The sequence below is a fragment of the Zea mays genome, chromosome 8 (genome assembly GCF_902167145.1).
Source record: "Zea mays cultivar B73 chromosome 8, Zm-B73-REFERENCE-NAM-5.0, whole genome shotgun sequence".
NCBI lineage: Eukaryota > Viridiplantae > Streptophyta > Magnoliopsida > Poales > Poaceae > Zea > Zea mays.
In genome coordinates, this window is record NC_050103.1 from 143,397,177 (window position 1) to 143,468,965 (window position 71,789).

The 71,789-nt window shown below is 49.2% G+C and overlaps 2 protein-coding genes and 1 pseudogene across 5 annotated transcripts; all 3 read left to right on the forward strand.

Annotated features, from left to right (window-relative positions):
- Positions 1–25,785: 25,785 nt before the first annotated feature.
- Positions 25,786–29,181, forward strand: LOC103636030 (IQ domain-containing protein IQM1-like; annotated as a pseudogene).
- Positions 29,182–35,055: 5,874 nt separating this feature from the next.
- Positions 35,056–37,320, forward strand: LOC103636031 (uncharacterized). The gene is made up of 5 exons (XM_020542635.1): positions 35,056–35,309; positions 35,950–36,512; positions 36,608–36,680; positions 36,766–36,864; positions 36,971–37,320. Exons 2-5 carry the CDS (start codon positions 36,291–36,293, stop codon positions 37,153–37,155), a joined length of 579 nt encoding a protein of 192 aa, XP_020398224.1. The 5' UTR covers positions 35,056–35,309; positions 35,950–36,290; the 3' UTR covers positions 37,156–37,320.
- Positions 37,321–42,383: 5,063 nt separating this feature from the next.
- Positions 42,384–47,100, forward strand: LOC103636032 (protein ALTERED PHOSPHATE STARVATION RESPONSE 1). Of its 4 annotated transcripts, XM_020543386.3 has the most exons (8): positions 42,439–42,696; positions 42,827–42,869; positions 42,990–43,030; positions 43,109–44,254; positions 44,804–44,988; positions 45,196–45,419; positions 45,859–46,189; positions 46,405–47,100. In XM_020543386.3, exons 4-8 carry the CDS (start codon positions 43,333–43,335, stop codon positions 46,780–46,782), a joined length of 2,040 nt encoding a protein of 679 aa, XP_020398975.1. In that variant the 5' UTR covers positions 42,439–42,696; positions 42,827–42,869; positions 42,990–43,030; positions 43,109–43,332; the 3' UTR covers positions 46,783–47,100. The 4 variants fall into 4 exon arrangements, with proteins under 4 accessions (XP_020398974.1, XP_035817719.1, XP_020398975.1 ...); XM_020543385.2 differs by having other exon boundaries at positions 42,384–42,869; XM_035961826.1 differs by having other exon boundaries at positions 42,387–42,874.
- Positions 47,101–71,789: the final 24,689 nt, after the last annotated feature.

Consider the following 71,789-nt stretch of genomic DNA (forward strand, 5'->3'; position numbering starts at 1 on the left):
TTGGTCAATTCAACCACCAAAATTAATTAGGGACTAGGTGTAAGCCTAATTCCCTTTCACCTACCGACTCGGGCTCGGGCCATAAACGCAAAGATGGGAAGAAGAAGAAGACAAAACGCATCAAGGAGATCGTCTACTACGACGACAGCGATGAATCCACTTCTTCCCAAAAGGACAACGACGACAACGACTACGACAAAAGAAAGACGGTTAATTCGAACTTTTCTTTTGACTACTCTCGTATTCCGCAAAGTACAAATGCTCATTTGCTCTCCATTCCACTTGGCAAACCTCCTCACTTTGATGGAGAGGACTACGGATTTTGGAGCCACAAAATGCGTAGTCACATGTTCTCTCTCCATCCGAGCATATGGGAGATTGTAGAAAGTGGAATGAAATTTGATAGCTCGGATAGTCCTATGTTTATCAATGAGCAGATTCATAGAAACGCACAAGCTACTACTGTGTTGTTAGCCTCCTTGTGCAGGGACGAGTATCATAAGGTGAGCGGCTTGGACAATGCCAAGCAGATCTGGGACACCCTCAGGATCTCACATGAGGGGAACGACGTCACCTTACTCACCAAAATGGAGTTGGTGGAGGGCGAGCTTGGAAGATTCGCGATGATAAGGGGCGAGGAGCCAACCCAAACATACAACCGGCTCAAGACCCTTATCAACAAAATAAGGAGCTACGGAAGTACGCGATGGACGGACCGCGACGTCGTCCGCCTAATGCTAAGGTCCTTTACTGTACTTGATCCACATTTGGTGAACAATATTCGTGAAAATCCTAGGTACACCAAGATGTCGCCCGAAGAAGTCCTTGGAAAATTCGTAAGCGGGCGAATGATGATCAAGGAAGCGAGGTACGTGGACGACGCGTTGAACGGTCAAATCCATGAGCCTCAACCCATTGCTCTCAAGGCAACGAGGAGCAAGGAGGCGCTACCTAGCAAGGTGGCACAAGTTGAGGCGGCTGGGATAAATGATGAAGAGATGGCCCTCATCATCAAACGCTTCAAGACGGCGCTAAAGGGTCACAAGGGACAGCCAAGCAAGACCAAAACAAAGGGGAAGCGCTCATGCTTCAAATGTGGTAAGATTGGTCATTTTATTGCTAACTGTCCCGATAATGAAAGTGACCAGGAACAAGGAAGCAAGAGGGAGAAAAAGAAGGCATACAAGAAGGCTAGGGGCGAGGCACACCTTGGCAAGGAGTGGGACTCGGATTGTTCGTCATCCGACTCCGAAAATGAAGGACTCACCGCCACCGCCTTCAACAAGTCATCTCTCTTCCCCAACGAGCGTTACACATGCCTCATGGCAAGGGAGAAGAAGGTATGTACTCGAGAAAGTACTACTTATGATTCTTCTAGTGATGATGAGTCTAGTGATGAAGAAATAGATTACTCTAGTTTGTTCAAGGGATTGGATAGAACTAAAATAGATAAGATCAATGAATTGATTGATGCCTTGAATGAAAAGGATAGAGTCTTAGAGAAACAAGAAGACCATTTATATGAAGAGCATGATAAATTTGTTAGTGCACAAAATTCACTTGCTTTAGAAGTTAAAAGAAATGAAGTGCTTTCTAGTGAATTGTCTACCTGTCATGACTCTATCTCTAGCTTAAAGAGAATTAACAATGATTTAAATGCTAAACTAGAAGTAGCAAGTAAATCTAACTCGTGTGTAGAACATGTTATGATTTGCACTAGGTGTAAAGATTTTGACATTGATGCTTGTAGTGAACACCTAGTTTGCATTTCTAAATTAAATGACGAAGTGGCTAGTCTTAATGCCCAACTTAAGACTAGCAAGAGTGAATTTGACAAGCTAAAATTTGCAAGGGATGCCTACACGATTGGTAGACACCCCTCAATTAAGGATGGACTTAGCTTCAAGAGGGAAGCCAAGGACTTAACAAGCCATAAGGCTCCCATCTTCGCCAAGGAGAAAGGGAAGGCTCCTATGGCTAGTAGTGCTAAAAAGAACCATGCGTTTATGTACCATGATAGAAGACAGTCGTATAGGAGTTGTAATGATTATGATGCTTTTGACTCTCAGGCCATGTTTGCTACTAGTTCTTCCTATATGCATGGTAGAGATATGTCTAGGAGATATTTTGTTCATAGGCCTAGGAGAAATGTTGTTAATGTTCCTAGGAAAGTTAATGAACCTTCTACAATATATCATGCTTTAAATGCTTCCTTTGCTATTTGTAGAAAGGATAGGAAGATAGTTGCTAGAAAATTAGGGGCAAAATGCAAGGGAGACAAAACTTGCATTTGAGTCCCTAAGAAAATTGTGACTAATCTTGTAGGACCCAACAAGAGTTGGGTACCTAAGACCCAAGCCTAAATTTGCCTTGCAGGTTTATGCATCCGGGGGTACAAGCTGGATTATCGACAGCGGATGCACAAACCACATGACGGGGGAAAAGAGGATGTTCTCTTCCTACGTCAAGAACAAGGATTCCCAAGATTCAATAATATCCGGTGATGGGAACCAAGGCAAGGTAAAAGGGTTAGGTAAAATTGCTATTTCATCCGAGCACTCTATTTCTAATGTGTTTTTAGTTGAGTCGCTTGGATATAATTTGTTATCTGTGAGTCAATTATGCAATATGGGATATAACTGTCTATTCACAAATGTAGATGTGTCTGTCTTTAGAAGGTGTGATGGTTCACTAGCTTTTAAAGGTATATTAGACGGCAAACTTTATTTGGTTGATTTTGCAAAAGAAGAGGCCGGTCTAGATGCATGCTTAATTGCTAAGACTAGCATGGGCTGGCTGTGGCATCGCCGCTTAGCACATGTGGGGATGAAGAACCTTCACAAGCTTCTAAAGGGAGAACACGTGATAGGTTTAACTAATGTTACCTTCGAAAAAGATAGACCCTGTGCAGCTTGTCAAGCAGGTAAACAAGTGGGAGGAGCGCATCACAGCAAGAATGTGATGACCACATCAAGACCCCTGGAGCTGCTACATATGGACCTCTTCGGACCCATCGCCTATCTAAGCATAGGAGGAAGCAAGTATGGTTTAGTTATTGTTGATGACTTTTCCCGCTTCACTTGGGTGTTCTTTTTGCAGGATAAGTCTGAAACCCAAGGGACCCTCAAGCGCTTCCTCAGGAGAGCTCAAAATGAGTTTGAACTCAAGGTGAAAAAGATAAGGAGCGACAACGGGTCCGAGTTCAAGAACCTTCAAGTGGAGGAGTACCTTGAGGAGGAAGGGATCAAGCACGAGTTCTCCGCTCCATACACACCACAGCAAAATGGTGTGGTAGAGAGGAAGAACAGGACACTTATAGACATGGCGAGGACGATGCTTGGAGAGTTCAAGACCCCCGAGCGTTTTTGGTCGGAAGCCGTGAACACAGCTTGCCACGCCATCAACCGGGTCTACCTTCACCGCCTCCTCAAGAAGACTGCGTATGAGCTGCTAACTGGTAACAAACCCAATGTGTCTTATTTTCGTGTATTTGGGAGCAAGTGCTATATTCTTGTGAAGAAAGGTAGAACTTCTAAATTCGCTCCCAAAGCTGTAGAAGGGTTTTTGTTAGGTTATGACTCAAATACAAAGGCGTATAGAGTCTTCAACAAATCATCGGGTTTGGTTGAAGTCTCTAGCGACGTTGTATTTGATGAGACTAATGACTCTCCAAGAGAGCAAGTTGTTGATCTTGATGATGTAGATGAAGAAGACGTTCCAACGACCGCAATGCGCACCATGGCGATCGGCGATGTGCGACCACAGGAAAATTTGGAGCAAGATCAACCTTCTTCCTCAACAATGGTGCAACCCCCAACTCAAGATGATGAACAAGAGGCGTGTGATCAAGGGGGAGCACAAGATGATCATGTAATGGAGGAAGAAGCGCAACCGGTACCTCCAACTCAAGTCCGAGCGATGATTCAAAGGGATCATCCCGTCAACCAAATTTTGGGTGACATTAGCAAGGGAGTGACTACTCGATCTCGATTAGTTAATTTTTGTGAGCATTACTCCTTTGTCTCTTCTATTGAGCCTTTCAGGGTAGAAGAGGCCTTGCTAGATCCGGACTGGGTGTTGGCCATGCAGGAGGAGCTCAACAACTTCAAAAGAAATGAAGTTTGGACACTGGTGCCTCGTCCCAAGCAAAATGTTGTGGGAACCAAGTGGGTGTTCCGCAACAAACAAGACGAGCACGGGGTGGTGACAAGGAACAAGACACGACTTGTGGCAAAAGGTTATGCCCAAGTCGCAGGTTTGGACTTTGAGGAGACTTTTGCTCCTGTGGCTAGGCTAGAGTCCATTCGTATCTTGCTAGCATATGCCGCTCACCATTCTTTCAGGTTGTTCCAAATGGATGTGAAGAGCGCTTTCCTCAACGGGCCAATCAAGGAGGAGGTGTACGTAGAACAACCCCCTGGCTTCGAGGATGAACGGTACCCCGACCACGTGTGTAAGCTCTCTAAGGCGCTCTATGGACTTAAGCAAGCCCCAAGAGCATGGTATGAATGCCTTAGAGACTTTTTGATTGCTAATGCTTTCAAGGTTGGGAAAGCCGATCCAACTCTTTTTACTAAGACTTGTGATGGTGATCTTTTTGTGTGCCAAATTTATGTTGATGACATAATATTTGGTTCTAATAACCAAAAGTCTTGTGAAGAGTTTAGCAGGGTGATGACTCAGAAATTCGAGATGTCGATGATGGGCAAGTTAAGCTATTTCCTTGGGTTCCAAGTGAGGCAACTCAAGGATGGAACCTTCATCTCTCAAACCAAGTACACGCAAGACTTGATCAAGCGATTTGGGATGAAGGACGCCAAGCCCGCAAAGACTCCTATGGGAACCGACGGACACACCGACCTCAACAAAGGAGGTAAGTCCGTTGATCAAAAAGCATACCGGTCTATGATAGGGTCTTTACTTTATTTATGTGCTAGTAGACCGGATATTATGCTTAGCGTATGCATGTGTGCTAGATTTCAATCCGATCCTAAGGAGCGTCACTTAGTGGCTGTGAAGCGAATTCTTAGATATTTAGTCGCTACGCCTTGCTTCGGGATCTGGTATCCAAAGGGGTCTACCTTTGACTTGATTGGATATTCAGACTCCGACTATGCTGGATGTAAGGTCGATAGGAAGAGTACATCGGGGACGTGCCAATTCTTAGGAAGGTCCCTAGTGTCATGGAGTTCTAAGAAACAAACTTCCGTTGCCCTATCCACCGCTGAGGCTGAGTACGTTGTTGTAGGACAGTGTTGCGCGCAACTACTTTGGATGAGGCAAACTCTCAGGGACTTTGGCTACAATCTGATCGAAGTCCCACTCCTATGTGGTAATGAGAGTGCTATCCGCATGGCGGATAATCCTGTTGAACACAGCCGCACAAAGCACATAGACATTCGGTATCACTTTTTGAGAGACCACCAGCAAAAGGGAGATATCAAAGTGTTTCATGTTAGCTCCGAGAACCAGCTAGCCGATATCTTCACCAAGCCTTTAGATGAGCAGACCTTTTGCAAGTTGCGTAGTGAGCTAAATGTCTTAGATTCGCGGAACTTGGATTGATTTATAGCATACATGTGTTTATGCCTTTGATCATGTTCCTTATGCATCTTGTTGCTTACTTGTGGTGCTCAAGTTGTACAAACACTCCCCGGACCTCACAAGTCCTTTTTGCAAGTGATGCACATATTTAGGGGGAGCTGTGCTACAACTTGACCCTTTGAGACTAACTGTGTGCTTAAGTTTGCTTGTTTAGTCTCAAAGGAGGTTTGAAAGGGAAAAGGTGGACTTGGACCATGAAAGACTTCCACTGCACTCCGATGAGAGGGTAACTTATTCCAAGTTCATCTTAGTACTCTTATTGCCTTTTTTACTCTTAGTTGAAGATTTTGGTGAGGCAATGGGGTTAAAGGGCCAAGATTGATCCCGTTTTGGTGCTTGATGTCAAAGGGGGAGAAAATAAAGGCCAAAGCAATAAATGGATCAGCTGCCACTTGAGAAATTTTGAAAATAGTAGAATAGAGCTTTTGGTTTGTCAAAACTCTTTTATTGTCTCTTTTGTCAAAAGTTGGCCTCTTGTGGGGAGAAGTGTTGATTATGGGAAAAGGGGGATTCTTTGAATCCTTGATCAATTTCTCGTGAAATATCTCTCCTTATGTTTCAACATGTGTGTTTGACTTAGAGATAGGAAATTGAGTTTGATTTGCAAAAACAAACCAAGTGGTGGCAAAGAATGATCCATATATGTCAAATTTGAATCAAAACAATTTTGAGTTATTATTCGAAGTGATTTTGCACTTGTTTTATTTGCTTTATGTTGTGTTGGCATAAATCACCAAAAAGGGGGAGATTGAAAGGGAAATGTGCCCTTGGGCCATTTCTAAGTATTTTGGTGATTTAGTGTCCAACACAAGTGCCTAAGTATTGATCTATGCAAAGTGGTGGACAAAGTGAAAATCAAGTCAAAAGGTATGTTTCTCCGACTTAGTACATTGTTTTAGAGACTAATGTATTGTGTCTAAGTGCTGGAAACAGGAGAAATCGAATTGGAGAAGAGATGGCCTTGTTTAGCCAAAGCCAGTTCTGTCTAGGTGCACCGGACTGTCCGGTGGTGCACCAGACAGTATTCGGTGGTGCACCGGACAGTGTCCGGTGCGCCAGGCTGGCTCAGGCAAACTAGCTGCTCTCGGGAAGGAATTAACGGCGTACGGCTATAATTCACCGGACTGTCCGGTGTGCACCGGACTGTCCGGTGAGCCAACGGTCGGCCGGGCCAACGGTCGGCTGTGCGATCTGCGCAAGACACGTGGCCGAGCCAACGGTCGGGAGGGGGCACCGGACTGTCCGGTGTGCACCGGACACTGTCCGGTGCGCCAACGGCTCCAAGGCTGCCAACGGTCGGCTTCGCCAAATAAGGAAGGAAATCCGCACCGGACAGTGTCCGGTGGTGCACCGGACTGTCCGGTGCGCCAGGCGACAGAAGGCAAGAATTGCCTTCCCGGATTGCTCTCAACGGCTCCTAGCTGCCTTGGGGCTATAAAAGGGACCCCTAGGCACATGGAGAAGAAACCCCAAGCATTCCTTGAGCACTCTTGATCACTCACACTCCATTCTTGCGCACTTGTTCGACATTCTAGTGATTTGAGCTCCGTTCTAGTGTGCTAGTCTTTTGAGCTTAAGTCTGGGTCTTGTGTGTGCGTACTTGCTGTGATCTTTGTGTCTTGTGTGAGTTGCTAATCCCTCCCTTACTCCGTGCTTCTTTGTGAACATCTTTGTAAGGGCGAGAGACTCCAAGTTGTGGAGATTCCCCGCGAACGGGATTAAGAAAAGCAAAGCAAAACACCGTGGTATTCAAGTGGGTCTTTGGACTGCTTGAGAGGGGTTGATTGCAACCCTCGTCCATTGGGACACCACAACGTGGAGTAGGCAAGCGTTGGTCTTGGCCGAACCACGGGATAACCACTGTGCCATCTCTGTGATTGATATCTTCGTGGTTATTGTGTTTTGTTGAGAATCCTCTCTAGCCACTTGGCAATTATTGTGCTAACACTTAACCAAGTTTTTGTGGCCTAAGTTTAAAGTTTTACAGGATCACCTATTCACCCCCCCCTCTAGGTGCTCTCAAGATCCTACGTACAAAGCATCTATTTAAATCATCGAAGGAGTCATCCAATTGGATGTCCATATTCTCATTCTCACCATTAAAAAGATTGTTAAAATACCTCCGCCACCTCTGTTTGATGTCTTGTCCTTTCACCAAGAGTTGATACATCTCATCCTTAATGCATTTAACTTCGTTGATGTCCCTCGTCTTCCTTTTCCGAATCCTAACTATCTTATAGACATCTTTCTCCCCTTCCTTTGTACTTAGTCTTAGGTAAAGATCATCATAGCCTCGACCTTTTACCTCACTCACAGCTCGCTTTGCAGTCTTCTTTGCCACCTTATACCTCTCTATGTTGACCGCACTCCTATCATGGAACAAGTTTCTGTAACATTCTTTCTTCTCCTTTATTGCCTTTTGGACATCTTCGGTCCATCACCAAGTATCATTAGATTCACCGCTGCTCTCTTTGGTCACTCCAAACACCTCTAGCGCCAACTTCCTAAAGTTTATAATTTACAGGTTTCGCCTATTCACCCTCTCAAGGCGACTTTCACCTACTAATTTATTTAAAATGTGATATCTTATAAGTCAATAAATTTGTTTTAATCTATTCAAGTTGTGTTAGGTTCATATTAATTTTTGCGTACGTAGTAATAACATTGTTTTAATTATGTCACATTCTTTAATTAATTAATTACTTATTTAATTAATGTTAATTAGCTAGATAATCTAGTTTATAGTTCTAACCTATGCATTTTATAAATTAATATATACTTAGTTTAAATGCAATATCTGTTAGATCGCATCTATTATATTTATTGCGCCTAAAATATCGTTTTATCAATAAATTCTTCGTTTTAACACCAATTTTAATGGTTCTTGAACCTACGATTTCGTAGTGACTCATATAATATTCTTACACAGTTTGTTCTTATGCTTTGGTGTAATGTTATCATATCAATTATTTGCTTGATTGTATGTATTGCTACGAGTAGAGGCGAGGTGACGAGGAATCTGAAGCCCAACTTGTGGGTCAACATCCGTACAACAAGGTTACCGCAAGTATAAGGCAAGTTGTGCCCTTGATCACTCCTCTTTACCTAATAATGTTCATATTAATCACAGTGACATGCTAAGGTTAATTTGATATAACACAATAGGTTACTCTAGTTTTGTTCACTCTATACCTTACAAAAAATAGAACTATTGAGTAGACTCGTTATTGCTCTATCTGATTTTGGGGTTAAATAAAATGGAGAGACTAAAAATTAGTCCTTAAAAACCAAACACTTCTAAATCTTCTGAAGTCCTGAGAAGAATGACAGACACAAGCCTTTCTTTGGCACTCCCATCGTCTGAACCGAGGGTCGTCCACCATCTATGAACTATCTCAGTATGGCCTAGTAATGAGGCATGAGTTGTGGACAGTAGACGACCTATGCAAGTAGCTAGCAATAATTCTGCCAAACTCGTTGAATTAGCTACCTAATAGCACATAGGTAATATTAGCTAGCTCACAACTGTCTAGCTACGTATCTATTAGCTCGGAGTGTGTTTGAACATGGCTAATTATTATTTCTCCACATATTAGCAGCTATTACCCGATTTAATCTAACTTTTGAGATATTTGCTAATAGGGGCCGATCCAAGATCACATCTCAGGCACGGTTTACAATTTCATTTTTTGACCAAATTTGACTTTTATAGTTTTTTGAATTTGGAACCGATATATATAGTTTCCCGGACCGAAATTTCACTTTCGTGTAGTACCGAAAACAGAAAAACACTGAATTTTGGTCGAAATCATGAACCCCGATCTCAAGCCAGTCTATTGAATACACTAAAGATTCTGTAAGACATCTTACTTGCATGCATTCGCTCGCCCCGCTGCCCGTGTGTTCGTGCACTACCCGTCCTCCCCCTCCCCCCTCGTGCAATCGTGCTATGTTGTCTCTATAGTGGAACATTGGAACCTTAGGCTTTCTCTAGCAATAAACTTTAAAGGATTATGTACCTAATTGTCGGGGACCATAATTAGGGGTACCCTCAAGACTCCTAATCTCAGCTGGTAACCCCCATCAGCACAAAGCTGCAAAGGCCTGATGGGCGTGATTCAGGTTAAGGCTCCGTCCACTCATGGGACACGATCTCGCCTCGCCCGAGCCTAGCCTCGGACAAAGATAGCCGACCCAGGAGGATTCACGTCTCGCCCGAGGGTCTCCTCAAGCAACGGGCGCGCCTTCGACTCGCCCGAGGTCCAGCACGGGCAGGCTTCGCGGAGAAGCAACCTTGGCCAGATCGTCACGCCAACCGACCGTATCGCAGGAGCATTCAATGCAAGGATCGTCTGACACCTTATCCTGACGCGCGCTCCTCAGTCGACAGGGCCGAAGTGACCGCAGTCACTTCGCCGCTCCACTGACCGACCTGACAGGAAAACAGCGTCGCCTACCCTGCTCCGACTGCTGTGCCACTCGCCAGAGTGAGGCCGACAGCAGCTAAGTCCAGCCTCGGGCGTCATAGGAAGCTCCGCCTCGCCCGACCCCAGGGCTCGGACTCAACCTCGACACCGGACGACGGTCTCCGCCTTGCCCGACCCCAAGGCTCGGACTCAACCTCGACTCCGGAAGACGGTCTCCGCCTCGCCCGACCCCAGGGCTCGGACTCAACCTCGACTCCAGAAGACGGTCTTCGCCTCGCCCGACCCCAGGGCTCGGACTCTACCTCGACGCCGGAAAACGGTCTCCGCCTCGCCCGACCCCAGGGCTCGAACTCAACCTCGACGCTGGACGACGGTCTCCGCCTCGTCTGACCCCAGGGCTCGGACTCAACCTCGACCTCGGACGACGGTCTTCGTCTCGCCCGACCCCAGGGCTCGGACTCAACCTCGACCTCGGAGGAGCCACCACCTCGCCCGACCTCGAGCTCGGACCGACCACGTCACAGGGGAGGCCATCATTAACCTACCCCTAGCCAGCTCAGGCTACGGGGAACAAGACCGGCGTCCCATCTGGCTCGCCCCGGTAAAATAGGTAATGATGGCACCCTGCGTGCTCCATGACGACGGCGGTTCTCAGTCCCTTACGGAAGCAAGGAGACGTCAGCAAGGATCTGACAGCCCCGACAGCTGTACTTCCACAAGGCTCAAGCGCTCCTCCGACGGCCACGACATCACATGAACAGGGCAGCAACACCTCTCCATAACAACCATGTAGGCATGTACACAGGGCTCTGGCTCCCCTTTGCTAGACACGTTATCACATTGCTACACCCCCCATTGTACACCTGGACCCTCTCCTTACATCTATAAAAGGAAGGTCCAGGGCCCTCGTACGAGGTGGTGGCCGCGCGGGAGAACGGGCCGACGCACAAGGCTCACGCTCTCTCTCCCTCTCCCACGCGAACGCTTGTAACCCCCTACTGCAAGCGCATCCGCCCTGGGCGCAGGACAACACGAGGCCGCGGTTTCCCCTTACTGTCTCCCCCTTGTGTTCCGTCTCACGCCGACCCATCTGGGCTGGGACACGCAGCGACAATTTACTCGTCGGTCCAGGGACCCCCCGGGGTCGAAACGCCGACAGTTGGCGCGTCAGGTAGGGGCCTGCTGCGTGTTGACGAACAGCTTCCCATCAAGCTCCAGATGGGTAGTCTCCAGCAACCTCTCCAGCCCGGGACGCTGCTCCGTTTCGGGAGTCTTGAGTTCATGTCCCTCGACGGCAGCTACGACATGATACTCCTTCCTCCGCCGCGCGACAACAACAATGGTGGCCGTCAGCCCACCCGCCGGCGGTGGAATCGACGACGTCTTCCCCACGTGGCGGAAGAGCAACATTCGGGCCTGTCCCGTCACCTTCCCCGCCGACGGAGGAGGAGGCGGGGCAGCCATGGCCAAGCAGGAGGTGGCACCTTGTCGGCTGTCGAGCGAGTCGACGGCGCCGGCGCCCTAGCAGGGGTCATGACGGGCGTTGACCTCGCGTCTGAGACGAAGACGAGCGTCGTTTCCCCGCAACACGCCAACCCCAAGCAGACGAACGACGCCAGCACGCTCGCGAAGGGCTTGCTAGGCGTGAGCCTCGTACCTGAGATAGCGGTGCAGTCCGTCCCTAACGCGACTTCGTCACCATCCATCGATCAAGAGGTATTGTCCGCGTCCCATCCTGTGCCTTTTAAATTCAGCTTCGACCCACCGAGCGATCCCGCTTCGGTGGACGCTTTCATAAAGGCATATCCAAACCTTTTGGGGTACCATATGTGGTCAACCTGGGACCGACTGACGGCCGTCTCGACCTACGGGCCCCCGGGTTCCGAGGAAGATGACGAGCCCGACTCTGGTTGGGACTTCTCTGGGCTCGGTAACCCCAGTGCCATGCGGGACTTCATGACCGCATGTGACTACTGCCTCTCCGATTGCTCCGATAGTAGCCACAGCCTTGGCGACGAGGACTGTGGCCCAAGTCGCGAATGTTTCCACGTCGATCTAGGGGGTCTCGACGAAGGCAACCACCTTGGTATGCCGGAGGACGGCGATCCCCCTAGGCCTACGCCTCGCGTTGACATCCTTCGTGAGCTAGCTGTGGTCCCAGTCCCTGCAGGGGGTCAAGACGCATAGCTCGAGCAAATCCGCGAGATGCAGACCAGGCTCGACGAGGAAGCAGGACAACTTGTGCAGCTCCGGCAAAATATCGGGCAGGAGTGGGCAGGCCGAGCACCGGCCGGAGAAGCGCGTCATCTGGCCCAGGACGTCCAGCACCGCATCGCCGACGATGCCAGGGCAAGGCTGCCCCCCAGCTTCCAGTGGGGTCGGCCAGAACCTGGCTGCAGCAACAATACTACTCCGAGCGATGCCGGAACCATCCACCACCGAGGGGCGGCGTATCCAGGAAGAGCTCAAGAATCTCCTGGAAGATGCCGCGGTCCGACGGACCGAAAGCTCTGCCTCCCGCAGGCAGGGGTACCCCCCGGAGCATCGCACCGCGACTTCCCGATTCATACGGGAAGCCTCGGTCCACACCGGGCGCACGCGGAACACAGCGCCTGCGGCCCCGGGTCGCCTCGGCAACGAGCACCACCACCACGACCGTCGAGCCCACCTCGACGAGAAGGTGCGCCAAGGCTACCACCCCAGGCGTGGGGGACGCTACGACAGCGGGGAGGATCGGAGCCCCTCGCCCGAACCACCCGGTCTGCAAGCTTTCAACCGGGCCATACGACGGGCGCCGTTCCCGACCCGGTTCCGAACCCCGACTACCATCACCAAATATTCAGGGGAGACAAAGCCGGAACTGTGGCTCGCGGACTACCGGCTGACCTGCCAGCTGGGTGGAACGGACGATGACAACCTCATCATCCGCAACCTTCCCATGTTCCTCTCCGACGCCGCCCGAGCCTGGCTGGAGCATCTGCCCCTACGCAGATCTCCAACTGGGACGACCTGGTCAAAGCCTTCGCCGGCAACTTCCAGGGCACATACATGCACCCTGGGAACTCTTGGGATCTCTGAAGCTGCCGCCAGCAGCCGGGAGAATCCCTCTGGGACTACATCCGGCGATTTTCGAAGCAGCGCACCGAGCTGCCCAACATCATCAACTCGGATGTCATCGGCGCGTTCCTCGCCGGTACCACTTGTCGCGACCTGGTGAGCAAGCTGGGTCGCAAGACTCCCACCAGGGCGAGCGAGCTGATGGACATCACCACCAAGTTCGCCTCTGGTCAGGAGGCGGTCGAGGCCATCTTCTGGAAGGACAAGCAGCCCCAAGGGCGCCAGCCAGAAGACGTCCCTGAGGCCTCCGCTCAGCGTGGCGCAAGGAAGAAGGGCAAGAAGAAGTCGCAAGCGAAACGCGACGCCGCCGACGCAGACCTTGTCGCCGCCGCCGAGCACAGGAACCCTCGGAAGCCTCTCGGAGGCACCAACCTGTTCGACAAGATGCTCAAGGAGTCATGCCCCTATCATCAGGGTCCCGTCAAGCACACCCTTGAGGAGTGCGTCATGCTTCAGCGCTACTTCCATAAGGCCGGGCCCCGGCGGAAGGTGGCAGAGCCCACAACAACGACAAGAAGGAGGATCACAAGGCAGAGGAGTTCCCCGAGGTCCACGACTGCTTCATGATCTACAGTGGGCAAGTGGCGAACGCCTCGGCTCGGCACCGCAAGCAAGAGCGCCGGGAGGTCTGCTCGGTGAAGGTGGCGGCGCCAGACTACTTAGACTGGTCCGACAAGCCCATCACCTTCGACCAGGACGACTACCCCGACCGCGTGCCGAGCCCGGGAAAGTACCCGCTCGTTGTCGATCCCGTCATCGGCAACGTCAGGCTTACCAAGGTCCTCATGGACGGAGGCAGCAGCCTCAACATCATCTACGCCAAGACCCTCGGGCTCCTGCAGATCGATCTGTCCACGATCCGGGTCGGCGCGACGCCTTTTCACGGGATCATCCCCGGGAAACGCGTCCAACCCCTTGGGCAACTCGATCTGCCCGTCTGCTTTGGGACTCCCTACAACTTCCGAAAGGAAACCCTCACATTCGAGGTGGTCGGGTTCCGAGGAACCTACCACGCAGTGCTGGGGAGACCATGCTACGCTAAGTTCATGGCCGTCCCCAACTACACCTACCTCAAGCTCAAGATGCTGGGCCCCAACGGGGTCATCACCGTCGGCTCCACGTACCGACACGCGTACGAATGCAATGTGGACTGCGTGGAGTACGCCGAGGCCCTCGCCGAATCCGAGGCCCTCATCGCCGACCTGGAGAGCCTCTCCAAGGAGGTGCCAGATGCGAAGCGCCACGCCGGCAACTTCGAGCCAGCAGAGGCAGTTAAGTCCGTCCCTCTCGACCCCAGCAACGACGCCTCCAAGCAGATCCAGATTGGCTCCGAGCTCGACACCAAATAGGAAGCAGTGCTCGTCGACTTTCTCCGCGCGAACGCCAAAGTTTTTGCGTGGAGTCCCTCGGACATGCCTGGCATACCGAGGGATGTCGCCGAGCACTCGCTGGATATCCGAGCTGGAGCCCGACCCGTGAAGCAGCCTCTGCGCCGATTCGACGAAGAAAAGCGCAGAGCCATAGGCGAGGAGATCCACAAGCTGATGGCTGCAGGGTTCATCAAAGAGGTATTCCATCCCGAATGGCTAGCCAACCCTATGCTTGTAAGAAAGAAAGGCGGAAAATGGCGGATGTGTGTAGACTACACCGGTCTAAACAAAGCATGTCCGAAAGTTCCCTACCCTCTGCCTCGCATCGATCAAATCGTGGATTCCACTGCTGGGTGCGAAACCCTGTCTTTCCTCGATGCCCACTCAGGGTATCACCAAATCAGGATGAAAGAGTCCGACCAGCTCGCGACTTCTTTCATCACACCTTTTGGCATGTACTGCTACACTACTATGCCATTCTGTTTGAGGAATGCGGGTGCGACATACCAAAGGTGCATGAACCACGTGTTCGGAGAGCACATTGGTCGAACGGTCGAGGCTTACGTCGATGACATCATAGTCAAGACGAGGAAAGCCTCCGACCTCCTCTCCGACCTTGAAACGACATTCAAGTGTCTCAAGGCGAAAGGCGTAAAACTCAATCCCGAGAAGTGTGTCTTCGGAGTCCCCCGAGGCATGCTCTTGGGGTTCATCGTCTCCGAGCGGGGCATCGAGGCCAACCCGGAGAAAATCGCGGCCATCACCAACATGGGGCCCATCAACGACTTGAGAGGAGTACAGAGGGTCATGGGATGCCTTGCGGCTCTGAGCCGTTTCATCTCGCGCCTCGGCGAAAGAGGCCTACCTCTGTACCGCCTCTTAAGGAAGACCGAGCGCTTCACTTGGACCCCCGAGGCCGAGGAAGCCCTCAGGAACCTAAAGGCGCTCCTTACAAGCGCACCCATCTTGGTGCCCCCCGCTACCGGAGAAGCCCTCTTGATCTACGTCGCCGCTACCACTCAGGTGGTCAGCGCCGCGATCGTGGTCGAGAGACGAGAAGAAGGGCATGCATTGCCCGTCCAGAGGTCAGTCTACTTCAACAGTGAGGTACTATCCGAGACCAAAATCCGCTACCCGCAAATCCAGAAGCTACTGTACGCGGTAATTCTGACGCGACGAAAGTTGCGACACTACTTCGAGTCTCATCCGGTGACTGTGGTGTCATCCTTCCCCCTGGGGGAGATCATCCAGTGCCGAGAGACCTCGGGTAGGATTGCAAAGTGGGCAGTGGAGATCATGGGCGAGACAATCTCGTTCGCCCCTCGGAAGGCCATCAAGTCCCAAGTCTTGGCGGACTTTGTGGCTGAATGGGTCGACACCTAGCTTCCAGCAGCTCCAATCCAACCGGAACTCTAGATCATGTTTTTCGACGGGTCGCTGATGAAGACAGGAGCGGGCGCGGGCCTGCTCTTCATCTCGCCCCTGGGAACCACCTCCGCTACGTGTTGCGCCTCCATTTCCCGGCGTCCAACAATGTGGCCGAGTACGAGGCTCTGGTTAACGGGTTGCGCATCACCATCGAGCTAGGGGTCCGGCGTCTCGACGCTCGTGGCGACTCGCAGCTCGTCATCGACCAAGTCATGAAGAACTCCCATTTCTGCGACCCGAAGATGGAAGCCTACTGCGATGAGGTTCGGTGCCTAGAGGACAAGTTCTACGGGCTCGAGCTCAACCACATCGCCCGACGATACAACGAGACTGCGGACGAGCTGGCTAAGATAGCCTCGGGGCGGACGATGGTTCCTCCGGACGTCTTCTCCCGAGACCTACATCAACCCTCAGTCAAGACCGACGACACGCCCGAGCCCGAGAAGGCCTCGGTCCTGCCCGAGGCACCCTCGGCTCAGCCCGAGGCACCCTCGGCCCCTAAGGGTGAGGCACTGCGCGTCGAGGAAGAGCAGAATGGGGTCCCGCCCAATCGAAACTGGCAGACCCCGTACCTGCAATATCTCCACCGAGGAGAGCTACCCCTCGATAGAGCCGAAGCTTGGCGACTGGCGCGGCACGCCAAGTCGTTCGTCTTACTGGGTGACGAAAAGGAGCTCTACCACCGCATCCCCTCAGGCATCCTCCAGCGATGCATATCCATCACCAAAGGTCAGGAGCTATTGCAAGAAATACACTCGGGGGCTTGCGGCCACCACGCAACACCTCGGGCCCTCGTTGGAAACGCCTTCCGACAGGGTTTCTACTGGCCAACCACGGTGGCCGACGCCACTAGGATTGTACGCACCTACCAAGGGTGTCAATTCTACATAAGGCATACGCACCTGCCCGCTCAGGCCCTGCAAACAATACCCATCACCTGGCCGTTTGCTGTGTGGGGTCTGGACCTCGTTGGTCCCTTGCAGAAGGCACCCGGGGGCTACACGCACCTGCTGGTCGCTATCGACAAATTCTCCAAGTGGATTGAGGTCCGACCCCTAAACAACATCAGGTCCGAACAGGCGGTGACGTTCTTCACCAACATCATCCATCGCTTCGGGGTCCCAAACTCCATCATCACCGACAACGGCACCAAGTTCACTGGCAGACAGTTCCTGGACTTCTGCAAGGACCACCACATCCGGGTGGACTGGGCCACCGTAGCTCACCCCATGATGAATGGGCAGGTAAAGCGTGCCAACAACATGATTCTGCAAGGACTCAAGCCAAGGATCTACAATGACCTCAACAAATTCGGCAGGCGATGGATGAAGGAACCGGTGGTCTGGAGTCTGAGGACGACGCCAAGCCGAGCCACGGGCTTCACGCCATTCTTTCTAGTCTATGGGGCCGAGGCTATCTTGCCCACAGACTTAGAATACGGATCCCCGAGGACGAGGGCGTACGACAACCGAAGCAACCGGACCAACCGAGAAGACTCACTAGACCAGATGGAAGAGGCTCGGGACATGGCCTTACTACACTCAGCAAGGTATCAGCAGTCCCTGCGACGCTACCACGCCCGAGGGGTTCGGTCCCGAGACCTCCAGGTGGGCGACTTGGTGCTTCGGCTACAACAAGACGCCCGAGGGCGCCACAAGCTCACGCCTCCTTGGGAAGGGCCGTTCATCATCGCCAAGATTTTGAAGCCCGGAACATACAAGCTGGCCAACAGTCAAGGCGAGGTCTACAGCAACGCTTGGAACATCCGACAACTACGTCACTTCTACCCTTAAGATGTTTTCAAATCGTTCATACACCTCGTTTACATACGCAAATAAAGTCTAACCATCAAGGAAGGGCCAGCCTTGCCTCGGCAAAGCCCGACCCTCCCTCGGGGGCTAGAAGGGGGAACCCCCTCTGCGTCAAAATTTTCCTCGGAAAAAGTCTTCCACCAAAACGACTTTCGTGTTTTCCGGCTATATCAGTAACAGAACCCCGAAAACGAATAAGAGTGCATGTAAACGGCAAGGCCGACCGAGCCGAGGGACTCCTACGCCTCCGGGATACGGATACCTCGCTCGTCACCTACCGCGAAAAATAACTCTTACTTGGGTAAGCGATCCTGCTACTGACGAACAAGTCCGGATACGCGAAACAGGAGGAAAAGAGACACAACTTTATATCACGACGACAAAGTATTCAGGCCTCGGCGGCCGCGAAAGACACATACATATTCAAAATAAACTGCTCCGGTAGAATCAGGCTTCGCCCGGGGGAGGAGCTGCACCCTCGGCTTCGTTTCCACCCTCGGCGAGATCCGCCCCACCCTCGGACGGCGGCGCAAGCAGAAGGATCTCCGCCTCGAAGGTGGTTGCCAGCACCGCGCTTGGGCCCGCGGCGGCCGCGTCAAGCCTCTGAACTTCGGCCAGGGCAGCTTCATCTTCGTCGGGAAGGCAGTACCCCTCGCTGACCCGCTCCAGATCCACATCGTAGTGGGAAGCGAGCACGGCGAAGGCCCGCCTAACGCTGTGATGCAGCGCCTCGTGGAGTCTGCCGCGTGCGTGGTCACCCAAGGCCTGCAGGCGACTCTGAGGGGAGCTTCCCGAGGGGACGTTGTCGAGACCAAAGACCTGGCAGAAAGCCGAGATAGCCTCGGACATGGCCACGTGGTCGGCCTCCCTCTGCTCAGCCGCCTGGGCAAGTGCCTTGGCGGACTCGTTGAGGGCAGACTCGAGCCCTGCAAACAGCCAAAGCAGAAGTCTTCAAACGCAAGTTGAAGAATGAAGCTGAATCGAAATCTCGAAACAGCCAAGACATACCTTCGGCCCGGGCACGCTGCTCCAAGGCTGCGGCTTGGGCGGACTGAGCAGACCCGACGGCCACGGCCAGGTCCGCTGCAAGGGCTCCGGCCCGAGTGGACGCCTCGGCTAGCTGGCCCCCAAGGGCCTTAGCCCGACTTTCGGCCTCGGCGGCCCGGCCCCGAGATTGTTCCCGCTCACTGATGACCTGGCCAAGCTGCAACTGCCGCCTCTGCGCCTCTGCGCGTGCCGCCGCCGCCTCTGCCCCCAACTCGTCGCAGAGCAACCGAAGGTCTGCCGCCTCGGTGCTCCGTTGGGAGAGGCGCTCGGTAGCCTTGGCAAGCGCGGTCCTCAGGAACCGCAGCGAACCCCAGACGTCGACCTCGCGGCGGATAAACGACGACTTGGCGGTGCTCAGATCCGTCAGATCCTGAGGAAGGGAAGCGGGGCGTCACAAAGAATGCCTTGATCACGTGAAAGGTATACCTGAAATCCTTACCTGGAGGATCCTGGGAACGTCCCTGGAAAGGACCTCCAAGGTCGACCGAAGCGACCCCATCATTGCCTCGGTTCACTCACGAAGCCCGTCCCAAGAATGCTCCTCCCGCTCATCGTCAAGAACGAAGAGGGGTTTCGAAGCACCACGGGTCCAGAACCGGAGCGACTGACGCCGCTCGTCGGGACTGCGCCGCGCAAGGACAAGATTGCCGCTCCCTAGAACGGGCCGCGGTTCTGCACCCCCCTCCTCCAAGGCATCGGCACCCCCTGCAGTCGGCGCATCGGGTAACTCCTCGGCTAAGGGGGCAGGTTTCCGACCGCCGGCCTCGAGTAGCGGCGCCTCGGCCATCTCAGCATCGGCGACGACGGGTGGCTCCACGGCCAGAATGACAGCAGCCTCGGCAGAAGCCGGTGCCAGCGCCGGCAACGCGTCTGGTGGGCTCGAGGTCGTGGCCGCGCCAGCAGTCTCCCTCGGCACAACGGCCGCCTCAACGAAGGGGTCAGCCTCGGGAGCTCGCCCCACGACAACTTGTGCCGCCTATCCCCCCTGCTTGGAGACACCTTGTGTGGAGGCCAGCCGGCCGGCGAGGCCCGGTGCGGCACTGGCTGCAGAAGCCGACGCCGTCTTGAGGACCTTCTGGGGAGCCAGACCGGTCGAGCCATGCCTCCGTTTGCTGGGAGGAAAAGGAAAGGCAGGATCAGGACATACGAAGAAGGAACCGGGACAGAGGTATCCTCAGATACTTACCCACTCCAAGCCACGACCAATCGTGCCTGCGGGGAGGCCCCTCGAGCCTCGGTCCCCGCGGGCACCACCAAGGTTTGCCCCACTGTCGGCTTCGGCACCATCCCTGCCTCGGGCGCCCGGGGCGCCAAAGGGACGGTCTGCCCAGGCGCAAACACGGCGACCTGAGAATCAGCCTCCTGTGCTGCCGGCACGGGCAACGGCTCTTCAGGGACAGGTGGGTCGGCCTGACTCCCTGGGGTCACCTCAACCACCTCGGCCGAGGGGTCAAGAACCCCCTCAGCCTGCCCTTGTTCTTCAGACCGGGACCCTGATGCCCCGGCCCTGGATACTGACGGCGCCAGCCCACTCGGGGGCTGGCTCGACGGCCCCTGGCCCAGCCGCAGATCTGGGCTGAGGCCGAGGCGGGCCACCATGTCGTCGTCCTCGTCACCCTCGTCATCATCATCGTCATCGTCGTCAGGCGTCTCCGGTGACGGCTCCCTCGGGAGCCCGTCCCTCTCCTGCCGCCGCCGACGCCTCTCCAAGGCGTCCCGAGCCCGCATCCGCTCGCGGGCCCAAGCCTTCTTCGCGTCCTTCTTCTCCTTCCTCTTCTCCGCAGCAACCCTCCGCGCGGCTCGGTCCACCGCGTCCTCCGGGACCGGTGGCAGGGAAAGCTTGTGAAACCCCACCTCCTGGAGACGGACGAAAAGTCTCGGCTGTGAGAACCAAGGGCAATCTGACACAACAAGGAAGAAGGAGCGGACACTCACCAGGGACATACACCCGCGCTCGGGACGCATCGGGAGCTGGGTAAGGGCGCCGACGTCTAGCCTCCCTACCGTGTCGGCTACCCGCCTGTGGAGGTCATCGGCGGGGAGGGGGACCGAGGACATCTGCGAACCCTCCAAGTCGACCCCCGGCACCATCTTCGAAAGCAGCAGTCGCCGCTCCATCAAGGGGAGCACCCTCCGGCGATGGATGGCGGCTACCACCCCCGCGGCGGTGAGCCCTCTGTCTCGCAGCTCCTGCAAGGTCTCCAGAAGGGGCTGGAGATTCTTCTGTCTCTCGCGCGGGGCTCCATAGCGCCAGTTGTTGTCGGTGGCGGTCACCACTCGTTGAGAAAACGATGGGAGCCTCCCATCGTCGTTCCGGAGGTAAAACCACCGGCGCTGCCACCCCTTGTTTGAAGACACAAGGATGGCAGGGATGTACTGTTGCGCACGCGCCTGCCTCAACTGGAGGATGCAGCCACCGGCCCGCACCGCCATGCGGACTCTCCTTTCCCCCGTTGTCAGGGCAAAAGGCTCCACAGAGAAGAGATGGGTCCATAGATCCCAGTGGGGCTCAATCCCCAAAAACCCTTCGCAAACCGCCGCGAAGATGGCTGCTTGCGCGATGGAGTTAGGGTTGAGATTGTGCAGCTCCACCCCGTAGGAATGCAGAATCGCCCGCATGAAGCGACTTGCTAGCACTCCGAACCCCCGCTCATGGAAAGAGACGAAACTCAGCACATACCCCGACGGCGGGGACGGGGCGGCTCCGCTTGGGGGAGCAATCCACTCCGGCTGCGGGTCACCGGGGAGGGTTCGAAGCAAGCCATCGGCAACAAGAGCCTCCAGATCGTCCGTCGTGACGGCGGAGAAAGGCCACGGGTCGCGCGGCGGAAGGACGGTTACCCGATCGGCCATCACCAAGCGAAGGAGGCGGCGGCAGAGCGGACAAGGTGCGCGGTTTTCTTTCTCTGGCTATTCCCTCGGGTTGCGGAAACCTAAGCGGGAGGCGAGCAGCAGAGTAAAGAACCACCACCGGTCCCTTTTTCGAATATATAAAGGCCCGGGCAAGACCCGTTCAACACTCCGCCCGAACCCGCCGCGAAATCCAAAACTCAAAGGCGAAACGACCGTTTCTCGAACGGCTCGCACAACGGCTGCCCCACGAAACACTTGTCCCGTCGCATTAACTCTGCGGCAGGGCAGGCGACACATTTGGCAGGCGAAGCAGGCGACGCTTCACCTCCGCCATGATGACCGCGTCAAAAAAGGTACGCCACGTCGTTCAATTTCATATCCCTTTTTCTCTTCCCCTTTCTCTCTCTTGCTACAGGGACCGGGAAAGGGGATACTCCGAAAGGGATCCTTCTCCGCGAAGGAAGCGGCCCCGAGCCCCCCTACTGATCAGAGGTTCGAAGGCTGGCCCCTCGGAAGGGTTCGACAGCCGCCTCAGAGCACTCGGGCTCTGCGCCCAGTACTGGTCAGAGGTTCGAAGGCTGGCCCCTCAGAAGGGTTCGACAGCCGCCTAAGGCCACTCGGGCTCCGCGCCCACTACTGATCAGGGGTTCGTAGGCTAGCCCCCGAAGGGTTCGACAGCCGCCTCAGAGCACGCAGAGCGAGAGATGACTCTGGGTACGTCCGATACATGGTCGAGGCTCGGGCTACGCTCCCGAGGTACCCTAGGACATTTCCGAGACCAGCAGGAGCGATTCTGTTACGGAATCCCATCAGAGGGAGGCATCGAGCCCTCGGACCCTATCAAACGGGACTGAGTCCGGCAAATCACCTGCAGGTACTTTTGGAGTGCGCCTCTGGGCCACTAGCCGACCCTTATCGAACGGGGCACGGGCGGCCACTCGGATCACCCGTTAGCAACTCATTGGAGACACCATGTTCGGCGCCCTCCGAGGGCAACATGGCGTTTCCCCTCCTCCTCCTTGCGAAAAGGCGACGAAGGGGCGTATGAAAAAAGCCGAGTCAGTCCTTGACCGTCCTCTCGCTCTGTGCGGAGGCTCGGGGGCTGCTCTCGCAAACCCGGCTCCGGCCAAACCGTTGACAGCGTCAACATACCAGCCCGGGAACTTGGAACTGACTATGCACCCGGGCAATGACCTGTTCGCATGAGGGAACAACCAGACCGGCCGAGCCATCATGAAAAGCGCTAAGACCTCGGAGGAGTCAAACCACTCCTCCAAGGCCTCGGGGGCTACACCAGGTCGGTCCCCTTGCAAAAAAGTGCGACAAAAGACTCCAAGCGAGTACCAACACTCCCTTCGAGGCTCGGGGGCTACTGTCGGGGACCATAATTAGGGGTACCCTCAAGACTCCTAATCTCAGCTGGTAACCCCCATCAGCACAAAGCTGCAAAGGCCTGATGGGTGCGATTCAGGTCAAGGCTCCGTCCACTCAAGGGACACGATCTCGCCTCGCCCGAGCCCAGCCTCGAGCAAAGATAGCCGACCCAGGAGGATTCATGTCTCGCCCGAGGGTCTCCTCAAGCAACGGGCGCACCTTCGACTCGCCCGAGGTCCAGCACGGGCAGGCTTCGCGGAGAAGCAACCTTGGCCAGATCGCCACGCCAACCGACCGTATAGCAGGAGCATTCAATGCAAGGATCGTCTGACACCTTATCCTGACGCGCGCTCCTCAGTCGACAGGGCCGAAGTGACCGCTGTCACTTTGCCGCTCCACTGACCGACCTGACAGAAAAACAGCGCCGCCTGCCCTGCTTTGACTGTTGTGCCACTCGCCAGAGTGAGGACGACAACAGCTAAGTCCAGCCTCGGGCGCCATAGGAAGCTCCGCCTCGCCCGACCCCAGGGCTCGGCCCCCGTCTCGGCCTCGGAAGACGGACTCCGCCTCGCCCGACCCCAGGGCTCGGACTCAACCTCGACACCGGACGACGGTCTCCGCCTCGCCCGACCCCAGGGCTCGGACTCAACCTCGACTCCGGAAGACGGTCTCCGCCTCGCCCGACCCCAGGGCTCGGACTCTACCTCGACGCCGGAAAACGGTCTCCGCCTCGCCCGACCCCAGGGCTCGGACTCAACCTCGACGCCGGACGACGGTCTTCGCCTCGCCCGACCCCAGGGCTCGACTCAGCCTCGACCTCGGAGGAGCCACCACCTCGCCCGACCTCGGGCTCGGACCGACCACGTCACAAGGGAGGCCATCATTACCCTACCCCTAGCCAGCTCAGGCTACGGGGAACAAGACCGGCGTCCCATCTGGCTCGCCCCGGTAAAACAGGTAATGATGGCACCCCGCGTGCTCCATGACGACGGCGGTTCTCAGCCCCTTACGGAAGCAAGGAGACGTCAGCAAGGATCCGACAGCCCTGACAGATGTACTTCCACAAAGCTCAAGCGCTCCTCCGACGGCCACGACATCACATGAACAGGGCAGCAACATCTCTCCAAACAACCATGTAGGCATGTACACAGGGCTCTGGCTCCCCTTTGCTAGACACGTTAGCACATTGCTACACCCCCCATTTACACCTGGACCCTCTCCTTACATCTATAAAAGGAAGGTCCAGGGCCCTCGTACGAAGTGGTGGCCGCGCGGGAGAACGGGCCGACGCACAAGGCTCACGCTCTCTCTCTCTCTCCCACGCGAATGCTTGTAACCCCCTACTGCAAGCGCATCTGCCCTGGGCGCAGGACAAAACGAGACCGCAGTTTCCCCTTACTGTCTCCCCCTTGTGTTCCGTCTCGCGCCGATCCATCTGGGCTGGGACACGCAGCGACAATTTACTCGTCGGTCCAGGGACCCCCGGGGTCGAAACGCCGACACTAATATTTAGGGAAGATTCTCGTTCTCTACCTCTCTAGCACCGTTCTCTAAATATAGAGGATACTGCTAGATTCTCTCTATAGAGTTTCACTCTCTTCTTCTCTATACATTATAATACTTTATAAAGCATATTTAGCAAAACTAAAATTTGTACAATACATTTAAGAATATGACATATACATACGTACAAAAATCAAAATGAAAAAAGTTTGTAACATAGGTATTTACGTATATAGAATGACAGAGAACATTGTTGGAGAAGAAAATAAAGAGAGACAATATTGCAGAGAAGACCGTAAAACACGGATACAAATAATAAATATAGACTACGCCTTAGGCCAGCTGCTCAATCCTACTCAGTTATCGCTATGCAGGCTACATCCTAGGCGACTCAAGGCATAGATCTACCTATGATTGTTATGTAAAGGTCTAGCTCATAATTAATTAATCTATTATTTATACCTGCTTGGATCAAGAAGAGACGATATTATTAGCAGACAACTGCTATCCACGGAGATCCAAAACAGCCATCAAGTGGTGTGCGGTCTCGCTATAGTCACATCAAAGGGGGCTTACGAGTCTATCTCCTTGATTTTATCATGTGTGTTACCAACAAAGCCAAAAAAAAACATTTTTATGGACCCCAAGACACTCAAATTAGCGTCTTGCAGACGGCTGTTGTTGAGTCTAAGGACGCGTGGCATCAACTTCAGCTTCTTCCCATAAGTTAATTTACCGCTAGCTCACACCAACTTCAGTAGCCCTTTTTACTACAGTGTTAAAGCTGACGAAGATGTTCCATGGCTATATGACGTGTGACAGACACACGCTGCGGCTGGGCATCGTATGAAACAAAAAAGAAATTGACTGAAGTGGGGGCGACAGCTAGTTGGGCAGCTGGTAAAAACAAACAAGGACGCCGTGTGTGTACTTGTCTACGCATGGGGAGGGAGGACCGGACTGACTACACCGTGTTTCCGTGTCCGATCTCTTGGACCGAGCACAAGATCAGGCCAGCCAATGAAAGCCGAGCATCCTTGTCGCGCAGTACGGATATTTGCTGCGAGAAGAAGACGCAACTTGTACAACTTTATTTAATACCCTATATCTTGAGAGATCTCTAAGAATATGTACAATTCTGAGACTCCGTTTCGGTTTTCTAAGTACAAGAGATAACTAAGAGTCTGTATAATACAATTATGAGATTCTGAATCATAAATACAGTTAAGAGACAACATGTATAGAGAGTTATGAAGAGACAAGCTCTTGTATTTTTTTTCAATTAGCCCCTCAAAGACCCTTCTCAAAAAACCTCGTATTAAATGGGGTTGTACAAGTCCTAAGGGGTTCAATGTAAAAAAATACAAGAAACAAGCTTTTCGTGAAGAGTCCGTCACTTGACTGTATTTATGATGTGACTGATTTTAAAGATACAACCTCATTGTATAATACATTTTTTTAGGTGTCTCTTGTATATAGAAAACTGAACAAGGGACTCTAGGACTCCATTTAATATGAGATCTCTTGAAAGGTCTATAAGGGCTATGTGAAAAAAATATGAGAGACGGGTGCTTCGTTACTTTACTTTCCATATATGTTGTAGGTTAACTGCATTTATGATTCAAGATCTTTTAGTGTTATAGTATACAGTCTTTTTAGTAGTCTTTTGAACCGGTACCTGCAGTCCTGCACCCGGCGCTCGGCTATGTGCCGCCAAAAGAGAGGCTGCCCAAAACTGCAAGCTGTAGACGGACGGACGGGTGGGCTGACGTGCGAAGGCAGGCAGGCAGGGACGCGGATCCTTCGTGGACTCGTCTTCCATCCCTTCTCCCTCCCCCCGCTCGCGCGGCAATGACCGGTCGCGGGTCGCCGCCCCCTCCGCAACGCACAACTTGGACTCGTCCTAGTCCTCAGCCTCAGCTCCGCCCCGCCCCGCCGTATATGCATGCGCCTGCCTAGTTCATTTCTTGTATATATAGGCGCCCCCGTCCGCGCTGGGAGTACCACGGATCAACCAACCAACAACAGCTAGGTGAACCTGAACCCCCAAAGGAACCGCAGCGCTGCCCATTAATCTTCCTGCGATCAACTGCTGTCTCTCTCTAGGTATGGTATTGGTGTCCCTGGATGCTCTTGTTCTTGCAATAAGTGCTCAATCTTGCCCTTCCCAATCTTTCTCAGGATAAGATTCTGGTTTTATAAGGCCAAACATTTTCCTCGGTTGTGTTTAATGTTGATTTTCTTCTATATTATATATAATATAATAGCCAATAGAGCAAATTTCTGACCACAACGATCGCCGCCCGTCATGGCTGCAGAACGATCGGCTCTCCAGCGACGGCGCAGGGAGGGAGCCGCGAGATGACTCTGAGGCTGCTCAACACAGAGCACAACCACCTGCTGCACCCGAGGCCGCAGAGCCCGCGGGATGCCGCCGCCTTGTCGTCGCTGCTGAGGTCACCCAGGGTGTCCTGCTCCGGCCAGCAGAGCCCCAAGCCCAAGAGCGCCAAGATGGCGCACGGCGGCCTGGAGCGCTCGCTCAGCTTCAGGAACTGGGAGGCGGCCAGCCGGGGCGGCGGCGGCATCAACGGCGCGCGCCCGGGGACCCTCGCGCTGCAGCAGCAGAGCCCACGGCGGGTGGTGTCCGTGTCCCCGCACCCGCACCCGCACCCGCAGGCGCAGGCCATGATCGAGTACATCTCCCCTCGCCCCCGCGTGGAGCTCGACCAGGCGGCCACCACGCTGCAGAAGGCCTACAAGGGCCTCCGCACGCGCCGCAGCCTCGCCGACGGCGCCATCGTCGCCGAGGAGCTCTGGTGGAAGACGGTCGACTCGGTCTACCTCAACATCAAGTCCATCTCCTTCTTCCACGAGGACAGGCAGGAGACCGCCGCGTCCCGCTGGTCCAGGGCCGGCAAGAGGGTCGCCAAGGTCGGCAAGGGACTCTGCAAGGACGACAAGGCGCAGAAGCTCGCGCTCCAGCACTGGCTCGAAGCCGTAAGCATTTTCATTCATTTCATATATATAACTATAAATGCCTTTGTCTTGTTTGTCTCATCATCTGTTTGCTTGTTCAGATTGACCCGCGCCACCGCTATACGACATCTGGTGCGCGAGCTCCAGCTGCGAGCCCTTCTTCTACTGGTTGGATGTCGGCAAAGGCAGAGACTTGCATCACCAGAAATGCCCACGAAGCAAGCTCAACTCACAGCTCATCATGTACCTCGGACCAGTACGTGCGGTGTGCCCTTTGCCCCTAGATAATTGTATTAATGTATCCGACTGACTGACTTACTGACTGCTGAGCAGAACGAGAGGGCGGCGTACGAAGTCGTCGTGGAGGAAGGCCGGCTGCTGTACAAGCAAAGCGGCGATCTGGTGAACACGAACGAGGAGTCCAAGTGGATCTTCGTGCTGAGCACCAGCAGGTCGCTGTACGTCGGGCAGAAGCGCAAGGGCAAGTTCCAGCACTCGAGCTTCCTGTCCGGGGCAGCCACCTCGGCCGCCGGCAGGCTGGTCGCCAAGGACGGCGTCCTCAAGGCGATATGGCCCTACAGCGGCCACTACCTCCCGACCGAGGAGAACTTCAGGGAGTTCATCGCCTTCCTGGAGGACAACAACGTGGATCTCGCCAACGTCAAGCGATGCTCGGTGGACGACGACGAGTACCCGTCGTTCAAGAAGCAGGCGGCGGAGGGCCCAGAAGAGCCGCAGGCAGCAGGGGAGGCCCCAGCCCCAGTGGCCACCGAAGAAGCTGCTGAGGAGGCCGTGGAGCTGCCCGCGGTCGACGTCGTGAAGGCGGAGGACACGGCCACGGACACCGTCGAGCCGTCGAAGATGACGATGATGGCCAGCCGGCCGTCGTTCAAGTGGTCGACGCCCACGGGCGCGCGCATCGGCTGCCTCCAGAACTACCCGGCCGACGTCCAGAGCATGGCTCTGGAGCAGGTGAACCTGTCGCCGAGGCTTGCGGCAGCGGCGCCGTCCCCGCGGCTGCCCATCCCGTCGCCGCGCCCCAGCCCCAAGATCAGGCTGTCGCCCAGCCTGCACTACATGGGCTGCCCCACCCCGACGGGCAGACGCTCTTCCCCCAAGCAGCAGCAGTTCATGGGCTTCTACACGGCGCCGCCCGTGGCGCTCACCCTCCCCAAGCACAAGGTCAAGTGATCTGCTCATTGACACGACACCTCCGCAGCCACAGCGCCGTTTTCCAAGGTGCTCGTGCTACTGCGTTGCGTTGCGCCGTTCTTTCCTTAGCACCAGGGAGGGAGGGAGGGAAGGGTTAACAATATTGTTGGTTGGTTTGTTGCTTCGTTGTAGACAAACATCGTTTCGGTTGCGTTCTCTGATCGGGTAGCATTCTTTTGTACGTTTCTTCCATCATCGCCTTTTGACCTGAGGTGCATGCGCTCCGCCTGCACAATAAACTACAGGCCTTTGCATCCTGGGTAGCCTGAATCTGCAGTTTCTCGGACAAATGTAGTACTGACTGCAGGATCCTTGTTGAATAAAAGAATTTGTTAGCAATACGAGCACTGCCACGAGATTTCGTGCCTTCATTTTCAACTACAAATCTTTGAGCAGCTGGATGCTTGCATTGTCACATCTGAGTTTTGTGCATAAAGATGGAAGTACAGTACTCCTAAACTCCTGTAAGGCAAAGGTGATCAAATGTCAGATCTTGTCATCAAATGCCAGAAAGGGTCAAAGGCGCGAAATCTCGGAGAAAGGTCAGTTTCCAGTATAGAACAATGGAGATCTGCAGGAAAAGGGGTCAGGAGGAGTCGAAACCGCCGCCCGGATTCGTGTTTCTGACTTTTTTTCGTTCTCTTCGGCCGACGTGTTTCGGACTATTTTTTTCGCATCTTGGATATGGAATTCTGGTTTGTTCTGTACAGCTTGCGTTTTAATTTTGACTTGGGAGAGGCCACCAGTCCACCTTCTGAACCAGAGCTAGGGGAGCTAATCGATTGCTATATGCCTGTTTAGATTGTAAGGGCTAATTATTAGTCACTAAACTTTAGCCTGTAAATTGTTAGCTTATCTATCGACTAACAATTAGTCCACAAATCTTTGCTAAAGTGGGCTAATTTTTTATGGAGCCGATGGAAAGAAATTTGTGCCCCCGTCTTCACCGTCAAATATAGAGTTTGACTTTTGTGAAAGTGCAATGCCACATGTAGAATTTGACCTGTATGATCGTGATGGAAACTACACACCAATTTCGGTTGAGTGTTCATCTCAACCAATAGTGACCACAGAGATGAAAATGAAGACATGGACAACTTTCGTAATAATCTTGCCAATTTATTGTTACCTAGACGAGATCGGTTATGAGATATATCTCGAAGCATGCGTAATTAAATTTGTCATAAAAAACTTTAGGTACTCTATTTTTAGCTATTAAATTTACGCTAAGTAAATTGGTTTATGTAATATTTGGGTGACTTCTTATCATTTATTGGTACTCTCGGTTCACACTTCAAAATTTAAATAAATAAATAAATAGCTGGAAATGTTTATGCGCCAAAAATATAACACCCAATGGTGCTATGTGGATACAAAAATAGAAATAAATGAGTGGATTTGTTTGGACCCAACAAAACTGAGATATAAGTCGGTGCAATTTGTTATTTTTCCCTTTAATTTCAAGTTAGGAGAGATTTTAAGAGTGCTCTTGGAGATGCTCTAGCATGGTAACAACGGAGTCATTAATCTTGTGAATACCATAGCCATCTACGGATTCTTCTATCACCTACTCCCCCATCACTCCATTGCTGCCACGCCAAATTCCTAGCCCTCCACCTCCACCCCCATGATCTCGCTGCATCATGGAGTAACCTTTCGTCTCACTAAATCCAATTATCTCCTCCATGCACAACTCCTCCCATATCTGAGAGGCACCAAATTAATCGGCTACATCGATGGCACACAACGCCGGCACCACCTCAAAAGTTGTTGCGTCTACCGGCGCCGATGCTGAGCAAATCGATAATCTTGACTACTCTCGGTGGTATGACCAAGATCAACAACATTTAAGTGGGTTGCTCTCCTGCATGTCGGAGGACATGTACGTGATGTGGTTTCGGCCAACACATCTAAGGAAATCTGAGATTCTCTCCAAACACAGTTTGAGTCGTCCAGTCACTACACGACGGTTGATTTACAGCGACCTAAGGTTGATCACTAAAAGCGCCTTCAGAGACTTACGGTTGGTCGCTAAAGACCTTTAGCGACCCCATAAGAATGATCGTTGTAAGCGTCGTCGCTAAAGGCTTTAGCGAATGACCGTCGGTTGCTGATATTGTACATTTAGCGACCAATTGTTGGTTGTTTTATTAACGATTTAGCAATCAACTGCTAGTCGTCATACTATACATTTAGCAACCAAAAGTTAGTCGTCATACTATACATTTAGCAACTGACCGTGGGTTGTTAAATTTTTATACTTTTAGCGACCGACTGACCGTCGCTACATGCACATTTAGCGACCAACCGTCTATCCCTAATAAGGGTCGCTAAAGATCTACCATCGTGTAGTGACTTGGGCACGTATCTTGAAGATTCGAGTTGAACTTGCTACGACTAAGAAGACCTCATGGCCACATACTATTTTCGCAAGATCAAGGGCCTTGCCACTGAGATAGTTAGATGGCTGTGGCACCCCCCCTGTCGTGATGACGAGGTGATTGTCTATTTACTTGCAGGATTACTGGTGGGCTATGACCCTTTTGTCACATCGCCGACAATTCGGTCAAACTCCCTCACCATTGGATGTTGTTTATGCGCACCTCATGGCATTTTTATTGAAACGAACCAGGCAGGAGAGCTGTCGATTATATTAATAAAGAAGAAGTGGTCCGGACTGGACTAAACAACAAACAATAGGCGGTTGGATTGTGACATCAACACGCCGACACCATACAACTCAACTCGCCGGTTGGATTGGGACATCAAAAAAGCACCACACTCACCACCGACACAGAATGCCCAAACAACACAGGCAGCGGTAACCCCACACGAGAGCACACAAAACTGCTAAGGGTCATCGTTGTCAAGCAAGAATGCAGATCATCCAGCAACTTCGACTTCCCAAAGCAGCCAACAGGCAAACCAAACGAAAAGCAGATAGACAGCCCGATGCGAAAGGTCTCAACAGGTCATCGTTGTCGGGCTCAAGGCATAGACAAGCTCCGACTTCCAATCTTGACCCTCGGTCCTACCTACGATTTTAGCTCGACCTTCGAAACATTCTGGACCACGAAGAAGGGAGATTCACCTCATGTTATTGTTGCCGAGCCATATCCCCTCACGTAGCAGCTCCGACTTCACGTTGTAAAACTCCACCTCCACTCGCAAACCAGGTGCCGAGAAACGAAGCAAGAGCCAAAGGCAAAGTCGTGGCCGAGACGAACTTCAGAAGCGATGCCTTCAGGAAGGAAGTGACGTCACCGTGACGCTACAGCGCTGGGGATGCGACACCCTCAATAGGGGAAGCGGCGCCCATGGGCGTCACCGTCGCCGAGACTTTCGCCCAAGAGCCCCTAGCACAACGTCTGGCCGAAACCCCGAGACACAACAAGCTGCCTCCGCCGTCGCCGCTGCCTCGTCGCCCCGCACAATGATGAAGAATATGGGGCCTGTCGCCACCAGCACCACCCTGCGCTAGCCCGAGCCACTAGCCGATGCTGCCACAGACGAGAGGAGGTCCCGCCACTGCCATTCCGACCGACTGCGCAGGCTTGTCGGCGCACCAACGTCGAACTCCACTCCGGCACATGCGCTGGTCCGGGACCAGCCTGCTGGCGCCTCCGACACTGGCACGTGGAGGCCGACAACCTCGCGCGCGCAAGATCCAGCCCTCCGCGCATCAGTTGCGCAAGCATGCAGACCAGACTAGGGATGACAACGGGTAAAATATCCGCGGATAGTGTCTCTGGACATCCATATCCGTGACTTATATCCGATATCCGAACCCGTACCCGTTACCCGCCATGGATAACAAACAGTATCCACATCCGTTACCCGCGGGTAACGGATATCCGCGGATATATCCGTTTGCCCACTACACATACAAAATATTTAAATCCAGCAAATTCAAACAATCAACAAGTCGTTGCATCTGGAATAACCTGTACTTGCATTTGGGTGAAAAAATAATCAACAAGTCGTTGCATCTGGAATAACCTGTACTTTACACCGGGACAGCCGCGCAGGAGCCGGGGACTGAGGGGAGGTAGCACACGCAGGGACTGAGGGGAGCAGGCCGCAGGCGGCCAGGCCCGTAGGGAGTCAGCGATGCAGGGACTGAGGACGAGCTGCGCAGGGAGTCAGCGATGCAGGGACTAAGGACAAGCTGGAGATCTGCGCTCTGTGCCCGGGAGCCGCGCAGGGAGCCAGGGACCTAGACCGGTAGCGGGCAGCGGCAGCGGGAGTCTGGGAGAGGTGAGATGGAGTGGGCGGCGGCGGTAGGAGTGGGCGGCGGTGGTAGGAGTGGTCGAGTGGGAGAGGACAGAGGAGGAGAGAATGAGAGATGGAGGCCGACTAGCCGAGCGAGGGCTTCGCTGGATTGCTGGAAGCCTGGAGAACGCTTGTGGCGTTGTGGGCTGTGGCGATGTGGCCCATGGGCCTGTGGGACGGGTGTAATTTTAACGGATATTCGGGTATTTGGGTATGGATATTGATTTTTCGTATCCGTTTTAAAAATATCCGCGGATATCAAGTGCTATCCATATCCGTATCTATGGGTACAGACTCGTACCCAAAACCGTGCCCAACGGGTTTTTTATCCGCGGGGACGCGGATAAATGACATCCATTGCCATCCCTAGACCAGACACACGTCCACCCCCTAGCAGCAGCAGCGATGGGCGGCCGCCGCTGCCGCGGGCCAGCCAGGGGCGTGCAGGCGCCGCCGCCAGGCCAGCCACGCGGGCGCGCACCCAGCCGCAGGCCAGCTGCCTGAGCAGGCGGCCGCCGCTGCCGCAGGCCATCCAGGGGCGCGATGGCGCCGCCGCCGCCTCCACCGCTAGTCGCACGGGCAACCCGCCAGCTAGCTCCGGTGCCAAGCCGCGCCAGCCACACGCAGGAGCCCCAGGCCAGCAGCGAACCATGATGACCCACCATGCCGGGAGACGGAGAGCGTCGTCGGACGGGTCCCGTGCGGGGACGACAGGATCCATGGCAGGGGACCACATATCCAAAGGCAAGCTCCCTGGATCTGGCCGGAGACTCGCCGGAGCCCCACCCGACGCCGGCGAAGGGGAGGGAGAGAGGAGAGCAGGGTGGGGAGAGGACAGAGAGAAGAGGAGACACGAGTGGGAGGTCGCGGAGAAGCCGACATGGGCCGGCTGACGGCAGCGGCCGTCAAGGGCAAGTGTGGAGTGGACCGGCGATGGAGCAGCCTAGTCGCCCCCTGAGACGCCCCGAGCGGAGCGACTAGAGATGGCAACGGGCATGAGATATCCGCCTGCCCACGGATACTAAACCCGATGAGCACGGATACAGGTATAATTTTATATCCGCGGGCAAGGATAAGGATACAATAACAGACCCAGAGGATATTTTTTAGCGGGCAAAAAAAACAGCAGCCAGCATACCAGATCCCGTCGGCCTGCGACATCCCGGCGGCCGCGGTGATCTGTGACTTCCAGCAGCCAGCATACCAGATCCCGTCGGCCTGCGACATCCCGGCGGCCGCGGACCTGCTCTCTGCGGTCAGTGGCTGGCGGCCGTCCCTACTCCCGGAGCTCGTGCTCCCGGCTCCAGGACCTCTACATTTATTGAACTTGTGAGAACTGTGTGAGAATTGTGTGTCATGTGTGAGAACTATGTGTGTGAACTATGGAGAACTGTGTGTCTGTAAGTCTGTGTCGGTATGACTTGTGAGATTGTGAGAGCTGTGTGTGTTAACTATGATTTAGTATTTTGCATTTTTGCTACTTACTGTCTTTATGGCGGGTAATCGGGCATGCCCGCGGGTATCCTCTACCCGCGGGTAGAGGATATGGGCTTGATACTATGCCCATGGAGGATGGAGGGCGCGGGCACGGGTTTTGCCTCGCGGGCGCGGGTATTACAACCTCGTATCCGCGGGCATTTTACCCGTTGCCATCTGTAGGAGCGACGCGAGGGCCTAGCCTGAAAAGATTGAAAATGGTATTTTTACCTCATGGCATTTAAAGCACATTAGCTCCAACACCAAGCGTCCAAGCCGAGCATTAGCTATCTACTGCATACTCGTCTAATTACGTTGAGCACGGGGCCATGGTGACCGCGGTAGAGGTCGCACTACAGGATTCTATGTAATTCCCGTCGGTTCAGAACCAACGGGAATAAGCCATAAACCGACGGAAATTAGTAATTCCTAATTCCTGTCGGTATCTGGTTACTTCCCGTCGGCCAACAGAGTTAGATGTCGGAGATAAGTTAATTCCGGTCGACTTGAATGCTGACCACGACAGGAGACGTGGCCGCGGTGCACAGCCTCCATCACATCGTCAAGGAACAAGTCGTGGTTGTGGCTCCTCTTCGCGCCCGGTCTGTCAGATCTGTGGCAAGGAGGGCCACACCGCTGTCCACTGCTGGCACAGGAACGATGATAGCTACAATCAAGAACCTCCATCGGCGACTATGGCTACCAGTGCCTCGTACAAAGTCGACCAGATCTGGTATAATGACACCACGGCGATCGACATATCACAAGTGATCTCGACCCTCTGACGATGCGTGAACGTTACCAGGGTGGTGATCAAGTTCAAGTCGGCAATGGTATAGGTTTGTAGATTTTACATATCGGTCCTCCATTAATTTTGTTGATCGCTCACTTGCTTTGCATCATGTTCTTCATGTTCCTGATACGACAAAACATCTGATCTTAGTTCATAAATTTTCACGCGATAATGATGTATTCTTTGAGTTTCACCCTTGGCACTTTTTCATTAAGATCGGTAAACAAAGACAACGCTTCTGGAGGGCAAGTGTAACGGGGGGCCTCTATCCACTCAAACTAGATGATGTTGCTTCCTTATCCCATGCTCTTCTTAGTCAATCTGTTAGCTGTGACCATTGGCATGCTAGCCTTGGTCACCCGTCAAGTCCAGTAGTTAGATATATCTTGCACTTCAATAATATTCCATGTTCCCGGGATTTTGATTCATCAGTTTGCAATTGCAATGCTTGTCAGCTTGCTAAGAGCCACCAACTACCATATACATCTGCTCTTCATAATTCCACTAGTCCATTAGAACTTAGTTTTCTGATGTATGGGGCTCTGCTCCTATATATTTTTGTTGGAGGATATAAATATTACATCAGCTTTATCAATGACTTTAGTAAATTCACTTGGATTTATCTTATGCATGATCGTTATGCAGCTTCCCGAATCTAATACATTTACTAAATTCTTAATGTGCAGCCGAGCCGACCCTAAAAAGTATGCTGGCCTCAATCAGCTTGCTCAGAAATTCCTTGAAGGGGTGCAAAGTTCGTCTGGAAGACAGACCTTCACTAGCTTATGTAGAAGGGGTTGTTGAGGAAATTCGCCAGGGTGCTACTATGGAGTGCCCTATCTGTCTTGACTCAGCTTCAGATGATCCAGTACTCACGCCTTGTGCACACCGGATGTGTGGTGAATGCCTTGTTTCTAGCTGGAGCCTGGAGGACTCCAGTTGGAAGTCACACCAGCAAATCTGACCTGATCATATTGCCTGCTCAGAGTCGTTTCCAGGTGGATGCCAAGAATAACCGGAAGGACTCATGCAAAGTGAAAAAAAAACTTATAATGATGCTGGAGAGCCTTCAGAAGAAAAGGGAGAAGAGCATTGTATTCAGCCAGTTTACTTCCTTCGTCGATCTTCTGGAGACCCCCTTCACTCAGAACTTCAGAAGGGTATCAAGTTCTTGTGGTTTGATGGCAAGCTGAGCCAGAAGCATAAAGAAAAAGTTCTGAAGGAGTTCAGTGAAAGTCAGGACAAGCTGGTATGCCTGAGCAATTTATAACCATGCTCCTATTTTCCTTTGCACACACGTTCAATTTTTTCTTGATGCATACTGAATTTTGGTATGAAAAACAGGTGCTAATGATGTCACTCAAAGCTGGAGGTGTAGGGCTAAATCTAATTGCTGTCTCCAATGTTTTTTACGATGGTAATTATACTGCATCCTGTCAATCCAGTACATCTTAGGTATCACCTAGTTTGTCATGTTGAGGTTTTGGCACTCCGATATACAGGATCCATGGTGGAATCCAGCTGTGGAAGAGCAGGCTTTCATGAGAATTCACCGTATTGGGCAGAAAAGAGAGGTCCGAGTCAAAAGCTTCATCGTCAAGGTAAGACAAGTGATGGCATCTCTATCCCTCTTGACGGGCATCATGGGCCGAGCCTGTTTGCTGTCCCAGGATCTCAAATGCTTGGCCTCTGCTGTCTTCATTTCAGGATACTGTCGAGGAGCTAGCGGATGCAACAGGTCCAAATGCGCAAGCAGAGGATGGTTTCTGGGGCGCTCACTGATGAGGAGATTCGTGGCGCTCGCATTGAGCATCTCAAGATGTTGTTTAAATGATTGCTGCCATGAACTCCCGATGTGTATAGCTGACGCTATGTCGTTGATGCTTTTGTAGGAGTATTATCTGGGTTCAGATCATTGTAGATGGGGATGGAGTGGGTGGAACCTTGCCCTTTGGATTTTGTGTATATCTCCCCCATGCTAGTATGCATTTCATGTAGAGTTGTTTCTTTATGGTGTTGAAACATCCTATGAAAATCGTAGTCTACTATTGCTGGTCCTTGTGGTATGTTGCCGCTGATTTTGGATTAGCTTCAGTACGACTGAAGCCTCTATTCTTTCAATGCTCTGAATTTGTCCATTTAATACTCTGTCCATGATAAACTTACTAACAACCAAGGCCGACTCTATTTTTCTAGGTCTGGGAGGGAGCAAGACACTATAGAACCCTTAGATTTGATATTATTTTTTAATGGTAACATGACAATCAATGAAGAATTATCTAATGGTCTAAATAATTATGATGTAATGACACTACAAATATTAGATAAAAGCGCTCACCTATTTAAATATATTGAAATCAATATTACTGTATACATATATATTAGGAGCCCAGGCTTTCCCATGGCTACCGGAAGCCCAGCCACTCACTGGTCCACACCCAACAACCAGGCACCAGACCAAACCACCTACTCAATGCGCCTTAGTCAAACCTTTGGTCCTGTACCCAACCCTCGTGTGCGACGCACGTCATAAATCGTGGTTCTGTTTTTTTTTTGCGCAAATAGTGTAAATAGTTCAAAAAATAGCGTAAATATTTCATAGAGACAGCCAGCCACTAGCCCACATCCACATATGCAAACGCATGCATGCAGATCCTATTTTTATGGTAGATCCAATAATTATCCCAGATTATGAGAGTTTTCATTACATGTGCGTAAACTTTGGATGACATTTTCGTTTTCACGCACAAAAATTGGATGTCTCCATAAATATAGGATCGCTCCAACAGCCATGCAAATAGGCTCGTTAGAACAAATTTATGATATATACTAATACTAATTATGCTACATGGTGTAGTTATTTATGCAATTTGCAATTTAGTACACTACGTAAAAACATGTTTGAGCTGCATGCGCAAAAATTTAGAATGACATGAATATGAGATGAAAGAAAATGATTTGGTTTGCATGGAAATAAATAATCTTATTTAATTGCTTTATTTCCTCCATAAATATAAGATCACTCCAACAGTTATGCGGCTAAGCTCGTAAGAACCAGTTTATGATATATATTTATACTAATTATGCTACACGGTATAAGTATTTATGCAATGTGGTACACTGCGTAAAATGTGGTTCACTGGTGGATGTATATCCATGTTCGAGCATAAAAACCTTCAGTTTTGAACGTAAAAACCCGCAGTTATCAAGTGTGTCAACAGTTTGGTGATCTACAATTGGTGCCTGCCATCGAACTGCTTCCTATCATCGAGCATTTTCCCTTTAGGGATGGGGTTTGGACTTTATAGGAGAGATTCATCCTTCATCATCAAAGAAGCATCAGTTATGCTAGTTGCCACAGACTATTTTACCAAGTGGACAAAAGTTGTTGCTCTAAAGAAATATGACACACATAGAGGTAATTGAGTTTGTAGTTGAGCATATTATTCATTGATTCAACATTTCCTAGACTTTGACTATGAATCAGTAGACTTCTTTTATGTTCAAAGAGGTACGTGAGTTTGCTAAATATATAAGATTAAGATGTTCAATTTATCTCCATATTATGCTTAGGCCAATGGTCAGGTCGAGTCAAGTAATTGGACCTTAATTAGCATTATCTAAAAGAAGATATATGATCATCCTAGGCATTGGCACAAGGTTTTGTCTGAGACTTTATGGGCTCATAGGATATCTAAGCACCGTGCTACTAAAGTCTCTCCTTTTGAGCTTGTGTATGGACAGGAAGTTGTTTTGCATGTGAAGATCAACTTGGATGCTATTAGGTTTGCTAGGCAAAATAATTTAGCTATTGGTGACTATCATGATCTAATGATGGATAATATTGATGAGGTGACCGACAAGATATTGATAGCTCTAAGGGAATTTGAGAAAGACAAGATCATAGTTATCAAGGCTTACAACAAAAAGGTAAAGGCTAAGTTATTCCAGATTAGAGATCTAGTTTGGAAGATAGTCTTGCCATTGAGGAGTGGGGACTGAAAGTTTTGCAAGTGGCCCCCAAGCTGGGAAGGGCCTTATAGAGTTATATAGGTGATATGTGATAATGCATATATGTTATAAACATTGCAAGGAGATGAGACGCCCAAGGAATTGAATGACCACTTCCTGAAGCAATATCATCCTAGTGTATAATAAGATACTTAGATAACCGGTAGATTTACATCGAGTTGTTTGCAACTTGTACCAGGTGCTTTTGGTTTGTTTAAGCTTTACTCAAAAGGTAAGGGACATGTGTTGATTACTAGATTTGGCACCTGGACACGGCAGGACGGTCCGCTATTAGATTAACTCGGGCGAGGGTCTTTATCCCACACGTGCTTATTCAAGCTAATCACGCGGGAAGCTGTTGTGATACACCTAAAACGGGTCTAGACCTCATCGTATGTATGTGTGTATATATATATAAAGAGCCATGGGCTTCCAATAACTAGAGAAAGCCCAGGTCGGACGATGCAATCCGGTCGAGTCGGACCGAATCCGGACATCTATAAAACAAGATCTGGAGTGCTAGGGTTCAATTTTTTACGCTCCACACCGATTCATTAGCGATGGCGCGTGCGACGACGACGGTTGCCCGAGAGCGTGCGCGACGGTGGACCCCTAGCCGGTGGGCGTGGCTCCCTGACCTCGACGCGCGGTGGCGGCGGTTCCTCGATCCGGAGTAGTGGCGGCGGCTCCCTGATCCAGAGGGCGAGCGACAGCGGGCCCTTGTGCGGGCAAGCGGCGGCGTCCCCGGGGCCCCGAGGCGGCGGCACTTCCAAGGCCGGCGAGCAAGCGGCGCCCCTCGACGTGCGAGTAGCGACAGTGACGCATGAGGCGCGAGGTTCGAGCGAGCGGCGTCACGGAAGGCACGAGGTGCGTGCAGCAATGATCGCGCGTGACATCCTCCGATCCGGCGCAGTTTGGGCGGCCCGAGTGACGACCTACATTTGTGCTTGTGTAATCGACGACGTCCTCCGGCCACTACCTCATCCGATTCGTGTTTGCTTTCGTTCATGGCGGTCGGGTCGTCGTTGTGGGTCGTCGGGGGCTAGATCCGGCGTGCCCTTTGCCTGATCTGGTGTGCCCCATGGAGGAGGTCCCCGGTGGGCTCCATGGCGGCCTCTCAGGCTCGGCGGCAGTGACGCGACTGCTGGGTGTCCTAGGGTCCTAGCGGGGTGTTGTGTTGGGGGTTTCCTTGGGCGAAAGCCTTGGCGACGATGCCGCCCCTGGCCGCCGCTTCCCTTGTTGAGGGTGTTGTGTTCCCCAGCACTGTCTTCCGTGGGAGAAAGCTCGGTCCATCTCGGACCGCCGACGGTGGTGTCCCTGACGTCACTCTCTTCTTGAAGGCGTCGCTACTGAAGTTCGTGTCGGCTACGTCGTCGCCTTCGAAGATTGTTTTCGTCTTTCGGGCCCAGTTTGCGTGTGGAAGTGTGGCTTACATCAGGAAGTCGAAGCTGCTATGTCAGGGGATGTGACTCGGCAACGATGACGTGGGGCGAGCCCCTCGTGGGCTTGTTTGCTTTGAAGGTGAGGCTGTTGGCGGAGGCAGGGCGGAGGATCAAGGTTTTGGAAGTCTTGCTGGTGAAGAATCGAAGCTGTCTCGAGTGGGGTGTCCCATGGCTTGGGAACGATGGTGCGCCGCAGTCTTCCTTCTCATGTACCGGTGTTTGTAACCGTTGCTGTGGTTTCTGTTGGCCATGTTCTGTCCGTCTTGGAGAGTCAGAGCTGTGTGTTGAGGTCGTCAACGATGACTTAGGATGGATACTGTGTGTGAGAGGTTGTTGTTGTCTGGATTGTTTGTGTGCCCTATATTGTGTTGTCCAGTCTACGTTTCTCTTTTTAATACAATCGGCAAGCTTTGTTTGGTTTTTTTTTAATGCGGTGGACATGCCATTTTATATTTTTATGGGTTACCATACTGATGTTGGTTTTTTTTCTATGGCCATCCCTATCGTACGTGCTCAGATTCCCACCCCTTCTTCTGAGAAAACGTGCTCGGATCTTTAATTGGCTGCGTTCGCTGCTGCACATAGTTTCTAACATCTGTTTGTCTCATATGGATCAAAACATTATATATATATAGTTTTTATCGGAGTTTAAATTTTTAATATTCGATCGTTTCAAAATCCATATACTGGAAATTGGATTTCTAATACATACATGAGATAGATACTAGTATCTGAATGATTGATGTCCGATTGTAAGATTAGAAGAAGAAAAATGGACCAGTGGGTGGACGGCGGCAGTAGCTACAACAGCAGGCGTAGGTGTGTCGACAGGCACCCAGCGTTTGCATTCCATCGACCACCTGTTTGGTGGCTCGGCTCGTGTTTATCTGAAATCCTATCACCCCTGCACGTGGCACTACCGTACAAGCAAAACCAAACTTGTCTCTCACTTCGTTACAGAAAAGCACATCACCATGGCAGTATAGTAGGTTGCCACGAATTGGGCTTACCTTCAATTTAATTAAATATACAGATGCAGCATTAGACTCAATCATTCTGAAACCACCCCAGTAGGCAGTAGCCCGTGTCAGATTCCGACGAATACGGCAGCACTAATTAGTGTCATTATGTAGTTTTTAATCCATATTATCCGTGATGGTGGGTGACGTGGAGTGTGGACCAAAGAGGCGAGACGCGAGAGAGAGGAAAGGCAAAACGAAAAAGCGAGGAAGGATACTACAATACAAGTGGTAAGACTGGCCGCAGCGCTCACCGCGCGGCCGCCCCCTCCCCTAGAGTGGCGGCTACAGGGGCGCCCCTGCGCCCGCAGCGCGGCCCCCTGCGAGCCCCCCCACGCGTGGGAGATGAACAGCACTCCCCTGGCTGTAGCGTGAGTTCAATCTCCCCCTATTCACTGTTCATCTGTACAGTGGTTCTTTAATAGGTGAAGAAAAAATGGTAACAGATGATGAATAGGGTAGGAAAGTGATATTTTATAGTTGTAGTGGGGTATAGGGGGAGTATTTAGGGGTAACCGCTGCGGTAGATGAAAAAATAGGGGGTGAAATGTTGATGATGTGACGCAAAAAAGTGATATAGGGGGAAAAATTTAGAGGGAACCGCTGCGGATAGCCTAAGCCGTGGAGTGCCGCCAGTGGCAGCGGTGGAAACTGGCAGCTCTGACCACATCCAATCCAACTGCCCTTGCTGCACAACCGAATCCCACGCCTTCTCTTCCTTTTCCCTTGCTCTCTCCAGCCCCTGCTGCTCCTGCCGGGCGCTGCCTGCCGCCGCTGACCGCCCCCGCTCTCTCTCTCTCTCTCTCTCTCTCTCTCTCTCTCTCTCTCTCGTCCCCCAATCACCCCAATTGCCGGGTGCTCCTCTTCCTGTCACCCCCATGTTGACTGCTGCCCGCCAGGCCGCCAGAGAGGGAGGATTAGGAAAGGGGGGAAAGAGAGACGGACGGCTTCTCGGGAGTGGGTAAGACTCACATGATGCAATTACCTCCATCTTTCCCTCTTCTCCTTTTGCGGGCATACTCTTCTCCTCCGCCTGGCTAGATCCTTCTTTCCTCGTCCCGGATTAGCTCCCAATCTCGCCAATGGTCCAGGTTGCTGGCCGTGGAACATTTCTTCAGTTGGGCCCACTCTCTGGTAAGGCAAGGCAACCAGCCCACAGCACACTACTTCTAAGTTCTAATTAGGGATATGTTGTTCTCTCTCGCGGCTGATTCATCGTTTTCTGGGTCGTCTCTTTTGTCTACCTGGTTTCAGTGCCGGTTCCATCGGGTTTTGACGCAAGAGTAGAGGACTTGGTAGGTCGTTGTGTTGTGACTCATTGTTGGAGAGCAGGACCGATTTCAGATTGAGGACAATTTCAGCCAATTTTGCAGGAACCCGTAAAACCCATCCGGAGAATTTTCCCTGCGCGTCCCATGATTAGGAGCTGCGGCTGGACAGTGCCCTACGCTCTGGAGTTTTAGTGCGAATCGTTGCCAGTTTCAGTCAACTTTTGATGGAGCCCAGGTGTTGAGCGCCAATTTGGGAGTTCCAGCTGACGCTGCAGTCTGCATTCTTCTAAGGCCATCAGTGAGGAATTTTCGTTCCTTGGTGGCAGATGGGTTCCTCCAGCTCTAAAGTGGACAATGAGGAGCCCGTGAGGCGCTCCAAGGACAGGAGGCGGCTCATGAAGCAGCTGGTGCGCCGCCGCCCAGAGCTTGCAGCTGCGCACATTGCATACCTGCACGCCCTCCGCAACACAGGAGCCACTCTCCGGCAATTTGTGGAGCTGGAGTCTGCTTTGTCACAGCAGCCTCCGGTAGGCCTTGCGGCGCCGCCCTCGCCTACTCCACAGTCGCTGCCGCAGCCGCAGCCCCCGCCACCTCCTGAACCCTCACTGCCACCCTCGCCACACCCCCCGCCGCCTCTGCCTTTTAGTCCAGTAACCACCATAAGAAAGATGGAGAAGAGGGATGGTGAATTCCCACCACCACCACCACCTCTGGTTTTGAGTCCAATAAGATTAAGAAAAAGGGATGATGAGATCCATGTGGGTGATTTTACCGATGATGACGATGACACTGACAGCTGCTCAACTCCTCTACCACCACCCCTGCCACCCGGTATAGATTGGGAGGACTTGGATCCTTACAACGTTCGCCCCTTGAGTTTCCCATCTCCATTTGCTGACAGGAACGATGAAGAGGTGGCCTCGCAGGTTGCCATGGACAATGGTCCTGAGGTACACACAGAATTTGATGGAGAGGAGGATGAAAGTGTGCTTGGCATTGTGGATAGGGTCCATGTGAATCCAGCCAAGAGTAGGGCTCTGGGTGATGGCAACTCTTCAACTGTGAGCCAGGTAACAAAGGATTCAGACTCTGTGGCAGTGCCTTGGAGGAGTATGAAGTCACTTGTAGAGATTGTTAAGGAGATTGACGAGTACTTCTTGAAAGCAGCAGCAAGTGGTAATGACGTTGTGATTCTTTTGGACTCTGCTGGTGGGCGGCCTGATGCCTTAGAGATGGAGGCAAACAAAGGTAATATGTGCCCATGTACTATCATTATGTCCATTTTTTTTATATGTCAGTCAATAACCTCTGTCCATGTACTATCATTGTCTACTAGTTTAGAAATTGAATTGATTAATGTGTCTCCATTTAATGGTTTGCTCTTTTTGACAAAATGATTCATATCACTATTTTTCTGTTCACTAAGAATCCATACTCAGAAGCGTGAAAAGTCCTGTTTGAAATCAGTGAGGGACAATCAGAAAAACGGCAAAGAAGATTGTTTATACAGAATCTGTATTAATTTGTCCTGTTTAGGAGAAATTACTTCCGGCTTATGAATGTGTAATCTTTTATTTGATTTAGTTGTTGTATATGAACCTTCTGGTGTATGCACTGTTTGGTTCTCCGCTCTTTTTTGTGTGCAAATGTATTGGGACATCCATGGAAAGTGATCGATATTAGAAATCATTTCATGATCAAGTGCATTACTACGTTACAGTGGAGTAAAAATGGAAGTACAGAAGCATTGTCTTTATTGGTGTTCAGACATTCCTGAATACTGTTGTTTGTTTCCAGGCGCAGGAAAGAAATCCAAATCAGCGAAGGTTTTCTCCACGCTTTCTTGGAGCTGGTCTTTTAAATCTCAGCAGGCTAACAGTGAATCCACAGTTCTGAATTCTAGTGCTTCTGGATATGGTTACCATGGCAAGACACTAGAGAAGCTTTATGAAGAGGAGCAAAAACTCTACAAGTTAATCAAGGTGAACTCTTGGACTAGTAGAGTAATTGGCTGTTAGCTACACGATGACTTGTCACAAATTTATCTGTAAATTATTTCTTGAACAGTGTTTTTTGTTAAATTAACAACAGTGCATGACAGCATGATGGCAAAATGTTCAAATATTTCCATTTTATTGCTTTACCAAAAGTCAACACATTGCTGATTATTACTATTTTCATCTTGCAAGGATGAAGAATTTGCAAGGCTCCAGTATAAGAAACATGTCTCAGTGCTACAAAAGCTAGAATCAGGGGAGCATGATAGACTGCATGCAGAAAGAGTTCGGGATGCTATTGAAGAACTGCAAACTCGGATAATCTCATTGGAGGAAGCTGTGAGTTTAGCATGTTTTTCCATATCAAATCTCAGAGACGAGGAATTATATCCTCAGATTATTGAATTATCTGCAGGGTAAGCTCCAAAAGTTAGCTAATTATAATACTAAAATACTGCTCTTTTTAAAAGAAACATCCACTAGTACTTGTCCTTGTATTAACATTAGCAGATAATTTCATTTGGAACTCCCAAATATCGCTTATTCGGCACTCCCAAATATCGGTTATTAACTTGTAAGTTGCATGTTGACTTGTTGAGTGTTGTCACAGTCACACAGGAGCTTTTTTTAATTATATTAGAATATTAGGTAGTAGTTACCTTATGCATAATGCAATTTTTGTCTTGGAATGTGGCCCTTGGATTAATAATAAATGAATGCATGTACCATGTAGTAAGTTACCATTGCAGTTCAGTGTCAATACCTCAAAGGTTAAATTTTTTATACAGTTTTACTCCTTATCACAGTGCTATCTCATTCATGTTACCTTGTCTAAACTTTCTTCTCTTGGTCTAGGCTTGTGCATATGTGGAAAAACATGCACGAGTGCCATCAGGTCCAGAACCACATTGCCCAGCAACTTAGTCTCATTGGCAACAGACCTGGGAGTGAACCAACAAGTGACATTCATTACCAGGCAACATCTCAGCTGGAAATTGAGGTGTCTGGATGGCACACTGCCTTCTGCAATCTCATCACGTTACAGCGTGAATACATTAGCATCCTTAACCAATGGATTAGTCTCACAGACTGCCTTCCAGATGATGGTGGCTTAATGAGGAGTTCATCTGGAATCCGTAGCCTCTCCAAGGAACTCCAGCATGCTCTTGACAGGCTACCGGAGAAGGTATGATAGATCCAAATTGCCCTTTTCTTTCTGTTGAAGCTCAGCTTTCAGCAACTTTTGTTTAAGGATATATGATTTTTCTTTGAATAAGAAATCCATACCTTATTCATTATGAGCTGAAGGACTAGTGTATTCATCTTTCACAAACTTCGTTGTGCTTCCATTTAACTATTTTCTCCTCTCTTTAAAAATATGGCCCTTATTTATGCAAACAGGTAGCAGCTGAAGCAATAAAGACCTTTATGTCAATCATACACTCTATAGTTGTACAGCAGAGTGAAGAGCGCCAACTAAAGAAGAAGTCAGATAATATGGATAGCAAGTTCCAGACCCAGTTAGAGAAACACAGTGATAATTCAATTCAAAACTCGGCACAGCCTCCAAATAAGAATCACTATTCAGTATCAAAGAATGAAACGAAACTGGATGCATTTAGAAAGAAGGTCGAGGAGGAGAAGGCCAGATACCTAACCTCTGTTAGGGAAAGCCGAGCCATGACACTGAACAATCTGCAGACAGCCCTTCCAAATGTGTTCCATGCTCTGGAGGGATTCTCAGGAGTGTGCGTGCAGGCATTTGAAGGTATCAGCTGATGCAGTGAAGTTGCTGTTATTCACTCGGGAGCGGCTTCATCTGCTATTTGCTCGTGACATTGCTACGATGGCTGTGATTATTCATTGTAAGTAGGCGAAGTATAAACTGGTTCCACGTGAATACCCTTTTCTTCTAATTTTCAGAACTTTGAATAGTTTTCGGAGGATTTTATGAAGTCAATATAGGCATAATAGTCTTGAATAGATCACAATGTCTCAACTCTCAATTTGAGAAGAGATGTGAAGTATCATAAAACATATGTGGCTTTAAATTATGGAAAGGATTCATGCAGACTTCAACTGCACGTTCTCATGGTATGATGATGCTAATCATCTCAAAAAAATTCCAATGTATTTGTTCAAAAAAAATTGTCAAGCAACTGTCCTGGATCACAAATTCACAACCGATAGACAATCGCAATGCTTGATGCTGATTGAATGGGAAGCACTACTCTGTACATAATCATTTATATTTTGACCTAACCATATTATTTTTCTCCGTTTATATTATATTTATACATGATTGCTTTGGTTGTGGTTTACATACTCTGAATCTCTGTTCTGCCTTTGATTCCAGATGCATATTGCCTTTAAATTTGGGTAAGACTGTCATCACTACCGGAATCAGCTTCTTTGCCGTGTGTTCTAAACACACGGCAAAGGCTATTTTACACTCGGCAAAGAACGCTCGGCGAACTGTATATCGGCAACAGCTTCTTTGCCGAGTACTTTTTGTCGGGCACTCGGCAAAGAAAAGTCACCGTCACGGCGCCAAGTAACGGTGACGGATCCTTTGCCGAGTGCCTACGGCGACACTCGGCAAAGACTGGTCCAGTGGACCCCACAGCCAGTCCCTGTGCCGAGAGCCCTAATGGCACTCGGCAAAGAAGGTTTCTTTGCCGAGTGTCTGGTGGCCTGGCACTCGGCAAAGAACCCTCCAGTGGGCCCCTTTGCCAGTATCTTTGCCGAGTGTCTTGGCAAAAGCACTCGGCAAAGATGTCTTTGCCGGTTCCTAGGTTTCCTTCTTTGCCGAGTGCCACTGTCAGCACTCGGCAAAGATGTCTTTACCGGTTCCCAGGTTTCCTTCTTTGCCGAGTGCCATGGTCATAGCACTCGGCAAAGCCACCCTTTGCCGAGTGTTACACTCGGCAAAGTGACCAGAATGTCCCTTTTTTATTTGCTTTTGTTGTTCCATCCAAACAAACAAAAGATATATATCATTCACATCACATTATATATCAAGCACATCACAGAATGAACACATTTATCATCAACACCATATATATCACAAAGTCTCACAAAACAGATCACACTAAAGTCAGGATCATCACAAAACAGATACAAGTCTGCATCATCACTAACATCACCAAGTATCTCACAAGATAAAGTGTAACTAACATCACCAACACTCATAAAGGTAAGTCTGGATCATCACAAAACAAATCATCAACGAGGTGGGCATCTGGACTGGTTCGGCGAAGGGCTGGACGAAGCATGAGGGTTGTTCGACGCCGCCGATTGATCCTGCACAGAGAAGAGATTGTATGTGTGAGAACATATGAATATATATCATGCAGTACTAAAATTTTGATACTCACAGGAGTAGTGAACTCTGTAGGGTCAGCTGCAGGGAACAACGGAGGTGGTGGAGCATGACCCTGTGCGGCGCCAAGGCTCTGCATGTACGCGAACATCTCCGCCATCCTCTTCTCTAGCTCCTCACGTTGCCTCCTCTCATCATCTAGCTGAGTCTGTAATATTTCGCCCTAATGTTACGATAATGCAAAGAGAAGATATATAAAAATCAATGAACGATGAATAGATAAGGAATAACCTGGAGTTGCTGGATACGATGCTGTGAGGTGTCCTGCCGAGGTCGTATGGCTGGGCTCGCGCTCGTGCTCCTTGCTCGCACCTGAGAGAGAGTGGGAGTGGAGGACGAGTCGATTGCCCCGTCGGCAATCCAGTACCGCCCATGCCTCTTGCCTCCTCCGACCCTCATGAGGACATCTCCGTCGATGTCCTCGGTCCTCGGATCGTAATCTGGCCCATGGACCTCCTTGGCCATGGCGGTGTACTCACTGAGTCGGCTGTGGATGACGGGGTTGGTGTACGCCTCGGGCCCGTCATCCGGGTTGTAGGTGACGTCGGACGTCGCCTTCCCCTTGTGGGCCATGGCATATGCCGAGAACGTGGAGCAAGGCGCGCCACCATGTGCCGCCGACTGCGAGAAAACCAACGAGATGGTTAGAAATCATGTCTAATCGAAAGTTATATACCTAAATAAAAAAGAGCGCGTACCCATGCTTCCGCGTATTTGCCCAGGCTGCGGCTGCCTTGATGGTGGGAGGGACCTTGCATCAGCAAACGCCGTTCCCGGCTAGCGTTGTGCGCCTCATCCCACTCAGCCGAGCACCACCTCTGCACCATCTGCTCCCAGCACTCAGGATGCGCGGCGCACCAATGAGGAATCATCTAAAAAAATATAAGTACACAGCATATCAGAAGAAAAAAATAAGCATATTTAGTACCAATAATAAAGTTTTGTATTTACCTGCAAGTACTGGTCCGGAGTCAATGACATGGTTCGGGCATCCTTCTTGTTCACCTTCTCCCCAAGGACGGAGCCGTGGTAAGTGACGATGGCCTGGATGCGCGCCTCGTAGTGCATGTCCACGACGAGCTTCTTACAGCATGTCGTAGACACCACATCCGCCCTGGCCTCATATCCAGCATCGCACCTGAAGAAATCCTACATACACAAAGACGATGTATCCATACATTATTTCAAGAATATGCAACAAATGCGACTTATTAAACAATATAGTGCGATGAAGACTTACCCACAGCTCTTGCTTCACCCGCTCCGCCTTGTTGTTGAATTGTCTGCCGTCCCGATCTACTGCATCGGGGGCGACGGCGTAGTGGTCGAAGGTGTATGCTGGGCTCGTCACTCCGGCGTACTCGACAAGTCCAGGGAAGTGTTCCCGGCATAGAAGGCCCAGGATGCCATTGGGGTTGCGGCCGTGACCCCCTGCAGTCTCCAAAACCATCCAAGACCTGTCCAAGTGATTAAGATGAAGTATTAGTTTCTATTATTAATTTGAACATATAATATGAAAATGCAGCAACAATATCTAAAGTTACCTACCTCTCTCCATCGGGTCGTATCAGCGGACGTCTGTCACGAAGTATGGGTCGCTTAGGGAGGCTCGCGGGACCTCGCAGGTAGATACTCCTCGAACCTGAGGAGCCAGAACCTGAGACGTCCTGCTGAGCGGCGTCGTCGTCGTCGTCGTCCTGCTGCGCCGCATCGTCGTCGTCCTGCTGTGCCGCATCGACAGCGGCTTGCTGCTCCACCTGCTGCTGTACGACGTCGTCCTGCTGCGCCTCCTCCTCCGTCCTACGGGTGCTCCTCCTCCCCTCCCCCTCCCCCTCCTCGTCCTCGTCCCACCGCCCACCATCTTTGTCCAACAACCTGCAATTAAGAGTAAACAATTAAGCACAGATAAAAAATATGTATTTAGAAACATATGCAAAATAAATGAAATATAGCATTACATCGATTAAAAATAATCTTCATATGTGTCCGGGTTAGCCGGATCATAAGTGTCATCATCACTATCAACCATTTCATAGTCGACATCATCTGAAGGCGCAATTTCTTCATTGGCATTGCCTTCAAGTATTTCTAAGTCATTCTCATTTTGCACCTCATCATCCTCGTCATCAACAACCATTTCAATATCTACTTCCATTCCGATCGCTTCGGTTAAGTCTATCTCAAATTGCCCTTCGAGCCCATCTTCTTGGAAGAACTCTCCGTCATATGTGTCCGGGTCTAAGTTATAATCTTCATCGTTTGGAACAGGTAATTTAGCGTGCGGTGATACCTTATACACAACATCCCAACCCTTAAGATGTTGTTTCGTTTGGCACGCATATGGAAGATAATACACTTGTGTGGCCTGTTGGGCCACAATATAGACATCGTCTCCTGGTAAGGTGGAATCCTGTCGAATTTCGACTAGCCCAAGATTAGAATGTGTCCGTCTCGTAACATCAGGGTCAAACCAATGACATTTGAATATCACTGGAGTAAGAGGTTTGGAACCATAAAAATTGAGTTCATATATATCTTCAATTCTTCCATAATACTCGACCTCGTCAAGCCCGGGAGTATAGACTCCAGAACACGTGGTTTTTCGATTGGGCCGGCTTTGGTCGTAGCTTGTTGTGCGAAAACGGTATCCATTGACGTCATACCCAGAAAATTTCCTGACCCTATAGGCAAAGCCATTGGCTACTTGTCTCAACTCGGCACTCATAGACGGCTCTCTTTGGCCCTGCAAGTTCAAACACGCTAGATTGTTATATTATTCGCACGTAAGAGCAACTTCAAATGACAAACTAAGCACGTACCTTACGTTTAAACCAGGAAATGAAATCGGGCAATCCATTTCCCGCACCCTTTCGAAGAAGGGTATCATATTCCTGTGGAGTTGGGTCCCTTGATCGACGCCAGAATTCATGAAGAAATTGCTCCATGTATGGCGTCACCTCTTCAAGGTTGGTCAATACATATAGCATGATATGGCGCCACTCTTCATGTCTCAGGGTCTTGGTGGTCGAACCACTTGCGCTTCCGAGTTGTCCTCGAAAAATGCTGAGATTCGATTCATTGTCGCCATCATTGTAACGAGGGGGTGGATTATGCACGCTCGGCAGTTTGTCACCATAGTAAGTTGTTGTGAAGTTTGACACCTCCTCCAGTATGTATGCCTCTGCAATGGAAGCCTCGATTTTGCATTTATTTCTACATTTCTTTCGGATAGTCTTTAGACATCTCTCGATTGGATAGCACCAACGTCCCTGCACGGGCCCCCCCATTCGTGCCTCATACGGGAGATGAATAATCAAATGCTGCATCGGATTGAAGAAGCCGGGTGGAAAGATCTTCTCCAGCTTACATAGTAACACGGGTGCCATCCTTTCCAAGTCTGCAATCATGGTCCGAGCTAACTCTTTTGCACAAAGCTGGCGGAAGAAATAGCTCAACTCAGCAAGCGCTAGCCAGACATGCTCAGGGACATAGCCTCGAACCATCGCCGGAAGAATTCGTTCAATCCATATGTGGAAGTCATGACTCTTCATCCCTAAGACTCGCAGAGTAGATAAGTTCACCCCCTACTAAGGTTAGCTGCATACCCATCAGGGAACATTAACATCTTGATCCACTCTAGTACTTCCTTCCTCTGGGCCCTGCTCAGGACAAAATCAGCCTTAGGCCTTCTCCATGTCTTACCACCACTAGGCGGCTTCATCTCTTGGTTTGGTCTATCACATAACTCTGCCAGATCCACTCTTGCCTTTACGTTATCTTTTGACTTATCAGGAATCTCCATAATTGTTGCCCAAAGTGCCTCGGCGACATTCTTTTCAGTGTGCATCACGTCAATGTTGTGTGGAAGGAGCAGGTCATCATAATAGGGAGCCGAGTCAATCCCGACTTATGTGTCCACATATGTTGCTCACCATATCCCACAAAACCACCTTCTGGGTTGGCCACGAGACCATCTATCTCTTCGCGAACTTCGGCACCAGTCATCATTGCAGGTGGGCGGTCTGTCACCACGACACCTTTCGTAAAGTTCTTGATGTCTAGTCGGAATGCATGGTCAGGAGGGAGAAATTGTCGATGTTTATCGAATGACGAATATTTGCCACCCTTCTTCAACCAAATGAACCTAAGAGCTTCCTTGCAAACCGGGCATGGGAACTTACCGTGAACACACCAGGCGCAAAATAGCCCGTACGCCGGAAAGTCATGCATGGAGTACTGGTACCAAACATGCATTTTGAAGTTTGTCTTCGTAGCTCGGTCGTACGTCCATACCCCTTCCTCCCAAGCACGGACCAATTCATCAATCAAAGGCTCCATGTACACGCCCATTTTATTCCCCGGGTGTCCAGGAATTATCAACGACACGAATATGTTCTGCCTTTGAAAGCATACGCCGGGGGGGAGATTGATGGGGATAACGAACACAGGCCAACATGTGTATGGGGCAGCGGTCATTCCATAGGGATTGAACCCATCTGTGGCCAGCGCAACACGAACATTACGAGCCTCTTTAGCTTTCTCATGGTGAATGACATCAAAGTGGGTCCATGCTTCACCATCGGATGCGTGAACCATCTTGTCAGGATTGTATCGTTTGCCTTTTTTGTGCCATGTCATCTGTTTCGCGGATTCCTCTGTCATGTATAGACGCTGGATCCTCGGTATGAACGGAAGGTGGCGTAGGATTGTCACGGGGATGTCGAGCTGCCTCTTCTGTCCATCACCAGAGTCTACCTCCATGAACCTAGACGATTTACACTTCGGACAGTACTTTGCCTCAGTGTGTTCTTTCCTAAATAGGACGCAGCCCTTCGGACAAGCATGTATCTGCTCATACGTCATCTTGAGTGCACGAAGGAGTTTCTGTGCCTCGTACATGCTCTTTGGGAGAACGTGATCCTCCGGAAGCAGGCTGCCAATAACTGTCAACAAACCATCGAAGGCGTCTCGACTCATGCTATACTGCGACTTGAACGCCATTATACGCCCAATGGCATCCAGTTGAGAAACCTTTGTCTTGCCGTGAAGGGGTTTCTGTGCCGCGTCAAACATGTCGTAGAATGCCTTTGCGGTCGCCTCTGGCTCGTCCTCCGTACATCCTTCGGCGAACTGTGCCTCGTGATAGTCGTTCAACATGTCCGCTACCCCGGCATCAGCATCGTAATCCTCGACGCGTTGTCTCACCACCTCCTCTCTCGTGCGATGCGCTTCACCATGGAAGATCCACCGAGTATAGTCCGACGTAAATCCATTCTTCCAAATATGTTCTACCATGGTCTTCTTTGGTTTTCTTTTCCGGTTGTCACATTTGCTGCACGGACAAGGGACTAGGCTAGCTCCTTTAGCAGCTTCGCCATATGCCCGTTCCACAAAAGCATCGGTCTTCCTAATCCATTCTGGGGTGACATCATTACGTCGAACGCGGCCCGTGTACATCCACTCACGGTCCTCCATCCTCTAACATATATAACCGAGTATAGTTTAATATAGACATGTAATGCATGTACACTACGTTCGTACCTTCTAATAGGTGATGATAGGTCCTAATCCCACCCGCGGTTGCGTAGATGGAGTTAGTTTCCATGCTCTACTCCGATCCGAGATAAAATTTCGGCAGCACCTACCCGCTGTTCTCCGGATACACGTCCTGACAGGGAGAGTGTACTGTCCGGAGAACAACAGGGAGGTGACGCCGAAACTCTATCTCGGACCGGAGTAGAGCATGGAAACTAACACCATCTACGCAACCGCAGGCTGTCCAAAAAACGTGGACAATTCGAAACTGATACATTTGTAGATATGCAAAGATCTGCATATCTACACCGTATCTCTTTCGAACGGGAGACGCCTAACAGGGTTACGTGATCTACGACCATGATGCGGATGTAGAGGTTATACCTAGGGTGGCGGTGGAGTCAGGCTAGTGGGGCTGTGGCGGGTCGGTGCAGTGGCGACGCGAGGCAGACCCGCAGCGGCTAGGAAGACCTCTGCAAAAAAATAAACAAGTATGTCAACAAAAAAATTCGGCAGCACCTCCCCTGCACGGGGAGGTTTCCAAAACCTGCAAATAAAAGTAACAGCACGATGGCTGACATTCACACATATATCAACGGCACGATGGCCGACAATCACATTTAATCGACATCCATATCCACCATCACACAATCATATATAATCGGCATACAACTAAAACTAGGACCCGTACACAATCATATCTATCGCCACACAAACATTATATATAAACTTTATACGTACTGCGCTACTGTGCTACTATCACTTTTATTGTGAGGTGGAACTACTTATGTATATCAACAAATGTGAATTAGTGCATATATATTCTCTATTGCCTAGTATACGTACCTGCTGCTGGAGTGCAAAGATGTGTGCGACGCAGACGGCGACGAGCGGGCAGACGACGCGGCGCGGACGGCGGCGAGCGGGCAGACTGCGCGACGGCGGGCGGACGGCGGGCGCGACGGCTGGCGGCTCGAGCGGCGCGACGGCGGGCGGCTCGAGCGGCGCGACGGCGTGCGACGGCGGGTGGCGCAAGAACGGCGGGCGGACGACGGGTTGGGGGCGGGCTCCGGCGGGCGCGACGGCGAGCTCCGGCGGGCGCGACGGCGGGTTGGGGGCGGGCTCGGCGAGCGACGGCGGCGCTCCGGCGGGCGACAGCGGGTTGGGGGCGGTCTCGGCGAGCGACGGCGGCGCTCCGGCGGGCGGCGGCGGGTTGGGGGCAGAGAAAGAGAGAAAGTGAGAGTGAGAGAGAGACAGGGAGTGCGGGCGTTTTTACGGTATTAAAACGTTCTTTGCCGAGTGCCCGCGATCCGGCACTCGGCAAAGATTTTTTAAAAATTAAAAAATAAACTTTGCCGAGTGCTGGATCTCGGGCACTCGGCAAAGTCTCCTTTGCCGAGTGCTAGCTGTAGAGCACTCGGCAACGATGTGTTGTACAGGCTTTGCCGAGTGCCCAAGGAGAGGCACTCGGCAAAGTTGTCTTTGCCGAGTGTTAACTGGACAGCACTCGGCAAAGTATTTTGTATTTTTTTTATATTTTGCAACCAAACTTTTTGTGGTGTGTTCCTACACTATGTATACCTACATGTATCATTTGTGGACAATTTTAACAGAGTTTTCAATCGTTAGTAGATTTAGTTCGTTTATTTGAATTTCTTCGGAAAATTTAGATTTGAACTGTAGGTCACTCGAAACTTGGAAAACCGTGCATGCAAAAATGATATTCATGTTACTTAGCATAAGTTACGACCGATTCCAGGAGCGGACCGGAAACTTCGAGCAACATGCTCACTAAACATGGCCGTGAACTTGCCATACACATGTTTAAAAATTGTATAAAACACAAACAAAGTCAGAAAATCCTGAAACTTGTTCACGTGTCATGATATCATATGTACAGGCTGCGATAAAAATTTTAGAATGTTTGGAGAAAGTTGTGGGACACTATGTGTAGAAACCTAAGAGAACTACACATGAAAGTTCTCTTAGGTTTCTACACATAGTGTCCCACAACTTTCTCCAAACATTCTAAAATTTTTATCGCAGCCTGTACATATGATATCATGACACGTGAACAAGTTTCAGGATTTTCTGACTTTGTTTGTGTTTTATACAATTTTTAAACATGTGTATGGCAAGTTCACGGCCATGTTTAGTGAGCATGTTGCTCGAAGTTTCCGGTCCGCTCCTGGAATCGGCCGTAACTTATGCTAAGTAACATGAATATCATGTTTGCATGCACGGTTTTCCAAGTTTCGAGTGACCTACAGTTCAAATCTAAATTTTCCGAAGAAATTCAAATAAACGAACTAAATCTACTAACGATTGAAAACTCTGTTAAAATTGTCCACAAATGATACATGTAGGTATACATAGTGTAGGAACACACCACAAAAAGTTTGGTTGCAAAAAATAAAAAAAATAAAAATATACTTTGCCGAGTGTCCAGTTATGACACTCGGCAAAGTATGCTTTGCCGAGTGCCTGCTATGTGACACTCGGTACAGAACATCTTTGCCGAGAGCCAACGGCTGACACTCGGCAAAGACTAACGACCGTCAGCTCTGGGACGGTCGCTGACGGCCGTTTGCCGAGAGCCCCCTTTGCCGAGTGTTTGACACTCGACAAAGTTGTCTTTGCCGAGTGCCGTTCGGTGCCGAGTGTTCAGCTCTCGGCAAAGCACGATTTGCCGAGTGCCTAACTGTACCGAGAGCGGCACTCGGCAAAGCTATCTTTGCCGAGTGCCCGACAAAAGGCACTCGGCAAAGAAGCCCACACTCGGCAAAGCCTCGGATTCCGGTAGTGCATATTAGGAAGACCTTCTCATCTAGGTTGAGAAAAATCAAATCCCACCCATACACAGTGACAACTATAGGTCCTTTTTCGCAATTACCATTAAATTTAGGTTGTAAACATTTTTAGTTCATATAAAATATGGCGATATGGACGCACATACATGTCCATTTTTTTTCTTGCCATGAAACGGGTATTAACATTACTTGATTTATTGAGTTATAAGAAAGCTACCAGTCAAAGTCATTCTTTAGATACTGCTCCATCTATTTTAAATCATTATAAGGTATTTTACTTTTCTGCCAACATTGTTTTACAATGTATCTAAACATTGTATCCAAAAAGTTAAAATATCTAATAATTTAGAATGGAAGGAATAATTTGTATAAAATATGAGCATCCACACATATACATATAGCAGATAGCACTCTGTCACCCTAGGTAATGATCACCCACCCCTACAACAAATTAATAAATTTTCATTAATTATTAAAACATTTGTGATGTTTCGTTAAATGGTATTACTAACATTATATATATATATATATATATATATATATATATATATATATATATATATATATATATATATATATATGGTGGGGCTATTGAGAACTCTGGGCTTCCAAATATATGGTGGAAGCCCGAGCCATCCCCTGCACCACCCGACCAGATGAGCCCTAGCCGTCCTCTACACCACCTGACCAAACAATCCTCGCCGCCTCCACTCCCGCGTCCATCCCTGCATGCGCGTCTTTTGTTTCCATTTACATGCACAACAAAATTGGAAGGTATGCACACAAATTTAGGAGATGGATTGACATACATAGAAACAAAAAATCTGATTTGAATGTTTTATTACGTCCATAAATATAGGATCTTTATAACAACTAATCTCGTTAAAAACATTTTATGATATATACTGATACTAATTATGGTACACGATGTAGTTATTTATGCAATACGGTATGCCGCATAAAAAATTAATTTCCTGCTACATGTGCACAAATTTAAGATGACAAGAATGTAGGTTGAGAGAAAATGGATTGACATGGATAGAAACAAAAAATCTGATTTAAATGTTTCATTTCTCCCATAAATATAGGATCTCTACAAACAGTCATGCAGCTAGACTCGTTAGAACCAGTTTATAATATATATTGATATTAATTATACTACATGGTGTAGATATTTATGCGGTGTGGTCCACTGCGTAAAAAATCATTTTTCTGTTGCATGCACAGAAATTTAGGATGACAAAAAAATGTATGTTGAAAGGAAATACATTGGCATGCATGCAAACCAAAAAATCAGATTTAAATGGTTAATTTCGTTCATAAATAAAGAATATCTGCAACATCCATGCAGCTAGCCTCGTTGGAACCAGATTATGACATATACTGATAATAATTATGTTACATGGTGTAGATATTTATTTAGTGTGGTACACCGCGTAAAAAATCTAGTTACTGTTGCATGCGTACAAATTTAGAATGATAATAATGTGCGTTGAAAGGAAACTGATTGGCATAGAAACAAAAAAAAGGATTTAAATGTTTTATTTCATCCATAAAAATAGGTTCTCTACAACATCCATGCAGCTAGGCTCGTTACAAACAATTTATTATATATACTGATACTAATTATGCTACACGGTGAAGATATTTATGCATTACGGTACACTACTTAAAAATTGGCATGTGGGCCACTGTTTGGACGTATCTCCATGGTCGATCGTAAAAACCTTCAATTTTAAGTGTAAAACCTCTTAGTTTTGATCGTAAATACCAATCTAACATAAATGTTAGAAACCACATATACACACTGGGTTAGATAACGAGATAATGGATACAAATCTATAAACGTTTGCGTAAAATATAAATAGAAATATCATAAACAAAAAATAGATGGAAGGGTAGCCATTGACTGAAATATATGTCGTAAACACCTATTGACGTTGGCATAAATATGTATACAAAGTAGCATAAAAACACGTCGTCCCTCACGCCCTAAGGGAGCCCTCGCCCGCCACACGTGCCTATAGGATCCGACGCTGCTCGCGTCTAGGGAGTCCACCGTCGCAGCTCGCCCTTAGGGAAGTCCACCGCCACCGATCCCATCACAGTTGCGTTGCGTATCACAACGTCGCGTTCGTCCGCCAACTATGAACTTGTCGTCTGCCCGCCGTGGACCCCTTCTTTCCACGCCGGAATCGCCCGGCCGCGTGTCGGCCAGAGCCGCGCCCCGTCTGCGCCGGATCCCGCCAGACCCGTGCGCTCGCATGTCGGCCATCGCCGTCGTGGTCCGCCCGCGTTGGTTCTACCGTTGTGCAACTGTTGCAGTCGCCACAGCCCCATGGTGCCCCAGGGAACCATGAGATCGGCCACGCGCGGACGGGACCAGCAACGACAGTCGGTTCATACACGGTCTCCAAGCCGGCGGTAGCCGCCGCGCGCTCGGCCTACGACGCCCGTGCTGGATCCGCCCGCCCGCAACCGCTGCCGCGCTGAAACCCTAATTCGTGGTGGTCTCGGGTAGCTTTTATAGATAACTCGAGGTCTAGTCTATTTGAGGTGGTGCGACTAATCTGAAAGGTGGCATTGGGTTAGGGTTTCTGGTCACTCTTTGAAAGCCCAAGGCTCCTAATATCTAAACTATATATATATATATATAGTTATAGTATTTAGAGCCCTAGGCTCTTTTTAACTACAGGAAGCCCCGACCACCCGCTCAGTTGACCAGGCGACCATCCGGTCCACCCACTGTAATGTTTACGCTTAGTTATACACAAGTTTACGCTCATGTACCATTGTATAAAACTAACCGCTCTACCTGGCCTTCCACGCGATGGCTGAGACTAGGGTTTCAGTGGCGGCGGTTGCGCGACACGAGCGAGTGCGGCGGACAAGCGTCCCATAGACGAGATCCATGGCGATCGCCTCCCTTTCATCGTTCCAGAGGTGCCTCCTAGCCCAGATCTGTTCGCCCCTCACCCTCTCCAGACTCAGTGATTCGCAGACTCGGCCAGCTGCCTAGGCACCGGCCACCGGCGTCCGGATCTCCTGCTCTGCTGCTCGCCACCTCGGGGGCTCTCCGGCGTTTGGCTCGACGCGGCAGCGCCCCCCGGTAGCCTAGTTCCGGATCCCCCACCGCCCACGCCCCACAGGTCAAGTTCTGTGACCCCAGTGAGTAAGCTCGATATCTTCAGTTCCTCGCACGAGGATAGGGATTTATAGCCGAGGAGGCTTCCGTGGTTTTGCTGCTGGGATTTGTTGCTTTGGCGGGGGATTGGAAGCTAATTCCACTAGCTACAGATCAAACAGTTGGATCTGTGGATTCCGCAACAAATAAGTTTCTTTAAGGCTATTCACTTATCCCTGGTACCTCATACATAAAATTAGTTATTCACCTCTGCTGCTGCATATTCTACTTCCTCGTGCAATATATGTAAGATGACCAAATGATTTTTGCTACCGATAGTTGATGATTATCATTTGACATGTCACATAATTGTTTTCTTTTTATGATTTTTCGTCTACTTTATATTTCAGTTACGGAGTGCACCATATCCTAAAATGTTCTCTCTCCTCTCTGAATTTCTATGGAAACTTGGCTGAGACTAGCCTTCAATTGCTTCTGCTCTCCATTAGATAAGGTTTGAGATAATATTTGAGAGTTGATTATTCAGGTATGTTATGTTTGATCTGCTTCGGAGTTGCAGGTGTTACGGCCACTGCTGAACATTGCGGTGGGAGTTGATAATTTTAGGAAGTTAAAGATATATTTTAAAACATCTGGTACCTAAGATTACGCATCCAAGTGATATCCTAGAGATAGGAGTAATAGCATTCATATTCATTTAGAGATATATGCATTATCATTTCAAGTCTATATTGAGTGGCAGGGCACCTTCCTATTTTTTGCTAAAAATTGTTAGCATGGCCTCGATTTTTTCAGGTTTCTAAAATATGCATATCAAGTTGTTTATGTCCTCGATTTTTTTCAGGTAGCCTATTATGTCCCGCCGTGAGATCAGTTCTCACATAGGTCCTTCAAGGATTCTTCAAGGTTGCTCGATTTTTTCAGGTTGCAGAGATTAATTCAGTAAGTGCCACCAATATTGAGCTTTTATTTCTTGTTTGTGTATTAAAAAGGCTAAAACGTCATTCTCGGAAGGAATAATTCATAAAAAAAAATTCAAGTATGTGTTTTTCTTGTATATGTGTTTTCCTTGTGACAGGTTGTTGGTGAGGAGCTTGAAGTTTTAACTCGAATGGAGTCAATCTGTTTAGCTTAGCTCTTCAGAAACTCCTAAACGTTTCTCAACTGGAAGGATTAATTAATATCCAGAATTTGATGTGGTTGTGTATGATGTACTTCATTTTTTGGTATATTATGCAAAAAAAAACAAATGCCTCCTATGACCATAGTGATTTATACATTTTTAAACAAAATTTTACGATACTTCTTGTTGTGTTTTACGCTTCCACTAAAAAGCAAGTGCCACATTCGCCGTTACAAAGCAGATCGACAATTTACGTAAATTTCGTATTCATTTACGCTATTTCAGTTCACATTTTATGCTTAAATCCACCCGAGCCAGAACTTGCGCATGATCGTACACGTGCGATTTTCACGCAGTAATTTAGGCCACATTCGTCATTACGAAACAGATTGATGATTTATGCTATTTTGGTTCATGTTTTACGCTGAAATCTACCCGAGTCAGAACATGTGTACGACGCGTGAGATTTTCACGCCGTAATTTCCGGGCCCCATTCGCCGTTACGAAATAGATATACGATTTACGCTAAAATTCGTAATCATTTACGCTGTTTTGGTTCATGTTTTATGCTAAAATCTGTCCGAGTCAGAACCCGATCACGATGGGACGCACGAGATTTTTACGCTGTAATTTTCGGGCCGCATTCGCCGTTTCAATACAGATCTACGATTTACGCTAAAATTCGTAATCATTTACGCTGTTTTGGTCTATGTTTACGCTAAATTATGTCCGAGTCAGAACCCGATCATGATGGGACGCACCAGATTTTTACGCCGTAATTTTCGGGCCGCATTTGCCGTTTCGAAACAGATCTACGATTTACGCTAAAATTTGTAATCATTTACGCTGTTTTGGTTCATGTTTTACGCTAAAATCTGTCCGAGTAAGAACCGTGCCTGATGGGACGCATGCTGGTACGGGACGTGGCTATACCTGGCTGGGGCTTCCTGGTACTAATGGAAGCCCAGGGCTTCCATTACCTCGTCCCTATATATATATATATATATATATATATATATATATATATATATATATATATATATATATATATATATATATATATATATATATATATATATATATATATATATATATATATATATATATATATATATAGTGACCACGTAATGGAAGGTCGCGGCTTCCGTTAGTACTGGAGCCCTAGCCAGTATATACTCGCGAGCGCGTGAGGGCGGTCGAGGTGGGTCGGGTCGAGGTGTGGTGGTACCATCCGGTTATGATTCCATAATTGACACATAAAAAATGCATAAACGGTTACACGTGTTCAGGTTGAGCGTGCACATTCGGCGGGTTCGTTGTGGGACCAGGTGTGCGCGCACCGGTGCATTAGTTTGTTTATGCTTTAGTAAAGTGCATTTCAATATTGCATAAACGATATTATGATTTCGTAATTGATGAAAAGAAATGCATGAACGGTTAACTCATTGTTAGGTTGGGTCCAGGCGCATTCGACGGGCTCGTGGTGGGACCAGATGTCCGTGCATCTATGCATTATATTGTTTATCAATGGGCGGCCATGTGGTGGTGGGACCAATCGTGTGCGATGCGGATCCAGTAGTTAAGTTTCCATGCGAGCCAAAAATATAGCCATAAAAAAAATCCACTGGGGTGAGGAATGTAGGAAACCTCTACGCGCATCTGGACTATTGCAAGAATGGTGGATTCTGGTGTATCGTTTCACACCGGTGAGAGCGCGACGCCGCCGAGGGCTAGGGTTGGTTTCTTGGTAGGGGGTCAAGCGAGTCCCTGCTTGGACATTGTACCACTCGCACAGAGAGAGGAACCTGAAAGTCGCTTAGAGGAGGGTGAATAGGCAAATCTGAAATTTATAAAGTTTAAACACAACTACAAGCTGGGTTTAGCGTTAAAAATATAATCGAGTCCGAAATAGAGGGCGAAAACAAATCACAAGCAAATAAGGCGGATGACACGGTGATTTGTTTTACCGAGGTTCGGTTCTTGCAAACCTACTCCCCGTTGAGGTGGTCACAAAGACCGGGTCGCTTTCAACCCTTTCCCTCTCTCAAACGGTCACCTAAACCGAGTGAGCTTCTCTTCTCAATCAATTGGGACACTAAGTCCCCACAAGGACCACCACACAATTGGTGTCTCTTGCTTTGATTACAAAGAATTTTGGAACAAGAATAGAGGAAGAAAAAAAGCGATCCAAGCGCAAGACCTCAAAAGAACACAACAAAACTCTCTCCTCTAGTCACTATTGCTTTGAGTGGAATTGGGACTTGGAGAGATTTTGATTCACTCTATTTGTGTCTTGTATTGAATGCACTAGCTCTTGTATTGAATGTGTTGGCTGAAAACTTGGATTCTTGAAGTGTTGGTGGTTGGGGGTATTTATAGCTCTAACCACCAAAGTGGCCATTAGGGAAGTCTGCTGTCGACGGGCACACCGGACAGTCCGGTGCGCCACCGGACATTGTCCGGTGCACCAGCCATGTCACCCAACCGTTAGGGTTCGACCGTTGGAGCTTCTGACATGTGGGCCACCGGACAGTCACTGTTCACTGTTCACTTTTGCAGTCGACCGTTGGCGCTGTAGCCGTTACTCCGCTTGGCACACCAGACAGTCCGGTGCTACACTGGACAGTCCGGTGAATTATAGCGGAGGGCAATTCCAGAAACCCGAATGTGGCAAGTTCGGAGTGATTCTCCCTGGTGCACCGGACACTGTCCGGTGGCACACCGGACAGTTCGGTGCGCCAGATCAGGGCAGCCTTCGGTTGTCTTTTGCTCTTTTTATTTGAACCCTTTCTTGGACTTTTTATTGGTTTGTGTTGAACCTTTGGCACCTGTAGAACTTATAATCTAGAGCAAACTAGTTAGTCCAATTATTTGTTTTGGGCAATTCAACCACCAAAATCATTTAGGAAAAGGTTTGACCCTATTTCCCTTTCAATCTCCCCCTTTTTGGTGATTGATGTCAACACAAACCAAAGCAAATATATAAGTGCAAAATTGAACTAGTTTGCATAAGGTAAGTGCAAAGGTTACTTGGAATTAAACCAATTTTCATTTCATAAGATATGCATGTGTAACACCCAATTTGTAGATAAAATAAAAATAAGTGAGTACATCTCAACCTATGCCTTGCCTCATACTCATCATCACATGGTAAAAACCATATATGAGAAAAACAAATGATTAAGACCACTAAAATAAATCATGTCTCATGTAGGAGCTTTGCTTGTATAGTTAATAATACTGATAATATTACTAAAGGCACATTAATAACGAGGATTAGGGAATTAATTCAAATTCAATTATAGGATTTGGAAATAAAAAAAAGAGCTAAAAGGGAAGTCAGAAAAGAAATAGAGGAATAAGAGAATTACATAAAATATACCTAGAAGTATATTTTCAGAGTTAGTACTTTAAATGTGCAAGATAGTTTGAAGACAAATGTGCCACAGTGTCAGATTTACATTTGAATTTGAAAAGAAGTCAAAATAAAATAAAAGAAAGAAAATCAAAAACAGAAAAAAAGAGAAAAGAATAAACGAGTTCGGCCACTGGGCCGATTGTCCCCACGGGCGGCCCACTTCCCTTGTCCTCCACTCCCGCATAGTCCACTAGCGTCGTTACACTTACAGGCGAGCCCCACTGACCAGTCCTTCAACCCATGCGCCAGAAGCTTCTTCCTCCCCCAAAAGAATCGCACACGTTCCCTGTAGACCTTCCCCCTCGTCGTGCGCTTCACCCAGTCAACAGCTTGCCGTGAGCTCAGCGGACTCCGTCGATTCCGCCGTGGATCTCGGCCACTCGCGTTCCCTCCACGTTCAGCTTCTCGGCCGTTGATCAGTCGTCCGCGCTGGCCACGTTTCTCCCGCCCTTCTTCCCCAAATTCGCGCCGAGCTCAACTACCGTGCGCAACTGATTCTGCGATGTCCGGGCGCCTTCCTCTCAATGGATCAACGGATCGCGCGCGTATGGCGCCGTGGAAATCGTGTGCCGCTTCTTTTGCTCGCAGACCCCAGGAAAGATTTAAAGCAGTCGTTGTGCCCTCTGTTTCTTTCTTCGGCCACGAGACCCGGCTGGCGCAGCCGCTCCGCCGCGAAGCTTGCGGACGCGGATTGACTTGGCCACCACCCCGGGCTGATTATAAATGGAGCCGCGCACCTCTTTCTTCCTTCTCCTAGTCCACAACCACCCTCAACCCTAGAACGGCGGATACAATATCGTGGGCGTGATAGTCGCGGGTGTGGATGCGGCGTATTCCGTTGCGCCGTCACCTGCGGACCGTAGAAGCCTGAAATTGGAGTTGGGGGCAGCGGGCGCAACGCGGTGAACCAATCGGTGGCCGGTGAGGGTGAGGAGGCGGCCTCGTATTTGCGGAATCGCTCGCCGGCGCCGCGATTCGGCACATCAACGTGAACTAGTCTTCTTGCGCCGCCGTTCTAGGTATGAGTAACCCCCCATTGCATCTTGTTCATTCCCGCACCGTAGATCGTCATCAGATGGGGGGATTGGGGTCGGGATCTCGTGTCTCCGATGATGGTCCGCCGTCTGTGCGGGCGCTGCCGTGCCCAGGCATGCGGTGGAGGTGATGGAGCCTGGGGCCATGGATCTCCAATCCGACGGCCGTAATAGCGTACCAATTCGTCAGTAGATCTGGCCGTTGGATCTCGATCGTACGGGTGGATTCAGGGTGCGTGTGTCGATTCAGCAGAGCGCGATCTGGACCGTTGGATTTGTGCTGGTGGGCTCAGATTTGAGAATGGCGCAGAGCTACCTCCGACCGTAGATTTCGGATCCAAGGGGGGGTCCAATTACGTACCAGTTCAGGCTTTGCGCGGTCTAATCCGGACCACCGATTACTGATCGTGCGGTCGTGATCCCGCGATACCCCTTCGCCCAGACCTTTTTGCATATGAGTCCCTAGATTATTTTAGAATGAACCCGCCATCCTCGTCTGTGATGCCTTGTGTCTTGGGAACTTTTGCTCTGACGCCCCTGTGCTTCTCTGAAATTAGTGCACAGGCCAGTCGGTGAATAACACTTATAAAACCATTTAGAAATGATTTATAATGTAAAAATAATTGTTAGAACTGGTTTAATTCATAGAAAATTCATATTAGGTCTAAATTAATCCATTCCAGTTCCTATAATTTTATAATATTATGGTTTATCATCTAGTACCATTGCTTTCACATGAAAGCCACTTTAAAATTTATATCCTAGTTAATCTTGTATCAAACACATAAAACCTTGGGAAATTCATAATTTTTCCGTTTTAATTCCGAATTGGCTCGTTCCAGTTGCGTTAGTCTCATATAAATATTTACTACGCAATAGCAACATTTATTATACCATGTCTCATTCTTTTCTAATTAGACCTTTATTTAGCTTATGTTGGTTAAAATGCTTATCATTTTAATCTACTAGAATACGATCTATGGTCAATTTATAACTTAGATCAAAGTGAGTTAATTATTTATAAGATAATCTCTTATATGATTTATATTAACCAATTTATAACATAGTTTAACATTTTAATCGCATAAATCCTCTATAAAATCACAACTCCTTAATAGTAACTCCGATCGTAGTAGTTCTCGAGCCCGCGATCCCGTAGCTTCGCGTAAGTCATTATTATTCAGTTTGTACTTATGTTTGGTGTGATGTTAATTTTGTCTATACCATGTCTGCTTGTATTTCTACGACTAGCAGTGAGGTCACGAAGATCTGAAGAATCACCCTGGTAATTGGAATCTCAAGTGCCAGGCAAGTTGTGCCCTTGATCACTTCTTTTTACCCACTCATGTTCTAATTAATCATAATGATCTGCATAGGTTAATTTTGATGGGACCCAATAGGTTACCCTAGTTTGTCTATCTTTATACCTTGTTTACCACTGAACTTTTTGGGTAGTACTTGCTAGTGCTTTATGTGGTTTTGGGTATGAAGATACATTGTTCACGATTATACTTTTATTATCTGTTTATTATCACTGTTCATGATAAGATCATTATGTTAATTGGAACATGGAGCGACCACCCGGGAAAACAGTGCCACCACAAGGGTTTATGGACGCCCTTGGCTGACTAATTAGGAAAGCTAGTGGAGGACTACCTTACCCGAAAGGGGCAAGGGCAGTAGGGGAGTGGTCAGTGTAGGGAGGTCCTTGGTTGATTTTGCTGCGATGGCGGTCAGGCAAGAACCCTGCATTGGAGCTTCCTATAAACTGTAGCGGGTTTTCTGAAGCTAGTGGAACTTTGTAAAGGCCTCGTAGTGTTACCCTGCCTCGCCTCCTCGGTAGAGGTGTATGGGAAGTCGCGATCCCTTGGCAGATGGGTAACATGACTTGTGGGTAAAGATGCGCAACCTCTGCAGAGTGTAAAACTGGTATACTAGCCGTGCTCACGGTCATGAGCAGCTCGGACCCTCACATGATTAATTTATGGAACTTAAATTCAATTTGTCATATGCATTGCATCGCAGGTGATGTTGTTACTTCTGTTCTACTATTTAATTGGGTTGGTATTTACTTATACTTAGTAATTGCTAATAAAATTTTGACCAACTTTAAAAGCAATGCTCAGCTCTAACCATCCTCTTTGGTAAGCCTTACACTTCACGTGAGCTCCCACCTTTGGCGAGTTCATGCACATTATTCCCCACAACTTGTTGAGCGATGAACGTATGTGAGCTCACTCTTGCTGTCTCACACCCCCACAGGTCAAGAACAGGTACCACAAGATGAGGCGCATGGAGGATGCTGTGATGAGTTCGTGAGTGGTCTAGGCCGTCGTCTCCCAGTCAACTTTGGGTTGCTGGACCGTTGTCTCCTTATAATGTAATTATTTATTTATTTTGTATAGAACTCTTGTTATATAGTAAAGATGTGACATTCAATCCTGTGCCATGATTCATCATATGTGTGAGACTTGGTCCCAGCATACCTGGTGATTATGTTCGCGCCCGGGTCTATGTGCCCCTAAAACCCGGGTGTGACAACATGGATGCTTTCTTCTATTTTAACATTTTGGACCACGCTTGCACCACTTGTTTTGTTTTTGCAAATGTTTTGGAAATTCTTTTTCAAAGTCTTTTTTGCAAATAGTCAAAGGTATATGAATAATATTTTGAGAAGCATTTTCAAGATTTGAAATTTTCTCCCCCTGCTTCAAATACTTTTCCTTTGACTAAACAAAACCCCCCTCAATGAAATTCTCCTCTTAGTGTTCAAGAGGGTTTTAGATATTAATTTTGAAGGAGGTCAAACCATTTTGAAATTATATCAAAAATAAGATATCAATTGAAAAACTTCTTTAATACAAATTGAAAGAACACATTTTTGAAATTGGTGGTGGTGCGGTCCTTTTGCTTTGGGCTAATACTTTCTCCCCCTTTGGCATGAATCGCCAAAAACGGATACTTGAGAGTGAAATATAAGCCCTTACATCACTTTCTCTCCCCTTTGGCAAATAATATATGAGTGAAGATTATACCAAATTGGAGAGGGGTGCGGAGTGACGGGGAAGGGTAAATAACATGATGGAGTGGAGTGGAAGCCTTGTCTTCACCGATGACTGCATTTCCCTTTCAATCTATGACTTGGCATGAAATACACTTGAAAACCACATTATTCATAGCAAATGAAAGAGATGATCAAAGGTATATAAATGAGCTATGTGTGCAAAGTATCAATCAAAGTTCCAAGAATCAAGAATGTTTAGCTCATGCCTAAGTTTGGTAAAAGTTTTCTCATCTAATGGCTTGGTAAAGATATCGACTAATTGTTCTTTGGTGCTCACATAGGCTATCTCGATATCCCCCCTTTGTTGGTGATCCCTCAAAAAGTGATACCGAATGGCTATGTGCTTAGTGCGGCTGTGCTCAACGGGATTATCCGCCATGCGGATTGCACTCTCATTATCACATAGGAGAGTAACTTTGATTAATTTGTAACCATAGTCCCTAAGGGTTTGCCTCATCCAAAGCAATTGCGCGCAACAATGGCCTATGACAATGTACTCGGCTTCGACGGTAGAAAGAGCTACAGAATTTTGTTTCTTTGAAGCCCAAGACACCAGGGATCTTCTCAAGAACTGACAAGTCCCTGATGTGCTCTTCCTATCAATCTTACACCCTGCCCAATCAGCATCTGAATATCCTATTAAGTCAAAAGTGGATCCCTTGGGGTACCAAAGACCAAACTTAGGTGTATGAACTAAATATCTCAAGATCCGTTTTACGGCCCTAAGGTGAACTTCCTTAGGATCGGCTTGGAATCTTGCACACATGCATAAGGAAAGCATAATATACGGTCGAGATGCACATAAATAGAGTAAAGATCCTATCATCGACCGGTATACCTTTTGATCTACGGATTTACCTCCCGTGTCAAGATCGGGATGCCCATTGGTTCCCATGGGTGTCTTGATGGGCTTGGCATCCTTCATCCCAAACTTGGTGAGTATGTCTTGAGTGTACTTTGTTTGGCTGATGAAGGTGCCCTCTTGGAGTTGCTTGACTTGAAATCCTAAGAAATACTTCAACTCCCCCATCATAGACATCTCGAATTTTGTACCATGATCCTACTAAACCCTTCACATGTAGATTTGTTAGTAGACCCAAATATGATATCATCAACATAAATTTGGCATACAAACAAATCATTTGCAATTGTTTTAGTAAAGAGAGTAGGATCGACTTTTCCGACTTTGAAGCCATTAGCGATAAGAAAATCTCTTAGGCATTCATACCATGCTCTTGTGGCTTGCTTGAGCCCATAAAGCGCCTTAGAGAGTTTATAGACATGGTTAGGGTACTCACTATCTTCAAAGCCGGGAGGTTGCTCAACATAGACCTCTTCCTTGATTGGTCCATTGAGGAAGGCACTTTTCACGTCCATTTGATAGAGCTTAAAGCCATGGTAAGTAGCATAGACAAGTAATATACGAATTGACTCAAGCCTAGCTACGGGTGCATAGGTTTCACCGAAATCCAAACCTTCGACTTGTGAATAACCCTTGGCTACAAGTCAAGCTTTGTTCCTTGTCACCACACCATGCTCGTCTTGCTTGTTGCGGAAGACCCACTTGGTTCCTACAACATTTTGGTTAGGACGTGGAACTAAATGCCATACCTCATTCCTTGTGAAGTTGTTGAGTTCCTCTTGCATCGCTAACACCCAATCCGAATCCCTTAATGCGTCTTCCACCATATATGGCTCAATAGAAGACACAAAGGAGTAATGTTCACAAAATTGAGCGACACAAGATCGAGTGGTTACCCCCTTATGAATATCGCCGAGGATGGAGTTCACGGGGTGATCTCGTTGTATCGCTTGATGGACTCTTGGGTGTGGCGGTCTTGGACCGTCATCATCTTCCTTGTCTTGATCATTGACATCTCCCCCTTAGTCATTGTCCTCCTCTTGAGGTGGCTCATCTTCTTGATCTTCATTTTCATCCTCTTGAGCTTGGTCCTCATCTTGAGTTGGTGGAGATGCTTGATTTGAAGATGATGGTTGATCTTGTGCATGTGGAGGCTCTTCAGATTTCTTAGGACACACATCCCTAATGGACATGTTCCTTAGCGCGACGCACAGAGCCTCTTCATCATCTTGCTCATCAAGATCAACTTGCTCTACTTGAGAGCCGTTAGTCTCATCAAACACAATGTCACAAGAAACTTCAACTAGTCCAGTGGACTTGTTAAAGACTCTATATGCCCTTGTGTTTGAATCATAACCAAGTAAAAAGCCTTCTACAGCCTTAGGAGAAAATTTAGATTTTCTACTTCTTTTAACAAGAATAAAGCATTTGCTACCAAAGACTCTAAAATATGAAACATTTGGCTTTTTACCGGTGAGGAGTTCATACGACGTCTTCTTGAGGATTCGGTGAAGGTAGAGACGGTTGATGGCGTAGCAAGCGGTGTTGACTGCTTCTGCCCAAAACCGGTCCGAAGTCTTGTACTCATCAAGCATGGTCCTTGCCATGTCAAGTAGAGTTCTATTCTTCCTCTCCACTACACCATTTTGTTGTGGTGTGTAGGGAGAAGAGAACTCATGCTTGATGCCCTCATCCTTAAGGAAGCCTTCTATTTGTGAGTTCTTGAACTTCGTCCCGTTGTCGCTTCTAATCTTTTTTATCCTTAAGCCGAACTCATTTTGAGCCCGTCTCAAGAATCCCTTTAAGGTCTCTTGGGTTTGAGATTTATCCTACAAAAAGAACACCCAAGTGAAGCAAGATTAATCATCCACAATAACTAGACAGTACTTACTCCCGCCGATGCTTATGTAAGCTATCGGGCCGAATAGGTCCATGTGGAGTAGCTCAAGCGGCCTGTCAGTTGTCATGATGTTCTTGTGTGGATGATGAACACCAACTTGCTTCCCTGTTTGACATGCGCTTCAAATCCTGTCTTTCTCAAAATGAACATTTGTTAGTCCCAAAATGTGCTCTCCCTTTAGAAGCTTATGAAGATTCTTCATCCCAACGTGGGCTAATCGGCGATGCTAGAGCCAACCCATGTTAGTCTTAGCTATTAAGCAAGTGTCGAGTTCAGCTCTATTAAAATCAACTAAGTATAGCTGACCCTCTAACACTCCCTTAAATGCTACTGAATCATCACTTCTTCTAAAGACAGTAACACCTATATTCGTAAAAAGACAATTGTAGCCCATTTTACATAATTGACAAACTGAAAGCAAGTTATAGTCTAAAGAATCTACAAGAAAAACATTGGAAATGGAATGGTCAGGTGATATAGCAATTTTACCAGGTCCTTTGACCAAACCTTGAT

Excerpts from the sequence above, each read along its gene's own strand:
- LOC103636031 (XM_020542635.1), top strand. The coding sequence starts at position 36,291 with ATGCAAAGTGAAAAAAAAACTTATAATGATGCTGGAGAGCCTTCAGAA. Across the intron at positions 36,681-36,765 it reads CTCCAATGTTTTTTACGATG|GATCCATGGTGGAATCCAGC; the intron begins GTAATTATACTG and ends TCCGATATACAG. Across the intron at positions 36,865-36,970 it reads TCAAAAGCTTCATCGTCAAG|GATACTGTCGAGGAGCTAGC; the intron begins GTAAGACAAGTG and ends TCTTCATTTCAG.
- LOC103636032 (XM_020543385.2), top strand. The coding sequence starts at position 43,333 with ATGGGTTCCTCCAGCTCTAAAGTGGACAATGAGGAGCCCGTGAGGCGC. Across the intron at positions 44,255-44,803 it reads AGAGATGGAGGCAAACAAAG|GCGCAGGAAAGAAATCCAAA; the intron begins GTAATATGTGCC and ends GTTTGTTTCCAG. Across the intron at positions 45,420-45,858 it reads ATTATTGAATTATCTGCAGG|GCTTGTGCATATGTGGAAAA; the intron begins GTAAGCTCCAAA and ends CTCTTGGTCTAG.